The sequence below is a fragment of the Vipera ursinii genome (assembly GCF_947247035.1).
Source record: "Vipera ursinii genome assembly, chromosome: 2".
Classification (NCBI taxonomy): Eukaryota; Metazoa; Chordata; class Lepidosauria; order Squamata; family Viperidae; genus Vipera; species Vipera ursinii.
In genome coordinates, this window is record NC_139513.1 from 136798534 (window position 1) to 136869946 (window position 71413).

Below are 71413 nucleotides of genomic sequence, written 5' to 3' on the forward strand. Positions count from 1 at the left end.
CAAGTGCAGTTTACCTGTTTTTCTTGGTAAAATATATTGTGTAGTGGGTCCGACGCAAGGAAGAGACGCCAGCCGGTGTGTGAGTTCAGCTCTTTATTGGAGGGGGGTAGTGAACTGGAGAATGAGGGTTACCTGGCCTCCTTAAATACCCGGCCAGGTAAGCGGACAGCCAATGGGGTTGGCCCTAGGTTTCCCGCCGAAACTGGGTTTCCCGCCGAAACCGTTCAGGCCAACGCCCTCTGGTGGCTGTTGCTATGCAGGTGCCTGCATACATAACAAAATACATGAGAAAATCCCATTTGGAGGGCAAATCCACTTTCGGAGAGTAAAATGGACATCGCCAATGGATTTTGGAGCATTTTCTTCTCCGGGTATCCAATATGGTCAATTTTAAAAAACAGCAACCAACACAATATGTAACATGAAATGCCACCCTCAATGTTTTCCCTTCATCTGTTTTTGCGTTTGGGTTGAATAAAATTTTGGCCTCTTGGCCATTTGCTTCCCTGACCCTGGAGTCAGGAATTTTCTTTCCCTGGCACCCAGTATACTATTTTAAAAAACAGCAACCAGCAGTGTTTTTAAGCATGAAATCTCATCCGGGCATCTGTTTTTGCCTTACAGCCATCAGCTTGCCTGAACCCGGTATTACGAATTTTCTTGCCCGAGCACCAGATATCTTTGATTTTTCAAAAGCAGCAACCAACATCATTTTAAAGCATGAAATTCCACCCCAGATGTCTTACAGGTGTCTGTTTCTATGTTTGTGTTGAATAAGATTTTTTTCCTCCCAGCAACACAGGTATATGACCCTGGCATCCAGAATTTTCTTCCCTGGGCACCAGATATGGTCAATTTGGTGGTGGCGCAGTGGTTAGAATGCAGTATTGCAGGCTAACTCTGCTGACTGCCAGCAGTTTGATTCTGAACGGCTCAAAGTTGACTCAGCCTCCCATCCTTCCGAGGTCAGTAAGATGAGGACCCAGATTGCTGGGGGCGATATGCTGACTCTGTAAAATGCTTAGAGAAGGCTGTAAAGCACTGTGAAGCGGTATATATAAGTGCTATTGCTAGCGCTAATGCTATTTTAAAAAGCAGCAACCAGCACATTTTTAAGCGTGAAATTGCACCCCAAGTGTCATCCTGGTGTCTGTTTCTGCGTTTACGCTGAAAAAAAAAATGGCTTCCTACCATCCATGTTCCTGACCCTGGAATCAGGAATTTTCTGCCCCAGGCACTGGATATGGTCAACTTTTAAAAACAGTAGCCAGCACCATTTGTAAGCATGAAATTCCACCCCGAATCTCATTCTGGGGTCCTTTTTTCTGTTGGATTGGGGGGGGGGGAAACTGACCTCCCAGCAACCTGCATCCCTGAGCCTAGCATTGGGAATTTTCTTCCCTGGGCACCTGATATGGTCGCATTTTAAAAACAGTAACCAGCACCATTTTTAAGCATGAAATTCTACCTGGAATGTCATTGTGGCATTCGTTTTTGCATTTGGGTTTTTAAAAAATCCCCCCCCCCGGCCCTCCACATGCCTAACCCTGGCATGAGGAATTTTCTTTCATGGAGACCAGATATAGTCGATTTTTAAAAACCTAAACCAGCACATTTATGCATGAAAATCCACCCCGAATCTTGTCCCACCACCCATTTTTGCACTCAAGTTCAACAAAGTTTTGTATCCCTGACCCCAGCATCAGGGAATTTTTCTTCCCCAGACACCCGATATGGTCAATTTTCGGGGAAGGGAGAAAGTATTTCTCCAAGGATAATAGGTGAGATGTGGTCTGGGTGAAAAGAAGTCCTGTTTCAATATGCTGGAATACGGTACATAAAGTTCATTTGCAGGCAAACCCATATTCTGGTTCATCATAGCCTAATCCTGACCTTAGATTTGAATCCACAGTCACTTAGATGAGTTGGGCAACTATAGAAATTGAATAAATAAAAATAAATAAATGACATTAAAAAAGTTACATAGTTAACCCCCCAAAATACATGACCAAACAGAGAACATATTACTCAGTGTATTTGGTTGCACAGAATTTTATTACAGATATTTGTATTCAATTTTAAGAAGAACAATACTAATAACACTCCCAAAGGCCTGTCACATACAGCTTCTCTAGCAATAACTCTACAGACATTGCAAAGCAGTAAAGTCCTGACAGCTCTTTTGCCTCCTGCAAGTCTCTTAGCTACACAGTGAAAGTTGATTCTAACCCAAGCGTCTCTGTTCCTTCCTGGAATCTCTCTTGACTTTTGCTAAGGCCAGGCCGGGAGGCTCCTGAGAAGATCGGTGTTCCAGGATATTACACCGAGGGCCATTATTCCTATGGATTGTCCTTAGTATTCATCACTTGGAGGCTTACTATCAGTGGAGGTTCCATTCTTAGCAGTTGTGCTACAAAACAAGCAGAATACTGAGGCGAGGACTCTGATACTTCCTTCCTCACCGGAGCAGAGGGACACAGCTTATTGCAACCTCACTTCCTGCCTATGATATTGGTAGCGGGACCTCCAGAATTCCCAAGCAGCAGAGCCAAAATCTGGCTGGGACTTTGCTGAGTTATTGTCCTAACCCTTGGGGGTCAGGGGGAAGATTGCGGCGGTGTCCCTGAGCTGCCAGCAAGGATGCAGGAAGGAAGAGAGAGGTGTGGGGACACTAGGCACTTTGGAGAGGGAGCTGGGTTGGAAGGAAAAGGTCCACGTCAGTGATTGTGGACCTAGGACACACCACAATGTTTTGGGTGACACACCAGCATTCACCAACACCTCACAGCAAATATTCTCAAAAGCATGCCTTGTTCTTGTGGCATTTTCGGTGGCTGTGGAGGTCATGCGAGAATGGGGTGTGCCCTCATGCGGCCTGTGGAGCCTCCAGAAATTGTGGGAGAGTAGGATGTGCTTTCATGCTGTTTTGGAGGCTGCAGAGGCTGCACGAGAGCATTTTCTGTAGCTGCTTCAAGAATGAAGGCCTTGTACGAGGCAAAGCAGCCTTTGGGAGGTGCACAGGCCTGTCAACAGAAAGAAAAGACTGCCTGAAAGTAAGCAGTGCACAGCAGTCCCTGGGAAGTGCTGGGCCACAGGGGCAATTGCACCATTCCTATAGGCTAGCCTGCCCTGGGAAATGGCACAAGGCAACCTTTTTGAGGGGCAACAATTGCCCTAGTGGTGGAGACCTGGGTTCAGGTCCAGCCTTGGTGCTGCTGTTGAGGGCCGCTGCTCTTCAGAGTGGCCTAGATGGGCAGGGAGGAAATAGAGAATTGTTTTTTGGGGGGGGGAGGAGTGACATGCCTGTTAGGGGTTCGCTGAATTTTTGACACACGCAGTCCAAAAGGTTCACCATCACTGATGTAAGCTGTATTGGAGCTTCACTTCTCTCCAGTCTTCATTCCTTGGCTGGACCTGACCCCTCCCTGCTTGCAGTTGCCCTCGGATTTTCTAGTCTGGGTCTCCAGGCAGGAGTGGCATTTCCTGGCACAACTGTGGCATTGGAGCTGCTGCTGTCAAGGCTGCTGCTGCTGCTTCTGCACATGAACACCTCTTGGTTCAACCTTTCTCCCCACGAGGGTCGCTCACAGGCGGGCTGGCACTCTTTCTCTAGTTCCTCATCTGTGTCTGAATCTGGGGCTGTGTGCCGGCGGATCCTCAACATGGCTTCCTTCAGATCGCAAATATAGGACTGGCTTTGGGCAGAAATCCCTGGCTTTTCTTTCCTTTGTGGTAGGCCATGGCTTCTTGGAGAAGGGGATGCTGCAGTCCCGTTGCCCTCCAGGTAGGTTGGTTCCTGCTCTGCAGGCCTAACCTGGGAATGGTTTGGGGTTGGAGGTCCAGAAGTTTTCCTAGGACTGTCTGGAGCAGAAGGCACCCTCCTCACCTTCTCTCTTCCAGAACTGTCCCCAGGTATAGCACCGTTCTCCAGACTGGGGATGCTGGGTGTATTAATTCCCTGCCCTGCCTCTGTGACTCCCAACTCATGCAAGGGGAGGCCCAGTATACGAGCAGCCCGTTCCTCCATTAAGCTTGGGCCTGGAGAGCCAGGAGATGTGTGGGGTTTTGTAGTACCTGTTTCTCCGTGGGCCAGGTAGCAGACCTGCTCCATTTGGGGGGATGGAATGTAGTGAGCCTGGATCACCACGCAGGTGGCATCAATTACAAATAGACCCCCATGCCTTCGGGGTGTGGACTTGGACAAAGCTGGCTGACTCCCTGCAAGTTTCCTGGAAGGGCTTGGTTCCTTCCACCTGGGGAAAAACTCTTGGCAATGTTTCTCTTTCGCTCTGCTCCCACCCCGCTTGGATCCACACCAACCGGCCGCATGGCTAAAGCCCCATCCAGCAGGAAGGCTGTGTTGGGAGGGATGGCAGGGCACTGGCATGACTTGGGTCCTCTTATTTACCCGAGGGAGGGTGTAACTTCGGTGTTGGGGACTAATGTCCCACTCGGAGCCCAAATGGGATGGGGACTTGGTCTTTTCCAGCTGCATCCTTGGGCCACCCCACGTTCTGGCTCCTGAAAGATAACTCCAGCTGCCTGGCATTTTAGTCTGCCACCTGCCTGCCTTCCTCCCAGGCGTGTGAATCAAGGGCTCTGACTCACAGCCTGCTTCCCTCTCTCGGCATTTCTTAGCAGCTCCAGTTTGGAAAAGCTTCTCTGCCGAATCTGACTTGCCTGCCTGCTTCTGGGGCTGCACTCTATGGTGGGAAGCCTCGTAGGAGGGAGGAGCAAGGTAGGGTGGAGGACAAGGCCAGTTTTCTTTGCGTGGGCCCTCTTGTGCCCGCAGGCGCAGAAGCATGTGAGCTTCATAGCTTGGAGGTGCCCTGGCAGGGGGCTCCCTCCTCTTTTTGGCAGAGGCTCCTTGATTCCATCTACAGCTGACCAACGAACCGCCAGGTGCCGGGGATTTAGGATCACCCTTGCTTGTGTGGCTGGCTCCCCAGTTCATGTCCCTTTGGTAAACTGGATTGTACCTGTCATAAGAAGGGATATGGTACCATGGGGCCTTTGGGGAAGAGGCTGTCCTCTTTCCCCACCCCTTCCTTGAAAACCAGTGGCCTTCCTGCTTCCAAGGACTACAGCCAGCCGGAAATTGGGCATCATGCCAGTTGGTTGAATCTTGAAGCACATGGAAACTGGGACAATGGTGGCAAGGTGAAAAGTCAGACATGAGTTGCTTCTCCAAGAGGCTGCAAAAGACAGAGAAATAGACAATGAGACTCCAGCAGAAAGTCCATCAAGAAATTGTAGTCTTTGCTGCCTATCTTGGCACAGTATACAGTAGCTACTGGTATCAAGCACCAAAGGCAACTTTGGCCCCATTTTTAATGCAGCTCAGAGTTTGTCCTCTTTCTTTGGACACTCTTTTAGTCTGGCCCTTTAGCCATGCTTCCGTTAAGAAGGGACAATGAAGTTAGAAATTGTAGCGGACCATTCACTGATCAGCCGTTAGTCGAGGTCAGCTCAGCGGTCTGCCAACTTCATTCTAAGACTGTAGGCAAAAATTCCAGTCCTGCCTGTGAAGATACCAGGGAGAAAAATCTGTGTGCAAAGCAGATGTTCTACAATTGAGAATTATGTTCAGGTTGACCTTTTCATGTTGTTTTTAAAAAACTGATTATGGAGCACCAACTGATAGCCAACACAACACCCAGCTGGATTGCTCTACTACAATTCTGACTAGAATTCCCCCTCTGTGGTCTTTCCTATCGTTCCATCTGTATTAGTTAAAAATGTCCTTTTATCCCCAGTTACCTTGCCATCAGAAGTGACTTAAGATTATTTGAAACTTGTGTTTCCAAATGTCTGCATTTTCAAGGAGTGCTGATAGAGGAGGCCAATGGGAATATAAAAGAGAGAATTTCCAGGCGTAGGAAAGTTGCAACAATCCCAAGTCTTCCATTCTCCATTCTCCATTGTTAATGTTCCATTGCTAATTAATCTGGTAAGCATGCAGAACTATGTTTTTAAGATACCCAACTTGCTTCAGATCTGACCATTACACGTAAATGTGAGTTTCTGTATTTGACATTTATAATGGTAAATGCTAGCTGAAATATTTGCTGCAATAAAGTACTTTCTATTCCAATGACTTTCCCACACTGCAACCTTAATGCATTTGACTCCTGCGGATAAACTGGCTGGAAATGAAGCTGGCTTAAAAAAACACTTTTTGGATTTCAGCCCTTCCTCTGCTTTGATCCAGGTGATGGCTGGTGTGCTCTGTCTGGACCATGCTTACTGATGGACTCCTCTATTTTTATTTTTTTAACTCCTTCCAGTTGTGCTGGAAAGCGAGAACCAATTGCCTTCATTTCCATGAGTGGGAGGGTTGTCTTTGGAAGACATAATAAACCTTTCATTTGAATCTGGCTCCATTGACTTCCCCTTATACTTAACACCTTTCCATCTGGTGCATCTACCAAGGAGGATGGAAGAGAAGGGAAAGAAAGACCGTTGCCAATTTCAGCTGAACCCAAAATAAAAAATAAAAAACCCACATTGTTACCGTTCTGTCAATGAAGTTGTTAAAAACCGGGGGGGGGCAGTGTGAAACAATGGGGAACTATGGGGGCCATAGTCAAGGAGTGGGGCATTTCTGCACCAGTGGATGCTCACCAATTGGAGTGGAGGCATTGACCTAGATCAGGGGTCAGCAACCTGAAACAGTGAAAGAGCCACTCGGAACCGGTTCCCTCACAAAAGGATAAACTGGAAGCCGCAAAAAATGTGTGCGCATGCATGTACATGCGCGCATGCGCAGAACAGGGTTTGACTGAAGAGTGGAGCCAAGGCGAGATATGCACCTACCCTGCATATTTGAATTGATTGGTTGAACTTTTTTAGTCCCACTTTTTTTGGGGGGGGGACTGCACATAGCAGAAGACTGGGAGCCGCAGGAGACGGCTGAAAGAGCCGCATGCGGCTCCGGAGCCGCGGGTTGCAGACCTGTGACCTAGATCAAAAGAAGGCACAGCTGGTGAACTGGATAGCCCACATAGGTTGGCACAAGTTTAAAAGTTTGCTTTTGATGCAAAATAGGAATAGTAGGAGGAAGATCCCTTTGTGTGGACTATGGTTGGTTGGAGGCTGGCATTTTATGTTTTCATCTTCAAGTAATGGTTAACGGCCCATACCCCCAGCCCAACCTGGCTATGTTCATCAGCCAACCAGATGAATCCACCTTCCTTGGAGATTCTTTCGGATTGCCCCATCAAGATAGGAGTGTAATAAAAATAAAAATATGTCCCTTCTTCTTGAAAGCATTTTTTTATATTTGTAATTCTTATAGCCTTGTGGATATCCATGGTGATGATAATACTAGCAATGTTTGCAGAAAGCAGAACTAAAAGTAATGGATTATTTAAGGCCATTCTATGCTGCCAGCAGAAATGAAATTTGAATCAGAGATTCCTTACTTCAAATGTTTGCTTTCCAGTCCAGTTCTGCCCAGCCACAACATTCATCCTCTTCCTAATCCAGCCTGTATGCTCTATTTGTATCATAGTTGTAAACTACAGTATTTAGGGTTTGTACTATATATACAGTACATGCAGCCCTGACACTCAGCATTTGTCAGTACCCTACCCTCTTGTACCTTTCCTCTTTTACCTAGCAGTCCTAGGTATAATCGCTTCTTCTGCCAGTCGACCACTGGATTTCACCAGCTTCTTCAATTCTCCTGAATTTATCTATCTCTATTACACCACAGAACTCAGCAGCAACGCATTTCAGTCCAGACACCTACACTCTTCTGGCATTAGAACTGCCCCTGCTTAAAAGAGAGGACTTGGCAACTAGCTAGTAGGAGGGATGAGCTAAATTTAATCCATATATTGATTCACATGAATGTGCCATCATCTTAAATCTCCATCAACCTGGTATTTTTGAATGAGGAGATTCAGGAGTCATTAGTAAGCTAGCTGGCTGGGGTGGGAAATAATTCTCAAGTTCAATTACTGCTATTTATTTCATCGGCAGGTCTTTCTGCAAAAATGGTCTACCGTTCTTGAATCTTAGTATAGCCAGCCTGCAGAAGGCAATAGCCTGATCCAAGATTACTTGCCAAGCAGTGATTTGAATCTGAGTCCATCTCCCTTTTCCAGCCCCATGCATCAGCCATGCATCTCTAATTTAGGAATCAGCTTCAGCTGAAGCGAAGCAATCAAGAATAGTGCATCTGAACATATGCAGAACCAAACCTTACCTCCTTTTTTTGGTCACTTTACGTAGCTACACTATGGATTTAAGCAAGCTAGAATTTCCAGTTTTCACTTATGATCAAAACCTATCTACCTTGTCAGGAATTTTAAGAAAAATTGCTTCAGCGCAATCCTACATAATAGGAGCAGTTCTTCTCCGGCATAGCTGAAGGGTAGTAGTTAAGAAGATGTGCTATGCGCTCACAAGCCCCAATTCAAATGCCAACCCGGCTTTAGCCTGCTTTATTCTTTCTTTCTTAGTCCACAACCTATACTGCCTTTCCTTTCCTAATGTTGTATACATAAAGTTATTCAGGAAAGGGTAACATGGGTGACACCTGGTCAAATAAAGTTATTCTATTCTATTCTATTCTATTCTATTCTATTCTATTCTATTCTATTCTATTCTATTCTATTCTATTCTATTCTATTCTATTCTATTCTATTCTATTCTATTCTATTCTATTCTATTCCTTCTTAGCATCTTATTGGTGGACTCATAGTATCATTCCTGGCTTCCATCTCACCAAATGCTCCAGTCAAATCAGCCCAACCTCTCTGCTTTCTTGGTAGGTTTGCAGAGCCCCCTGCTGTTCAGTCAGTTCCCTCCCCAAGATTTTAGCACTCACGTGTACTGCCCAGCCATACTGTGGTACATCGAGGGGACCCAGTAGCCTTGCCTAGTCCACGCCCCTGGCTCCATGATACTCCGACTAGAACAAGAGACTGTGTTAAATTCAACCAGGAGCAGGTTTTGCCTCTCGCAGACTCGAAGCCGCCTGGCATCTCCCTGCTTCAAACATTCAAACATCATCTTGGTTGCTGGGACATCTAGCAACCGCACGAGCCTGCAGCTGTACCACATGAGGAAGGCTGAGAGTGTATCACACCCACACAGCACATGGCAGTCAAGTTGCCTGTGCATACACATGGAGAGGAAGAAAGAGGGAGGGAGGGAGGGAGGGGGAATCTGCCAGCAGCAGCATCTAAGGTCATGGAGAAAGCAAGATGCTCAAGGACAGGGAATTACAGGTGAAGGAGAGGAGAGAGATGGATATACAGTACAAATGTGCATAACTCAAAAGGCAGGTTAGAAAACAAACTACATCCAGTGAGAAATTCTCACATGGCTACACACTGTTCCATACAGAGACAGCACCTCTGCTATCACAAGCTGCAGCAAAAGCAGTTACACAGCAACAGCTACCCAAGATAGTATAGTACAAGGATGCACGTAGAGGAAAGCTGTCTTTCCTTCAGGCGTTGAAGGGGCACAGAAGGATTACACAGGGGGCTCCGTACTCAACCCAGCACCCATCCTGGTGCTGCTTCTTCCATGTGGTTCATGCATCAGCCTTCTGGGAACTCCTTGAATGATAATACAGTACAGAAAAGGCCAAGTCTCTCAAGTGGTTCCTGCTTCCCTTTAATTCTGTGTTAGATGACAACTAATGAACAAAGCATTTTAGTAAGCTTTATGCATGCTGAAAAAGCAGTTATGTTTGAAACGTTGAAAATAAAGATTTTTAACCTTGTTTTGAGTTTGATCTGTGTATTTTTATCAATTGTCATCATCATTGCCTCTGGTTTTGCTTTATTCTGTGTCCACTCATCTTTGACAAGCAATTAAGATGGGTGGTCTTTCAATACCATAGCTGAAAATAACCTTTCAGATAGATTCATATGGGGTGATTCTAGAAGGTCCCAGGGCCATGCCCCATTGATACCCACAAGAGGACTGATAGCTTGTTTCACCTGCCACAGTTCTTTACACAATATTAACAGAACGCCTTCCTGTAGGAATCAACAATCACTAACCTTGGGTACTTGATGCTTCCTTATGGAGAAAGGCAATAGTTTTGGATGTTTATCCGGTAAAATATTCCACAGAAAATTGGAGATTCATGTTGGATCCCTGGATAAATTGTTCTATTCTGTGCCAACCAACTGATTTGCTGCTCTGGATATGATAAAGATGGATGGATGGATGGATGGATGGATGGATGGATGGATGGGGAGAGGGAGAGATCTTATGAATGCAAATATAGTGTTCCAGGATAAAGTTGCAAGATCCAATCTAGGTCGATCACCAGGACCAGAGGTTTTGTCTTCTGAGTTTTCGGATTTGTGCTGGAGCCCATCTTCAGGGAACTTCTCCCTACTGGAATATGTTCTTTGGGCTATTCTATGAATTGTGTTTATGTCGTGCCTTCCTATTGGTTGATTTGTCTGTTGATGGCCAGCAATTGGCTGCTGTTTCCTTCTGGTGCCAAGCCCTTGGCTCCTAATTACCTGATAAGCTTTTGGTAAATCAGCACTCCTGTTATCTGACAAGGGGCCCATTTCCCAGGCTTCAATCTTATCAGAGATCTTAAGCTGGTAAAGATAGGTTGAGTGTGCATCACAGTATTTGTCTGCAGATTAAAAGCCTAAATCTTTGTCCATCCCAGAGTCCGGAACTGGAATATATCACATATGAAAAGACTTGTATATCCATTTTTAAAAAAACACTATTCCAGTCCCTGCCATTTGTAATTCGGCCTCATGTTTTCCTTATCTCAATTGCCTTCTTTTAGAAAGCAGTGGAATCACCTTTATTTACTTTCCCCTCTCCTGATCTTTCTGATAGGTGGTGGTAGGAAATATTAAGTAGAATCAGTAGGAAGAAGGGAGGGTCCACTCAAAAAGATCTCATGGACAGTATCTTGAAAAGGAGCTTCAAAGCCTAAAACTGGCGTCCACTGTATATTTCACCATGACAACGTGAGCATCATCTTTCTTCACTGCCTCAAGACGTGCCTAGGAGAGAAGTCTAAAAACAAAGCTTTTTCAGGCAAGGGCAGTCTTGCAGAGTTGCTGTAAGGCCTGGACTTCGCAGCCAGCTTGGCTTAGGCGAATTCTGGCAGCCTTCCCATCAGTTCAGAGAAGGATAAGCTGGAGAGGAACTCAGGTCCTACCAAAGTTTTGTTGATGAGCCTGGCCCCATCGCTCATTTTCTCTCCCAACTCCTTCCTTACTCTTATTCTCAAGAACAGGCGATCTCCCTTCACTCCCAGGTAAATGCAGTTGCTTCTTCTCTATTTCCCCCCACCACCACCACCAAAAGTTTCCCAGTAAATAAGAGACTTCAGCACGACTCCCACACCAGCTCCAAGTGAAACCTAGCAACTGAGTGCCAGCATGGCAACTGCATTGGCAACAGATGGCAACAACAGGAGCGATTAGCAGAACTGCCACTGACACAACCCTTCTGATTATAGGGGGGGGCGGGTTTGGGGAAGCGATTGGGGCTTGGCAGCACTGGTTCCCGTGTCAGTTTTCAAAAGGCCTATGACTGAGTCCCCAGATGCAGAGATCCTGGTAACTAATTATTGCTATGTAGTGTACAGAACACTTATAGATCACATAATAATCCTGAAAGGTCATTGTGATTTTCATGTAAATGGAGGAGTACTAAGATGAGCTCTACCACTTTTAAAAGTAAGCTATAGAAAGGATGCAGAGCATAGCTTCTTGAATACCTTGAATGCCATTAGAATGATGGTGGGTAAGATTTGATACTTATGCAATCAAGTAACATGTATGTGTGTGTTCATGCTTTCCTGTTATATTGCTTCTGCATTTGTACACACCAACTGGAAAGCACAGGACAAATTGTGTGTGTGTGTGGGGGTGAGGGGTACTTAAAATGGAGGAGTTGGCAACAAGCTACTGCAATGTCTCCCCCAAGGATACATTGAAGGAATTTTCCCAGCAGTTTTTCTCAGCAGCCCCCAGCTTCATTCTTGGCCTGTGGTTTATCTTGATCGTCCTTCAACTGGCTTTTCCTAGGTACACCAGTACAGTTCTGTTCTGTTCAGTTTTTAGAGAGAAATACTGCTGATGGAGAGACACAAAATCAACTGGAGGGCCCCTTTGCATAATTACATTCCAATATTCTCTTGGGTTTGAAAGAATGAAACTATATTTCTGGGCCAGAAAACTATCATCAGTCACAAAAACAAAGCGAACATGTAATTTTCCCGGCACGGAAAGCTCACCTGTTATATCTGTAGTCAGACCTATTTTATTTCTGTGTTAAACTTGTCAACTTTCCAAAATCTGACAGGAAAAGATGGACAAGAGACTTGACAATGGGAAAAGTGCTGAGATGAACAATTTTCCAGCATGCATTCCAACAAACCAAATGAATGGATACTGGTTGCCTGAGACCTCCAGCGTGCCCCATTGAAGAAAAAAAAGAAACAGTTGCTAGTAATCTTGCTTTCCTAGCACAGACCAATATGTAGATGTTTTATATTGTCATGCCATGGACAACATCTAACACCAGCTTTCATAATTACTCCCGATACTCCCATGTAACACCTCTACTCCGCGAGCTGCATTGGCTTCCAGTTGCCCTTTGGTTGAGATTCAAGGTGCTGGTGATGACCTATAAAGCCCTAAATGGCGAGGGCCCGGGATATTTGAGGGAACACCTGCTGCCAGCATCAAGTTCCCTTCGTCCAGTGCGCTCCCACAGGGAGGGTCTCCTCAGGGTGCCACCAGTTAAAGATTGCCGGCGGGTAACACCCAGGGGTAGGGCCTTCTCAGTGGGTGCGCCTGCCCTGTGGAACCAGCTGCCTGCAGAGCTTAGGACTGCCCCCACCCTCCGTTCTTTCCGCCGGGACCTGAAGACCTGGCTCTTCGAGCTCTCGGGCCCAGGCTGAGAATATTTTTAATTGTAATTTTAACTGGGTTTTAATTTTCTCAGGGTTCTATTTAATCTCTTTTAATTTGTTTTAACGTTTGTATTGACTGTTTTTTAAATGCCCTGTAAACCGCCCTGAGTTCTTCGGGAAAGGGCGGTATATAAATCTAAATAAAATAAAATAAATAAATAAATTTAATTATATAGAGAAAACCAGCCCTGAAAAAAACAATTTAGTACCAAAGAACCTGGTAAAGAAATATAGCCTGTTTGGTGTAGTAGTTAAGGGGCTGGCCTAGAAACCAGGAGATTGTGAGTTCTAGTTCTTCTAGTTCTAAAGCCAGCTAAGTGACTTTAGACCAATCACTATCTCTCATCCCACCTCACCTCATAGGGTTCTTGTTGAGAGGAAAATAGAAAGAGAAAGGAGTATTATGCGTGTGTGTGTGTATGTGTATACACACACACACACACACACACACACACACAGAGAGAGAGAGAGAGAGAGAGAGAGAGAGAGAGAGAGAGAGAGTAATATATATTGTAGATCAGCCCATTCTCTGTTGGGTAAATCAAGTAAATCATCAACCTTCTCTCTCTCTCTCTCTCACACACACACACAAACACACACACACACACACAGACACAGAAAGAAAGAGAGAGAGAGACGATGTTGGCATTTGTTCTGTAGAAATGGGCAACTGTTACATTTGGCAAGAGATATTGGTGAAATCCCAATTAGCAGTCCCAATTACCCAGGAGTATCAGAAGAGAATGGAGCTCACTGTCCTTCCTTTAAAAAAAAATCTAGACTAAACTGTATCATCCTTAAAACTATTATTATTTCATCTGTCTGGTAGAGGCACTAATTAGAATCCACAAAATTGTGCTGATATATTAGAAGCAGTATGGGATATTCTAAGAAACTGCTGATTGAGAGATGTCAAATCTAGGCAAGCAGCATCACATGCTTAGACCCACATCATTAACACAGAATTCTTTTAACATATGCAGTGTTTTACCTGTGCTCCACATTCAGAATCAAGAAATGCAAACCTACCTTCACATCCACACCTGTGAGATGAAAATATTTTGGTAGCGTTATGTCTTCCGGAATTTGCAACAAGGCTGCTTGTCACTTTCTATCAGCTCTGAATGTATTCTTACACCCCTCTTTTATCCATGGTTGCCACTCTCCTCAGTCCTCTTTCCCTATTTGAGATAGTTGAAATCAGCAACCCAGAAGCTCCTGGTCACCCATCTGCTCCTCTACCAGCACTATTCTATATTCTATTAGCGACAGATACAGAATATTTAAAGCCCAAATTGTCCCAACCCAGGGGTGCAGCCTTAACCGTTCTCTGCTTGTCCTACTCCCACCCTGTGGGGAATGTGCTGTATCAACACTCATGTGCGTGTGTGGGTGGCGGGAGCAAAGACCAAGAGTAATTGCATGATGGTAGAATAGACTCAGACTATTGGGATACTATGCAGTTCCGGGCTATCCTCCACATACTTTATTGTGGGGGAACAACCTGCTCTCCAGTCATCTGCCAATACAGGCTCTAGCAGCGTTCTTCCTGACTGTGGTTCTGTGTGTAGTACAAGAGCAGTGTGTTCGACTGAGACGGAGGAGATCCAGGCTCGAATTCTCCACTAGACATTGACATTCATTGGGTGACATTGGACCACCTATCAACTCACACTCCCATTATCTGACAAGGCTGCTTTGAGGATAAAACGAAGGAGAAAGGGGCACGAGAAGAGGTAAAGTTCATGATTGGTTCATAATGCACTATTTTCCCACCTGGATGTCGAAGGCTGGAAGTGGCTATATAGATGAAGCCCTTTCCTCTGCTTTTGGGGTACATTCCCCAAGAGATTGCAGATATGTATAGGTCTCAGTAGATACAAAATATTATACTCTACCCATTGATCAGAGATCTTTCAAGAACTGTAGCTCAGAAACTCTCCCCTAACTCAAGATTACAAATTCTAAGCAAAGGAACCATCTGAGGATGGGCTAAAGCAGGGGTAGGCAACCTTGGCTCTTTTATGACTCGTGGACTTCAACTCACAGAATTCCTGGCTGGCTCATAAAAGAGCCAAGATTGCCTACCCCGGGCTAAAGGAGAAACCAAAGGAGATTCTATTGTCTCAAGTAGCAGAGAAATGAACAGAACAGATGCTAGGTATCCAGCAATCTTGGCCTGTCACCTCAGCATGGTAGCCCATTAGAGTTCACAACTTTCCCAAAACCAGCAATTAAGCAGTCACCAGCATTTCACCCAGGTTGTTACTTGCCACATAAACATAATCTCATAACTTGCCCCAAGTAACCCACAAGCGGGCCTGGACTGACTACAGTTTTAATTAGCTTTTTACTGGTTTTTAAATTGTCATATAATTATTGTAAAAGGGATGCGGTGGCTCAGTGGGTTAGGACGCTGAGCTTGTCGATCAGGTCAGCAGTTTGGTGGGTTGAATCCCGAGTTCCACGGAACAGAGTGAGCGCCTGTTACTCATCCCAGCTTCTGCCAACCTAGCAGTTTGAAAGCACGTAAAAATGCAAGTAGAAAAATAGGGAGCACTACGGTGGGAAGGTAACAGCGCTCTGTGCGCCGTTGGCGTCTAGTCATGCCGGCCACATGACCACGGAGACGTCCTCGGACAAGCGCTGGCTATGAAACGGAGATGAGCACCAGCCCCTAGAGTCAGAAATGACTAGCATGCATGTGTGGGGGAACCTTTACAATTATTGTATTTATTGTTTAATTCTTTTTTAAATTTTCTATTTTATGTTTTTAATTTTTATTGTTGTGCGCCGCCCTGAGTCCTTAGGGAGAAGGGTGGCATATAAATTTAATAAAATAAATAAATAAATAAATAAATGAAAGAGCTTTGCTGGGAACCTTCTTTCTTCACCCTGACAGCTCCTCTTCATTCTGTAGTATTGGCTTCTTCAGAGGTGGGCCACTCCATTGCCAAGGGCCTCTCTTGCTCATCTCCTATCTCCTCTTACTAGGAGATGGCATTCCAACCCATGGCTCCAGCTCTAAGAGCCTGAGGATTTTTGCCTTTTAAAAAAAATCACAGGCAGAACAAATAGGCATCTAGTAACTGGGCAGGAATGCTGGCTCAGCACATTCCTGGCCATAGGGACGCTGGGGAGGAGAGAGGAGGGACCCGGACAGAGACACCAATTAAGGCCTTGGAGGTCAATGCAAGATAGAAGGGGAGGGGGACCAGACTGGGTCTCGAAAAGAACATGGAAAAAACATGCAACTTGGAAGGCTGTTGTGGCTTAAAAGAACTATCATTTCCAAATGGAGGAGAAAACCCTCGAATCACTAGCCTTTGAATCGAAGTCATAGGCCGAGCTGATATAAGCAATGAATACTGTAAGCAATTTCTCTCCATTTTGGAGCACACAACATATAACAGAAATGGCATTTCACAGGCATTAACGCATAGGTTTCCAATCTTGTTGAACTAGCAGGTACATTTGTATTTTGAAAGTATATCCCAAAGGACTGTAGGGTGGTGGAGAGAGAACTGCATGTATAAATAATCTCTCTCTCTCTCTCTCTCGTGTATATATATATTAGATTGCTTGCTTTTTGTGCTCTCTCTATATAGCAAAAATGCAAATGTAACATAATGCAAAAATTTTTTAGTAATCATAGCTACATATTGCAGAAGTAACAGCAGACAATCTGCTATTTGAAGAAATTTATGATTAGACTTGATGTGCTCTCAAGCTAATTCAATACTCCTTGAAAAATACTGATGTCAAAGATGCATAAAAATCAAACTCCTGAATACAGACAGGAAGATTATATGATGATGTTTTTATATGCATAGCTGCAGAGGTGCAGTAATCTCTAATTATATAGGTACTTGGAGCAGCAAATATGTAAGAAAGGGGAGAAGCATCCAAATCCAACGTCTCACAATGAAAATTTGGGGAAGTGAAATTATGGAGGAAACGTACCAACCCAGACCAAATGATGTTTTGAAATAACATTCATGAATTAAGCCAATGGGCCGGCTAATGTGGGTCTTTGAGATCAGAACAATAATCTTCTTCACTGCTTGCCAAGATCCATTCATTCTTCAGGAAATTCAGGTTGAAATTTCAGACTAATCTTTTATTAAGTACAGACTCTCAAAAATGTAGTAAATAATAAAAGGCAGGCTTTTCAGGGTCAAGGTCAACTCCTCTCAATGGATCTGAAATAACTACCAAACATAATCTCGAGTCCCTGTTGAGGTGACACAACTTTTGAAAGCTTTTACTTTCTCCTTGAAAGTAAAAGTATGGGCAGAGGAATGGAGATAGGAAATGCAACTTTACAAAAATATATATTGTACAATTTACCTGGAGAGGGAAGCAATATAGGAATGTGCAAAAGAGACAGCATTCTTGGCAAGGCAATATCCTTACAATAGAGAACGACATACTTTAGTAAAGGAGAACAGGCCCCGATTTTCCCACCCAAAATAAATAGTGTTGCAAACAAGATCAAAATGTTTCCAGGCAGGATCATTTCTGACTCCGGTCCTCTCACAGGGAAGTAAGTATTAAGAGAAGACAAATGAGGCCTCTCCCTGCACAGATCAGCAAATTCAAATACTGCAGCAAGTCAAACAGTGTCACACCATCCTGGCTCCAAAAGGGATTTTTAGCTCCACTGATGAAATTGGTTCTATTTGGAAGGTCTAAAACAGGGGTGTCAAACTCAATTTCATTGAGGGCCGCATGAGCATTGCGGTTGCCCTCAGGGGGCCGGGTGGGTGTGGCCTGAGTGGGTGTGGCCTACTGGGTGGGCGTGGCTAGAGTGCATATGGCCTACTGGGTGGGCGTGGCCAGCTCTACATCGTTCGCATCAAGGGTACCTATGGGGGCCTGGGCAGGAGTGGGACAGATATGAGGGTCTCTGGCAGGAGGAGGGTCTCTGGGCCAGGGCCAAGGCAGTGGGGGCCGTTCCCTCACTGTTTCCAGGATGGCTTTGCGGGCCACATGAAACCACTTCGCGGGCCGGATCCGGCCCCCGGGCCTTGTGTTTGACATGTCTGGTCTAAAACAAAGTTTGGCTCTGCTGCAAGGAAGGGCACTATGAGCAATGGGAGCTGTGCAGCATAAAGATGCTTATCAGGGAATCTCAGAAGGGAAGAAATTCACTGATGGGGATTGTAGGTGATGCATGGATAGGATTTCTCACTCATTTACTCATATTTCTTAGATGCACGTGACATGCACAGAGTGTGCAAAGGAATAAATGGAAAAACTGCCAGGTACTACACTTCTGCTTTAAACTTAAGCTCAGAACAAGATTCCCCAAAGGTCTGTATTCTGGATTTTTACAGTTCTGAGTTTGTGTCCACCCATGGTTATGTCACACTCCCCCAGGAAGTCTGACACATGCTCTTTCCATCCCCAAATGGCCAGTGTTATCTAACTGTGGCTACATTCTGAGTTCAAAATCAGTGTTTCTAAATCAAAGGAATAGCAGGCCTTGAAGATTCAGGAAACCAAGATCTGAAGAGGGAGAGGCCATGAGAAGTAACTCTGTGAAAATTGGCGTGTAAGTGGACCACATGCTGCAGCTGTTTGGCCGAAAGAGTGATGAGGGACAGCTGTGCCATATTTCAAGATCAATGGGTCGATTCAGCCCTCTTGCAATGGGGGCTTCGGACCCCCTGGCAGCATTAGAGCTTGCAGAATATCAGAGAGGGAGATGATGCCCTTCACCACGTCATTTTCATCTACCACAACCAGCCGATGAACCTGTTGGTTACAGAAAGTTTTGTGAGGGCCTATTTTACACAATGAAGAATTTGGTGGTCATCCACCAAAAGGAAAGGAAACTGGCACTGCAATAATCTCTCACTGCAGTTTTCCCAACCCTCTTTCTTGGGTCACTCAAAAGCTTCCCAAATTTTTTCTGTGGAAACGAAGAGTCCCCTCCTTCAGTTAGTATGACTATGGTATTACACCACAGTCACATAAGAACCAAATACAAACCTACTAGACATCTTCAGTTTTAATCTCAATTAGAGAGAGTAAAGCAATGTAGAGACCAACTTCCATAATAGCTGAAAGTACTGTATTTTATGAGTACTTTCTGTCTCCATCTTGCCACAAGAACATCTCTTTCCTTTGTTAAATTTACCCAAGTGACTAAAGTGTGTGTGTGTGGGGGGGGGGGAATTGAACTTACCTCGGCCTCTACTAGTCTGTTGATTATTGTCTCCAAAGTCTCATGCTTGTAACATTTGAGCACACCCTCGAAGTACTGCGAGCGATGCTGCAATGCCTTGGTCACTGTCACATCCAGATTATTGTAGGTTTTTTCTGCTGCCAGATTCTGATAATAGAGAGATGAGAAGATGAGAAGATCTAGTGGCACAGCTGGCGTTCACTGATTCCAACGTTTTTTCTCTCTCCACACACCTGCTTTGATGAGTTTGAATTGATCAAGTATGCCCACTGTCTACACACAGAAGCTGCCTAAACCCAGTAACGTTTTCATTATGAAGAATCAATACCATTTTTCAGCCATCATATGAATAACATGCAATCGATTATCAGCAAATATTTGCACTACCACATCCTACAAGACTGAGTCATGTCCTACTGAAATTTAAGAATTTTCCCCAGGAGTAGAAACACAGAGGACAGAACAATAAGCAATACACCAAATCTCAAATGATCCAAGCTGTATGCTACAAATAAAATGAAGAGGACGCCAGCATTAAACCCACACTCATTTTCTTTCTGGTTCCAGACACAATCAAATTTCATCAGTTGGATTTACCTAGATATGATAAAAGCATGTATGGGTAGCCCTCATTTAGCAACCATAATGGGGAAATTGTGTGGAATTTCATATGGAAAATCACATGACTGCTACTGCATTTATGATTTTAATTCACCCTTCCTTTCCCCCACTTCCCAGAATGTTCATCCCAGTGCTATGATAATTAGTAAGAAGGAAATTAGTGCTTGTATTTACGTTCATTTGGAGAGGGATTAAAAAAGAGTAAGCAGGCATACAATGGGAATGCACCAGTACCAACTGATTCCTTTTGATGTGTATTCCCCATTGTGTGCCTGCTTACTCTCTTGTAATCCCTTCCTCTCTAATCTCTCTGCTCTGTGAGGAGAAGGAAGAAAAAGATAGGTCAAGCATAGAAGAAGTTGCCTAATTAGATTGCTTGCTTAATCAATCTCTCTGCTCTGCTGGTGTGTGGGGAGGTAATAGGGCTGGGCACAGGATGTGTACTAACTGACTGTAATGAACACATGACTAAAGGAGAGATGCTGTGAAGGTCATAAAATCATGTCTTGGTCTCAAAGTTATTTTTTCAGCACTGTCGTAACTTTGAACAGTTGCTGCACGAGGCATTCAGTAAGTGAGGTCTACTTGTATAACTAAGGCTATCTGATCTCTTGGCCTCTATGCCATTAAACCAGGTCAGTTCCATACGGTCATCACTTCTATATCCAATATTATACCAGCTTCTGCCCAAAGATATGGATTTTTTTTCAATATTAAATCTCCAATGTATTTCGAGGCCCCCCCAAAATATAAATGTTTACATAAATATCTGTCTGCTGACAAGGTGAGGCTGGCAAATTAATTAAATTTCTCAGCTTAGCTTTCAAACTGGATTTCAGATAACATAAGCTTGTGTTTGATAAGCTAAGGTTTTGGTTTTTTTAAAAAAAAGGAAACTGGGTAAGCCAATACAGCACATTTTACTCCTATAATGATGTAAGCAACTTTTTTTTTTACCAGAAATACTCACAATGACATCAAACTTGGAGTAAATATCCACAACCCGCCCTGAAAAAAACAGAGAAAAGCCATAGTTCAGCATTTTGCATTGCTTTCCAGCCTAAGATCAGGAAAAATGTACTTAAGTTGGAAGTAACCAAGAAAAACCTCCTGCTACAATGCAGAGTCATAAATGAATGAGCTCATCACCTTGCCTCATGCATGTAACAAGATAGAAACTGGATATACTTGAAAAAGTGTCTATACTAGATCAATGGCTTAGAGAGCCACATAAATCAACCAACCTATATTCAAAAGAAAAATAATATGTGATTACTACATAGGGGTAAGAATACCCTCCTAATTTCCCATCTAGGGCAGTCAATAAGAAAATGTATTACTACTAATATATCAGCCTTCCACAATAGTTACTTGGCAATTTTACCACCTGAAGTCCCAGATAATGGGAATCTGTGGGACACCAAGTTACAGATTGTTATTATTTCAGAGACAGTTCTTCAGCAGTTGCCATTTGTCTCTAGTACCCTTCACTAATAAAACTAATAGCATTTGAACTCTGTTCCTCTTAGATGCCTTCATCTATTCCACAATGCTGCTTTTCACCTGATTCATCTACCACAGGCAATGCAGAGACCCGATGCTGTACAAAGATGCCCAGCGCAACATAGACAGGCGTATTGGTGTGGACCTTTGCAATGTTGTCGTAAGTACCAATCTTCAATTCCTCTAGGGTTTTGGTCATGAATTCTGGCTTAGGGAATTCAGCAATCTGCGAGACCACAAGAGAGAGATTCTAACAGCAAGTTGAAGCTTTGTGGGCAAAAGAAGTAAAATGGCATTTCACAGCTACACAAAAAGCAATGGTCCACAGAAAAGGGACACAAATCTCAGCAATGCGTAACAGGAAAAGCCAAGCTGGCTTGCACTGAGAAGTACTCACAAACAGCTTGAGAAATTTGAGGATGCGCTTGTGTGTCAGGATGTACAGTGTGTTGCCTGACTCAGGGTCAATGACAGGTAGCCGGTGGATCTTGTTTTGAATCAAAGAAGTCACAGCATCGAACAGGCTTTACAAGAGAAGGAGGAGGAGCATATCAAAACTAAAAAGACCACTCAGATGTCTACTTTATCCCCTTAACTCTACAAAGGGTGTCTCTCAAGCTCTGGTGGGGGTGGATTACAGATACAAAAGCAGGAAAAAAAAGAGATGCAGCTGGGATTCCTAGATCTGTCCTCAAATCTGAGAGATCAGATTTCATACAGGTAGAGGTTTCTGGGATCTGCTCTAATTTATATTCCACCATCCTCCAAGACTCAAGAAAAAACCTCAACACATAGATAGAAATGCTCCTCCCTCTGAGGTTTTTTGCCTTTGTGGAACCGGGGTGGGTGTGGCCTGCGCGTGGCACATCCGGCCCGTGGTCCCCCAGTTTGTCACCCCTGATCTATACCTTCAGAGGCATAGAGATCTTCTGCTTTAAATTACTTATGTGATCCTTTCCCCTTCTGAAACAAAGAAGAGAATCATTAGAGAGAGGATCTTTTCAGTGTCCCCAGGACAGGAGAGGGCAGCAACTTGTAAGTTATTTATTTGTTATTGTTGTTGCAACAGCTGCCCGAGAGAAGAAAAGGTGCATTATGAAGTTTTTCACCTTAGAAACAACAACAACAAATCTTGGCTGATGTTGGATATTAAGCAGAAAGGAGGATAAGAGTGAGAGGAATCATTTCCCCTTCTACATCAAGCAGGAAAAGGTCTTGGATAGGCCTTAACATGCCCTGAGATGTTTGCCAGTATATAGGATGTGTATGTATCTACCAATTTAGCTTTTTTTTCCCCCTTACAAATGATTTCATCTTTCAAAAGATTTAATAGCAAGGAGTGAAGCGAGGAAAAAACATGAAGGTGTGATTGTGGACAGCTGTGGTTTCTTGTCCATGGTAGGAGGAGATAGCAAGACACTGCATTGCCATTGCATTCATTAACCACCACAGTAGTTCTTCACATTCTTATTAAGTGTATATAAGCGAAAGGGAGAGTGGGAGATGTGTGAGAGGAAGAAAGTGGCGTAACTAATAGCTACTGTTAAAGGGCTATTAGTGTGTTTACAAAACAGTAACTGAGCAGGAGCCTAAAGAAGGTGTGCCATTTCGCTGTATTTCCCCAATTCTTCTATGTAAGACAGAATCTTAATAGGCAAAGAAAACTTCCAGATCTTTGAGAGACAACAAACCTGACAGGTGTATCTATTAGCCACAGAGCTCTGAATGCACAATCCTCAGTGCGTGCGTATAAGAGGTGCAAAACTGAACTTCTGGTCTGATTTGCTTGGAGGAGTCAAAATAATAGTCACAACAACTTGGCACAAGATGCCCCAAATCCAAGAGGTAGAACCAGAAGAAGGACAACTGAGTATGTCCCTTGGCCCTTCCATTGCTTAATGGACAAGACATTAAGAGCTGAAAATTTAAATCGAGTGTGGCCGTATTAAGGGCATGATAGCTAGGGGAAAAACTCTGTGGTGTCCCCCTTCCCTTTGGGGCCTTAGGCATGTGCCTATTTTCCCTAGTAGTTAATCCAGGGCTGACAGGAGATAATCCACAGGTTAGGAGTGACTGAAAGACAGACTAAACCAGGGGTCGGCAACCTTGGCTCTTTTATGACTCGTGGACTTCAACTCCCAGAATTCCTGAGCCAGCTATGCTGGCTCAGGAATTCTGGGAGTTGAAGTCCACGAGTCATAAAAGAGCCGAGGTTGCCGACCCCTGGACTAAACTGTAATGCCTCCAGAAAACACGAAGCGTGCCAGATGGGAAGACTGGCAGGAAACATTTTAGCGGAACTTCAAAAATACAGATGCAGAGTAGCAGACAATCCCATGTGGGTGAAGTCTCCTACCTGGCATTGGGTGAAATGCAGACCAGTGGCTTGAAGGAGTCCTGCAGATAGACTTCTGCAAGAGAAAGGGAAGATCATTCAGCTGTGTCACTTTAGGAAGACAGAAGAGAAAGTATAAAAGTACACCCTGGATGACCTGCTGGTCCCCCTGCTGGTGACAGCTCAAAGGCCCAAATCTGGTATACAATCAGATGCCTAGGAGGGAAAAGAAGGACTTCCAATATCTGGAAACAACCAGCACATTTTTCCAATTTCTTCACCAGAAATACCCCATATTCTCTTTGCCCCATCATAATAAACCCTTCCGCCATTACCTCGCCATGTTTCAATCTTGTGCTCTTCCAGCTCGTAAATCTGCACCTGGACACACAAGAAAGAGCGTTAGGGCTAAGTGCAACGAATAACTTCCACCCATGCTGGTCAGTGTGTGCTCTAGCTCAGCGTTTCCCAACCTTAGGAACTTGAAGATGCGTGGACTTCAACTCCCAGAATTCCCCAGCCAGCTATGCTGGCTGGGGAATTCTGGGAGTTGAAGTCCACGCATCTTCAAGTTCCTAAGGTTGGGAAACGCTGCTCTAGCTTGCTGAGGATGGAATTTAATCTTCCAGGTGTCATACAGTAGATGCCAACCTGGCAGGATCAGGGACATGTTCCAACTGAGTAGGGCTTTGGCTGCAAAGAATGACAGCGCAGCCCCTCTTCAATAGTTGTTGCAAGACAAGACGTAAGCTTCTCCGGGTGCTTCTCCAATCCAGGTTTCATTGCCCCCAGTTAGCATACTTGTCATATAACCAGTGCTTTTTTTGTAAAAGAAAAAGGTGCCGGAACTCACACGTGTCATACAACCCGCCTTGCCTATCCTACAAGGTTCCATCCAAAAAAGGTGCCGGAACTCCGTTCTGAGCGTTCTATGAGAAAAAAAGCCCTGCCTATAACTAAGGCATTTTGGCCACACTGATCTGCATCTTGTACTGTGAGAAGTTGAGAAAGAAGATGAGTGCTCATTGCTATTGTATCTCAGGATTCCATATAGACTGATATCTCTCCCCACCCCCAGCTTATTTGCTCTCCTTGGAAATCCTTGTAGTCAAGGCTGGATGAAGCCTCGTTACTCAACTACCACTTCCAAAATGAAATTCACTCTTTACATGAGATGCTTCACCATATATATATATTTTTCTTTAATAACTGAAAATTTGAAACAAACGCTTGCAATTCTCAGATGGGCAAAATTTCGCGGTTGTGTTAAGGACCACGTTTCAACCAAGAGCTCCTTTAATGAAGACAGAAGGGGATGGATGAGAGTGCTCCAAGGGCACTTACCAGGGCTGATTTATAGTAGCGATGAAGGATGTTGATGAAGTCTGTGATTGTGAGCATTCCTGTGAGGGGACAGAAAGTGGTGTGAAGAGGTCACCCTAGCCTAGGCGTTGGGAGGAAGAAGTCAGGGTAAGAAGATGAAGCAAGAAGGCCCTTACCCACAAAGCTTTGCTTTTTGCTGTCCCAGAGTGGAGCAGCCCGCACACCATTGGTCACCAAGGCAAAGAAGGCTTTCTTCACCTAGAAGCCACACAAACATAGGGCTGTGACACAGCATCCGTACACTTCCTGAGAAAAAAGTTACATTAGCTTCCCAAATCTGGTGCCCTTCCGAAGTCTTGGGTTTCATCGCCAAAATCCCTCGACTCAAATCTAGGCAGTTTTGAGGATTATGGAAGTCACAATCTATCAGTCTAGAAGGCACGGAATGGGAAAATCCCAAATTAAAAGAAGGATCAGGAACAAGAATCTCACACTTTTCAAGAATTTCAGAGGGGTACTTTTGTCAACGCACTATTGTTCACTTTGTCAGCTATGAAAAGGCTAAGCAACACATACAAAAGATCGCACTACTGCTGTGAAGAGCATCTTATTTTGTATTTCTTTGGCTACTATCTAAACTCCTATCTAAAGGGAATAGAGAGGGGTCTGCTGGTCTGGTCTGCTCCTGAGATTACCCTGCTCAGGAGCAGACCAACATTTTTAATCTATAAAATATAGATTAAATTATTTAATCTAGTATCTCATTTAGATACTAAGCATGTTCGTATGTTTATTTAAATAAAAAAATACAAACATGTCTCTAAATGAGGGGTCATGTTTACTGGAATCGAATTCATACTTAGCCATGGTTGAAGTCAAACATAACTAAATGTAGGTGTTAATTATATGACAGAATTCACACCGTGCTAGAATGTAATCTGGTTTGGTGGATTTTAACTGGTTGTGATTGATTTAATAAAACATGGTTTAAAAAACCACGGTAACATAATTTGCAAACCAGGTCAGTAACGCTATTCTGCCTAAAACTAGATCCAAACTAGATCCAAATTTAAAATTTCATTACTAGTTTTATAAGGTTTATCACCTCTTTAAAAGCAAAGGTTAGCATATTTATGTCCACAACTTTGCACTCAAGCTGCCAGAGGTTTTATGACCCTGGAGCATGTACACACACATACAAATCCTCGCAAAATTTTCTAGAGAGTTTTCTACATACAAATACAGAGACTCTCCCTCTATCTGTTGGTAGCCCCATTTTCCTTTTCTTTAGTTGAATGAAATGAAGGTTTACTCAGGCATCCCAATTCCCTAGAAAACTTCTACTGCTACTGCTCTGCCCATCGAAACAGGTTGCTACCCACCTGCAGAGATGTATCAAATACAACAAGCTTGGAGCTTGTTGGAATGAGGTCATAGCAGCGATGTGACTTCATGAAGCATGTGTATATGCCATTGTTGGAATCGCCATCTGTTCAGGGAAGAAAAACTACAAGATATCCCTTAACAAAATAACATCGGAGCAGAATAGCTCACACTCCTAAGAAGCTTAAACATATCAGAAAATCATACTATATCCATTCTATACGCTTTTTTTAAAAAAAAAATTCAACCTGTTCAAATCAAGCATATCTGAGTATTTTGCACAACCCACTGCTATTTGCTCAATTAAATCCAGTATCTTTCAGAAAGAAAAGACAGAACTGAAGCTTCATCCCAAGTGCTACAAGTTCAGTTCTCTCCTCCTCTAACTTTCAGCAGAAACTTCAGTTTCCAAGATCACCTTCAAGGCTGTAAGGAGGAAATTAGTTTGCAAAGTTAGAAGATGAGAGTCTTAAAATGCCCAGGCCATACAGTCTGCTTCTGGAAATTGATGGACAAGCTTAAATCACTATGACAGACACAAAACAGTTGCTAAAGATAAGAGTCTGTTACAACAGAAAGTGGATTTCCAAGCTCAGAATCCACCAATCTACTTGGCAAATTCCTAGAAGAAAGTAACAAATTGCAAACAGTTCTTGTTTGCAATTTGTTTAAATTACTGCTTTTATTTACTGCTGTAATCTTATTGTGGTTAAGGGAGTGGACAGAATAAATATTTGCAATAAACTACACACAGGGACCCAAACTGAAGAAAATCTGCCATAAACCAGTCTTTGTGCCTCACTCACCTTCTGATAAAGGCAGTTTTTTCTCCAACCCACCTTCGGCTACTGCGCCCTAAAAAAAACAGGGAAAGATACAAATCAGGATGCACTGTCTCGACATATAATTCCTGCAATATTGTATGTTGATTGTTTCTTAAAACATAATATATAATAATTAGGAACACTATATCAGTTAAGAAATCTTATTAGTAATGATATTTTTGGATTGATTAAATCTGAAAGTAACTGCATCTGAGGAGCTTTGGAAATAACCTAATTTGTTTTGAAAGAGATTTTAGTATATTAAAATAGAATTGCTTCCCAAAACAGAGGGGGAACTGCCTTGTCAAAGCTGAATTGCGTCACCTGTTTTCCAAACTACAGGTAATCCACAACTTACAACTACAATTGAGCCCCAAAATTTATATTGCTAAAGTGAGAGACAATTGTTAGATGAGTTTTGCCCCTTGTTACTTTTCTTGGCACAGTTTCTAAGCGAATCACCACAGATGTTAAATGAGTAATATGGCTGTTAAGTGAATCTGGCTTCCCCATTGATTTTGCTTGCCAGAAGATTGCAAAAGATGATCACATGACCCTGGGATAATGCAACTGTCATAAATGTGAGTCAGTTATCAAGCATCTGAATGTAAATCATGTGACACGAGGATGCTGCAATGGTCCTAAGTGTGAAAAAAGGTCATGCCGCTTGTGGGGGGCCGAAAGCCCTAATAAGCAGGCATATACATAGAATGAAGGCTATTGCTAAGCACATTGGTTTGTGCTTAAATTGTAAGCCGCCCTGAGTCTTCGGAGAAGGGCGGGATATAAATGGGATTAAAAATAAATAAATAAATAAATAAATAAGTCACTTTTTCCAGTGCCGTTGTAACTTTGAACGGTCGCTAAAGTAACTGTTGTAAGCTGAAGACTACCTGTATTTTAAAAAAGATCCTATTTTGTTGGAAAAAAAGAGCATCCTTCAATTTTTTAAAAAATAAACTACTACCTGGATTAGCTAGCACAATCTAATTTATATCCAATCCACACAATCTAATTCTCATCCAAAATATCTAGAATGTCATTCCTTCTCACATACTAACCCAGCTATAGCTGGAGATATGCCAACAAAAAAAAATATCCTGAGCAAGTAAAGGAGAAAAAGAAGTGCAATGTAGCTGGACGCACTCATAAAACTGTAGATCTTATCTCACCACTATTAATTACCCTTATCTATTTCACAGGAATAGAATACAAAACAAGAATAGAATAGAATAGAATAGAATAGAATAGAATAGAATAGAATAGAATAGAATAGAATAGAATAGAACAGAATAGAATACAAAAAATACAAAAAAATACAAAAACATACAAAAAATACAAAAATAAATACAAAAAAATAGAATAGAATAGAATAGAATACAAAACAAGGATACTTGTTTTGGTAGAGTCTTCTACCAAAAGTTTATTCTCAAGAGTGGAGAGACAGAACTGTGTTCTCTATGACTTATTTCCTGTCTCCCAGGATAATGTTACATCTTCCCACAATTAATGTATCTGTGCCATTTCCAAGAATGACAAGGTCCAGCTGTGAATACTTCCAAGCTGTAAAGTTGCCAGCATAGCAAACTCTTGATTTAATGCATCTCAGCTCAGTAGATTTCAGCTATAGTAGACTAATAGGCTGTGTTCTGAAAAATTCAGAAGTACAAGGCACGCTACTGAGAACAACCATATTTATTGCAATTGTTGGGTGTCTGCTTTACAAAAAAGAAGGATTCTCCAAACAGTGGGAAAACAACTGTGTTTATAGAAGCTGAGGACTATAAGGCAGGAAATTGTAGGGATCTGATTTGCTGGCTAGTTTGGGTAAGCTAGGCAGGTCCTCTTTATTGAGCTTAGGTTATTTCTGTTGCTAGACAAAAATGACCTTTTCAGCAGGACAGCAGAGCTGGGGAAATCCATTGTGAAGAACAGACATGTCAAACACAAGGCCCGGGGGCCAGATCCGGCCCGCAAAGTGGTTTCATGTGGCCCGCGAAGCCATCCTGGAAACAGTGAGGGAATGGCCCCCGCTGCCTTGGCCCTGGCCAAGAGACCCTCCTTCTGCCAGAGACCCTCAGATCTGTCCCACTCCTGCCCAGGCCCCCATAGGCAACCTTGATGCGAACGATGTAGAGCTGGCCACGCCCACCCAGTAGGCCATACGCACTCTAGCCACGCCCACCCAGTAGGTCACGCCCACCCAGGCCACACCCACCCGGCCCCCTGAGGGCAACCGCAATGCTGATGCGGCCCTCAATGAAATTGAGTTTGACACCCCTGGTGAAGAAGATGGAATGTTGAGGTATCAGCAGATGGTGGATAGAATTTTGGGGTTCTCAGCTTGTTACTAAAGTATGTTGCAATTCCTTTATTTGGGCTGCATTGTCAGCTTCTATTCTTTGGTTCAAATGGGATTGCAGAGGGCATTGTCTGGGGACAGGGAAAAGTCAATTTGGGTCTGGTAGAATTAAACAAAGAGAGAAGGTGAATTTGATCCTGATCAAGTCTAAAAGATTGGGAAGAAAAGAGCACAACCTCAATTTTGTTACAATTTTGCTACAATTTTGCTACAATGTGAATTTGGACTTGATTCCATCAAGCAGTATTCAATGTTTGGTGAAGTATTCTCTGAGGTTTGAAGGATTTGGAGTCAGGGATGAGCACAAACCATAAAGCTGGTCAAGAGTTAACACCAGAGGGCAACATATTGTAGCGATCAGAAGATAAAAGCAATTCTTGATGACCGAGAATGAGATAGACAAAGAGTCTATGGCTTGTGAAAAGGGAAATTAGAAGAATGAGGATATGGAACTAGCAATGACAATTGTAAGATATTACGGGATGGAATTATCTCATCCTGAAATCCAGCTTTATCACCACTATTTTCTTGTTTTTAGGAGATACTGAATGACACTTTTGCAAGGTTCAGTTAAAATTAGAAAATCATTTTCTTCAAACTGATTACTTGTCCAGTACCATCACTGAAACCCAATAAAGCAAAACCTTACTGACAACCATCAGTAAAGTTTTCACACGTAGATGGGTGCTTAGGGCTCAGAAACATTTAACTCGTTATGCATGTTGTGATTCAGGGTCAGCCTGTGGGTTCGGCAGTTGGGTCGGACAACTCAGAGGAGGAGGAGGAGGGGGGTGTTGAAGAGCTTGCTGAGGGGATTGGACAGCTTGATGAGAGCCCCCAGCCAGGCCCCTCTCATCTGGTCACGACGCAGACCCAGCTGTGTGAGCCTGACAGCGTGGATGAAGATGACCCACAGCTGGCCCTGTTCAAGGACGCCCGACGCAGGAGGCAGTCAATCAGGAGTAAACAGAGGAAGGCAATGGGGCTCCTCGGAAGGAGGCAGAGAGAAGCCACGCCCTGAACTGTATTTAAGGGGGAATGCGTGGGAGGGCTGGTTTGCTGAAGGCAACCGCTCGAAAAGCTCCTGTTTCTTGGTTCGTGTCTTGTTCTATTTGTTTTTGTAGCAATAAATTTGGCAGGCGTAATTCCAGCCTCTTGCCTTCTTGTAAAAGGGGTTGTCCCTGCCTTTTCTGCAGGGCCGGTAGCAGGCTGGTACAGAACAATGCAATGGCTTTAACAAATATCCCTTTCTGTAACAGATATGCCTTCCCCCCATCAGTCCATTAAATTGTGGGTTCAGCGTATACTCTATGTACTGGACAGCTCGGTTATATACTGTAGAGCAAAAGGAGGAAAGGTTAGTCTAAACAGTCAAATCAAAAGCATTGTGGAATCTAAACACAACTCAAGTTGTTGTAGGGTAAGGTGGGCAAGGGTCACAGATCTTTGCGTAGCAGAGCATCTCATGTAAAAAAAGAAACAAAAAAGTTTTCTACGTAATAACAAGATAAATTATCATGTATTTTGTGAGTAGATATCTATAAGCTGGTGTCATTTCAAGATTTAAAACTGAAAATCCCAACAACATTGGAGCTCAACATCCCTATGTGTGCTACAAATGCAAGTGTAAGTTCCAAAGTGAATTACTGTTTATCTTTTCCTCTCAATTTTATATGACTGTAGATCTGAAAAAAGTGGACCCTGCACTTGTGGGGAAAAACACTAGATAGAAAAAAAATTAATCATCTACCTTTATTTAATTCTAACACAAATAACCTCAGCTTCCCTCAACCTGAAACCTGTTAGAATTGCTACTCTAACTATTACATTTCCAACAAATCTATATAGCGGGAAATGCTGTATTAGCCTCAAACCTTATTAGCATGAAATCTCACACAGGTCTGAAATATAAACATAAGCTTTCTTTTCCAAATTCCAGGATTTCCTATAAATTGTTCGATGACCTGATGAAGGGTTAACATAGGTTAGCCATTGCATAATCAATTAAGCAGAAACTTCCTTGCCCTTTTCCTTATCTGCATAGTGCTAGCAGTGTGATCGTCTTATGCCTGTCTCTTCTGAATCCATCTAATAATCTGGTAATCTGGTTTTCACATGCAGCTTTGTTCTTAGAAATCTTTCCTGGGGCTCTAAAATGTCTGGCTGTAGTTCTATGACATTATGATCCTTCCATAGAATTCTTTTATATGATGCATCATGTCTTCCTAGTATCATCTTCTCCTTCCATAAATATTTGCAATGCTGTATTAATGTTAGTCTACTATAACAGCACATATTCATAAACATTTAATTATGGAACACAAAGAGGGTCTGACTCAAAAGTAAAACCCAGAATTTTGTAATCTGCAGAAGTTTATTAAAAATAAGGTTTTAAATTTGTTTAGGTTTTTTTTTAATTTACCATGAAGAGTTTTTATTTATTTTATAAGACTGAGTTCTAGTATGCTTTGCTTGATGCTTAGATTAAAATTTAATTAAAGTAAGTGGGTAAGATACTTTTGTTTAAAGAGATTCCAATATATCTTTACAGATGAAAGCATGGCCTTCTGATGTGATCAAGAATTGCTCTCTTTTAAGGTAGGATGAATTATAGATACCATTAAAATGGCAAGACAGTGTCAAATAACAAAACAACTTGAGAACCTGCCTCAGAATGAACAATTTTACAAATTTCAGCCTAAGTTATAAAATCTCTAGTTTGTCCCATCTCTGACAGCTTTAAGCAAGCCCCTCTTGCTTAATGATCTTTATTTATGCCATGGGATAACTTTGACACACAGTACTATATTTTCTAATAATTATCTATAGCATGGGAAAGAGGTTTTATCATTTAAGATTCTGGCTGTAAAATTACAAATACATACACAAGTCTATGTGCATGTTTGTTTTTTGCAGTATGGCTTTTGGAGATCACATAGAGATACAGCCTTTTCTTTATAGGTCATGCTGTAGCAGCCTGTTCCAAACTTGACTTGCCCAAATAAATTTGAAAGTCAAACCCATTGCAAAACTCCAGCAGAGAACTGTCAACCAATGCAAAACAAAACCTTTTATGGCATTAATCTGTCATTCAAATAATTTATTAGACTGACATCCTTCCTTTCATCAAGGAGCTCCACACCAAATTTCCCCCCAAATACTAGACTGACTGTGAGAAACTAACTACAGTAACCTCAAATCACTCAAGTGAGCTGCCATGATTAGAATCAAACCTAAATATCAGCGCATCATCTTAAGTAACATAAATACCATGCTTATAAAGGTACATATAAACATATATCCTACTCCACTTCAGAAGGCACTGTAAACACCGGACCACCATTCAAATGCAATCATCGCTTGCAGAAAAATCTGGGCTGATTTGCTAGCCCTATCCAACGCTACAGCAAAAACAATATATTCACTATTTAAGTGCCAAGTTTATAATATCCATCTGGACCCAACCCCAATAGCCCCGATAAAACATACTATATTGGGATACCGCAGGTTGTCACTGAGATCGAAGACTCACAAAAGAAACACAATCCGGTACAGGGAACCACTAAAACTCTTTCCCTAGGCTCTACTATCCGCTTTCACTTACCGCCTCCATTACCGTGTCGCTGCCTCCCCGCGCCGGACTCTGAGAAAGGCAGGCAGCTCCACCCACGGTTGCCGTCCCGACATGAAACTCAACTTCCGTCTTGAAGCCGAATTGCCCTCAGTTCCGCCAAGACAGGCGATCACGTTAGCGGAAGTGGATACAAGGAAAAGGAAGAAATGTTAGTGTTTTGAGTGGCAACGTTGGAAGATGGTCTTTTGCTGCCTCTGTAATGTCATGCTCTCGAGGTACTGACACCTCCTGCTCATTAGAATTGCATTAATGTGGTGCCCACAACCGCGTCGATACAACTTCTTTTCCAGCTCGTCTGAAAAGAAATTGAATTTGCACGTTTGTTTTTTTTTAATTCGAGGTAAACCTCGTATTGAAAAGGTGCACGTATTGTTGCCTTTTGAAGCTATCCTGTTAAAAAGATTTACTAACTAAGAAGGGTCTTAATAACAACGAGCCCAGAAGTGCAGCCTTAGCTTCTATACTGCATCCGGTTTTGGTCACCAGGAAGTAAAAAAGATGTTGAGACTCTAGAAAGAGTGCAGAGAAGAGCAACAAAGATGATCAGGGGACTGGAGGCTAAAACATATAAGGAAGAATTGCTGGAATTGGGTATGTCTAGTTTAATGAAGAAAAGGACTAGGGGTGACATGATAGCGGTATTCCAATATCTCAAGGGCTGCTACAAAGAGGAGGGAGTCAAGCTATTCTTCAAAGCACCTGAAGGCAGGACAAGAAGCAATGGATGGAAACTAATCAAGGAGAGAAGCAGCCTAGAACTAAGGAGAAATTTTCTGACAGTGATAACAATTAATCAGTGGAAGAACCTGCCTCCATAAGCTGTGAATGCTCCAACACTGGAAGTCTTTAAGAAGAGACTGGACAGCCATTTCACCTCCAAGATCCCTTCCAACTCTATTACTGTTATTCTAATGCTTCACATTTTGTCTCTTAAAATGCTATGATGCTTTTAAGTGATTCAAGTGAGATAATGGGTGCCAGAAGCTATCAGGAAAATTTCCATATTCAGTTAGTGGAACTATTTATAACTCAGTATAGTAAAGAACTTTTTATAACTCTCAGCATAGTAAAATGATAGCCCTACATGTTTTTTAGCTCCTAGCCATCATTGCGAAGGATAATACAGTAGTTGTCACCCAGAAATAGCTGCCAGTAATGTTTCGCTTTTTTCCATTTTTCTTTATACATATAAATTTAGAATGAGTCACTATCTTTGCTGACACTTCCATTCTAAGTGCTTACCCCATTAAATTCCCATGGAAATAGTGATCCAAATGGAAGCTGTTTACAAGCCCGATGATCTCTTTTGAACGGAAACTCTCAGGTGTTCTATTATAGTCCAGTAATTCAAAAAGCAGGGAAGAATAGAATGAAAAGAATAAAAACTTTATTGCCACTTTAAATATACATTAATCAGCATACATTAAAATAAAATTTCATCGCATTCAACTCTGAAAAAAATACCATTTTGCATATACCCACATACATACACATATATGACACAGAAAAATATCACAGTCTGTTCGCTCCCACAGAGTCGGCCTCCTCAGGGTGCCGTTGGCCAGGCAATGCCGGCTGGCGACCCCCACGGGGAGAGCCTTCTCTGTGGGCGCACCGACCCTCTGGAACGAACTGCCCCCGGAGCTGCGGATGGCCCCTGACCTTCGGTCCTTCCGCCGTGACCTAAAGACCTGGTTATTCCAACAAGCGGGCCTGGACTGATTATGGTTTTTAAATTTGGTTTTTTATTGGTTTAAATTGTTCTTATTTCTTATATTGTTTAATCCTCTTTTAATTTTTGTATTTATATCTTTTAACTTTTTATTGTTGTGAGCCGCCCTGAGTCCTCAGGGAGAAGGGCGGCATATAAATTTAATAAACCTTAAACCTTACATAAGGGGGGGGGAAATCCTGCAAATTCACAAGACTGATGGCATAAGGAACAAAGCTGTTACAGAATCTAATAGTTCTGCTATAAATACTTTGAAACCTCCTCCCAGAGGGGAGCAACAGAAACAGACCATAAAGTGGGTATGTGGGGTCTCTAACAGTGCTTCGAGCTCTAAGCACATAGCGCTTATAAGCAATATCCTGAATCATGGGAAGCGAGCTTCCTATAATCTTCCCAGCTATCCTTACCACTCTCTGTATGGTCCTTCTATCTGAGGCACTACTACCTACCATCAAACCAAAGAGTGATGCAGTTTGTTAAAAACACTCTCAATCATGCCTCTATAAAAAGTGACCAGGAAAGAAGGAGAAAGATAAGCTCTCCTCATCTGATGCAGGATATGCAAATGCTGGTTTGTACATAACATATGAAGAGACCAAGGCTGGAACAGAGTGACCTCACAGCCAGTGGGATAATCCACACAGATAATCGATGTTAGTATAGATAAGACAGCTTTCTCCAAAATAAATCTGCAGATTGCCCAAGTTTGCAAATAGTGCACCATATCGTAACAGAAACAGATTAAAGAATGAACTTCAGAGTCGTGGCCCACAGGAGGTCTGGCTCTGTTTGCTTTAGATAATTTCTTATTTATCAGCCTGGATAGTGAGCCTTGCTAGCATATGGTAGCCAAACATCAGAAACAGACTGGTAGCACATTAACAAATTGGATTACATCACATTTTTCCTGCACCTTAATTCATCAGATGTTATTAGATAGATGCAGATCACAGTACGGATCTGATGACATGAGCTGCAGTTCATGGAAGCTTATGACTTTAGCCCTAGTTATTATGTTGGGGTGAGAGGAGGCAGTGGCTGCTGGGTCTGAGGATGAGAGTAGTGGCTGAATACAGATGCACAGATTGGCGTACTCCTGTAAGCCTCTACCTTCATTTCGCGGGGGAGGGGGGGAATAGTTCCGCCCTGAGGTATTTCGATGAAGACTGAGTCGCAAATAGAACTGAATAAGGCAGGGGTCTTCAAACTTGGCCCTTTTATGACTTGTGGACTTCAACTCCCAGAATTCCTCAGCCAGCCCTGGCTGGCTGAGGAATTCTGGGAGTTGAAGTCCACAAGTCATAAAAGGGCCAAGTTTGAAGACCTCTGGAATAAGGAAATACAAATACAAAGTGCCGCCGGTTTCCCCGCCCACGCGCACAAGAACTACAGCTTTCAAAATCGGACAGATTAGAAGAGGATCTGCCTCCTCTCAACGCTTGCCACGGGTGTCAAACTCGTCGCGACACGACACGTATCGCGACTTTTTTCTTTTTCTTTTTTTGGCATTGCCGGGGCTAGGGTGGGCGCGTCCTCCGTACGATGCAACCGGCCCACGGGCCGGCAGTTTGACATCTCAGTCAATGAGTTTACTGTGCCATCCAAAGCCTCCTAAAGCGGCTTTTGCTCCGGAACGGACGCGGCTAAAACGACATCCAGCTCCAACCCCAGCCAGAAGACGGTCCGGCAAGGAAGCAAGGAAAGAGCGGCTTGTTTGGTTCCCCCCAACCCTTGGATTGACCTCCAACTAACTGATCGGAGCTTATAGAGCAGGGGTCGGCAACCTCGGCTCTTTTATGACTCGTGGACTTCAACTCCCAGAATTCCTGAGCCAGCATAGCTGGCTCAGGAATTCTGGGAGTTGAAGTCCACGAGTCATAAAAGAGCCGAGGTTGCCTACCCCTGTTATAGAGGACCGTGAGTGAAGGACTTGGCTCAGCGCCCGTCGGGTGGGCAGATCGCTTCGCCGCCCAGCTCGGAGGCGGCCAAGTGGGGCAGAACAAGGCGCGGTTAAAATTTCTGCCACCGGCAGTGATGGCGTTCTTGTGGCCTGGCTTTTCCGTCTCCGGTGCCCGGGAGGGAAGGCTTCCCTAGCCCCACCTTAGCCAGGGAGGGAGCGGAGCGGGTTGTGCGTGCTCTCTGCTCGAGAGGCAGAGATGGCGGGGCGCTGCCCTGGGGCGGGGATGGGAGGATTTAGGCAGGGAGGGTGACGCGTGAAAAAGGAGCCTCTTCCATGCTTTTCTGGCGCCCTGGGAGACGAGCACCCTGCCATCTCAGGTAGTTTCCTCCTGCCGCTGCTGCTGCTGCTGCGTGTCTGAATCCACGCGAAGAGCACAGGTAGGTAGGTCGCTTGCTCAGATTCTTAAGGAGGCCGGGTGGCTCTTCAGACGTTGATCTTCTCCCGCAGTCAGGCCCTGCTCCCTGCTGCTTATTTTGTCTCCTGCGGTGGAGCACCGCTACTGTGTGGACCGTTTTTCACTCGGACCTAGCCACAACGCAGATCCCTGCCAGCTTTGGCCCATGGGAAGGAATGAGAATGGGTCTGCGGTCCTTTCCTCTGGTGCCAAAACGTTGTGGCCCGGGCCTAGGTTGTAGTCTTAGTTAAGGGATTAATGAACATATAGTTTGCCCACACCGAGTTGTTAAAAGTTGACTTAACGGGACTCTGTGGCTTTGCGCTGGCTAGAGACTGAGATAGGTCTGAAATAGACTTATTCAGCATTTCACTCTCAGTCATGCTAAGCGGGTGGCCTTCAGCTGGTTACTATCCATTGGCCTTTCTTAACATGGTTAATGGGGGTAAAGACAGCCTTGAGCTGCTTAGGGGTAAAAGGAGAGGGGAGATAAATATAAATATCAAAAATGAGGACATAAAATTAGGCCATAATACTAGCCTTTCCCAATTTGGTGGCCTCAGACGTGTTGGGCCTCAAGGCCAATAATCTCCAGCCAGCAGGACTAAAGGGATGGGCTATAGAGGTATCTTGAGTACAGTAGCAGGTAAAAAAAGTCTGTGCAACCTGAAGTGGATGATCCAGGGTACAATAGCCAGGGAAAGCAGTTTGATAGGGCTTTCCTTTCTCTTGCCCTTCCTTTCATTTGAAATTAAGAGTTTTGGAACCCAATGAGTCAAGCAGAAAAGCCATGAGTTTTGAAGTATTTTGAATCCAAGAGTTAGTTCTGAGTAGCAGAAGAAACTGGAATTCTCAGCAAAAAAATCAGATCCCAGTTATTCCAATCTTTCTTCATTTCAGCTGTATGCTGTAAAATGAAAACAGCAGAATATAATTGCAGTTATTAAACAGAGCTTGGAAAATCTTACCAGCTGAGGGCAAATCATCCAGCGATTAACAATAGATTTCTTGTCCCCCTCTTTGTAATAGGTAGATTTTTTGCTATTATATATTTACAAACCTAGAAAAAAATACAGTAATTAAAAAGTAAATCACTTTACTATATTCAGCAAATCTTACTCCCTACTCCATTAAACTAGGAAGCTGAGTTCTTCAATATGAATCTATTATTGTTCCTTTGTTTCTATTTAAAAAAAAGTTCCCCCTAAAACTGCTCTGTATTTTTCTTCTTCTTTTGCATTCAGTTAATAAAGACAAAATCAATACATAAATGTATTGCCTCATATATTCCCAACAATAAACAAAATTGTCAACATTTCACTTTCAAAGAAAATTTTTCTGTTTGATTAATAAAAACTCCCACATCCTGATGTCGATGCTGATAACATTCAAGTTCTTGGCAGCAGTACAAAATTGATCAACCACTACCTTTTTCAAGGATGATTGTCCAGTTTCCCAATATATCCTGGTAGTTTTCAATCCAAGGTCTAATAAGGTTTGACCCTGCTCAGTTTTTTGGGGGGGGTCAGGGGAAAAGATCAGAGCTGGAAGCTTTCATCTGTTAGATCCCTTCATTCTAGTTAAAATATTTTGTTTCTTTGGTTCTTTGTAAAATTTATTGGCCACCCATCTTACACCAGGTAACTCTGAGCAGCTTACAAATGTAATTTGTTCTTTTATTAATTTTAAAATAGTGACAAGAAACGCCTGACAGTTCATATGCAATTTCCTGTTGCAATCCCAGCATTATCGCACACAAGCTCTTGGTATCACTGCCCCCTCCCCAATAGTGTTCCTCAGCTAATGTAGGGTTTCGTCTGTGAATATTTTTTGTGCATTTTCTCACAAAACCTTTTCTCTTTTCTCTGTCTAGAGCATGTCAGCTCTTCTGAGGAGCCTGCTGGCAGCCTCAGAGAAAGCTGCCCGCATTGCCCAGCTATGTCGCCAAGAGGAGGCCCTCTTCAGCCTGCTCATTGAGGAGAAGAGAGGCGCGGACAAGAATAAGAAGTTCTTGCAGGACTTCAAGACATTGGCAGACGTGCTAATCCAAGAAGTCATCAAACATGACGTGGGAAAAGAGGTAGCTGCTTGGGGAAGGGTCCTCTTTGTAGTGAGAAGCATAATAAGGTGTTGTGTAGAAGATTGGGCCGGATCGTAGAGGATTTAAGCTCTTTTCCTCTCCAATGTCACTCAAAGGGGCTTTTCTATTTACTCTAAACCCTCATATTCTAAAGTGTTTTATTCTAAAGACAAATAGCAACAGAAAGTAATAGCTAAACCTATTGCATTTGCAAACGTAGGAGCAGTATTGAGTGCAGTAGCTGTTCTCATGTTCTCCCAAATTCTTCACACATCATTTCTCAGTCCTCAAATAACCATGTAAAGTTGGCCTGCATTATTCTTACATCAGAGCGGAGGCAGTAAAGCAGACATGTCAAACTTGTGACGTTACATGACGTTGCGTGATGTATCGGAGCTTTTTCCCCATTGCTAACAATGGGGTGGGCGCGGTTTCGTCGTGAGGCGTCCGACACGTGGGCTGGCGGTTTGACACCCCTGCAGTAAAGGCTTAGATATGCTGATTTGCTTAAGAGAACATTACATTCCTTGTTGAGCTAAAATGGTTATAGCCAAGATTATTATTCTTCCGTCCTCACTTGCTTTGAAGTGAGATGCCAGGACTAGGGACTCCAAACTGCCTGGGACTGATGTGACATGCAGCTGTCTCCTTCTCATCCAGAGGATCAACCTGAAATGGGACACAGTAGAATCATTGAGCCCAGAATAGCCGTAGCCTGGATCAGACTTGTCAGCTTGGTTAAGTTGTGTTTTCCTCTTCCTTCAGTTCCACTTTTCTTTCCTTACCCCTTCTCGCTGTTGTTCACAGTTTCCAGAACTACAAGATCACATTTGCGGCGAGGAGTCCAACAAATTTGAAAATGGCCTTGGTGAGTAATCAGCACAGGGAGGAGAAAATACCAGCGTATTCTCTAAAATAACTTTCCCCAACTTGACTCCTTTCAGATGTGCGGGATTAAAATTTCCTTCTGGCACACTGGCTAAGCATTTTGTGAGTTCTTGCCCCATTACCTCTAGTGGAAGCTAGATAGGGCCAGGTTACCCTTCTGACATGCTTGATCCTCTTTTCCATTAATCAAGTCATTCTTTCACTTCCAGCTCCATTTTCTTCAGAGAAATATTTCCATAATCTGTCCTAGGCTTACTCTGATGGCTTCTTGCAAGCTTTGCCCCTACAAAGATGTCTACTCTTTATAAGAATCCTAGAAAATTGCAGAGAGACTTGGAGAAAATATTTTAGGAGACTTTCCATTTCAGCAAGAGTACTACCTAGCATCATATGAAGGAGGAACATGCCCTAAATGTTAGCTGTCACATTAAATATACAATCAAATGCCTGGTGCCAGGAATTTTTTTTTCCTTCTAATTCATAGCCATTTTCTTATTTTCCTTTCTAAGACAATCTTCTTCATGTTAATGACCTTCAGATGAATTAAACTGCTATAATTTCCATTATTCATTCACAGAGAATATGTCTAACGCCTCTATTGGGTGGGATAGTTGTTAGTGGTAAAGTAATATTTTTACAGTGTGCCAAGCGGCAGATTGCCCTATAAGGGCAAAAAAGGGCAAGGCTCCTGTTGATTTTTACATTGCTCTGGAGTACAGGAAATTATCAATAGTCTTCTTTACTACCAAAAAATACTGCATCTTCCTTCTTTTAAGTGTTTGTCAGAAGAGCAGAAATCCTGCATGCTTTTACATCTGATTATCTCATTTCTCTTTATTTTTTTAAGTCACATCTTAAAAAACTAAAGATAAATATTATTGATGTAAACCATCCTGGGTGTCCGGTGCGAAAAATCAAGACCACATGTTAAGTTCCAGTTAAGCTGATTTATTGCTTGTGTCTATATACAAGAATCTAGTAGTCAACTAACCATCAGCACTAAATTGATGCTAGATAACAATTCAAGAGGGGTTGGACTTAGGCTGCTTGATGCCTCTTTTGACTCCACTCCCAGGTTCTGGCTGTCCTTCTCCTAAATCGGGCTACGCTACTGTTTAACCCAGTTGTAAATTGAGATTGACTAGCTAAAAGCATATATCCTACATCTCACCCAATCTTTCTTCGTGTGGGCTGTAGTAGCACAGATAGTGGTGAGAAAGGACAAGCCATAACTCAAGGAAACTTCTCCATCATTATGGGCATTCTTAGAGAGCCTCTGATAAGCTTCTAATGAAGCTTTAAGAGTTCCTCTCAGAACTGTCTAAGAAGTGTGGCATTAAAATAATTCTCATCGCTTGCCTAACATATAAGACTCTTTGAGAATAAATGCGAAAGATCCCCCTGATCAGTAGAGGGACCCTCTTGAACAGTCTCTGAACTTTATTTGCCTTTGCAGGTGAGATTGTAGTGGTGCGGGTTTGCCCCACCCAACAAGAAACTGCTACCCTGTTGCAGAAAGTCCTGGATCAGAAAGAAACAGCAGCTGAATTGTTGGCAGCTGCTGTTCATCAGGAAGTAGTGCTTTCCGACCCAGCATTGGACAATGTGGCTGTGACCATCTCGACTGACAGCTTGGCTGTATGGATTGACCCCATAGGTAAATGGAATGGGAGCTGAAGGTTGGGCATCGGAAGCCATATCTATATCTATAATATCTATAATACCATCAAACATCCACATCTGCCTATCCCAGGTCCCTGGTAAGGACTCGATAGGTAGACAAAAGTGCCAAATCCAGTCTGAACATCTGGCTGACTGTGCGGTTAATAATAATAATAATAATAATAATAATAATAAATAATAATAATAATTAATAATAATAATAATAATAATAATAATAATAATAATAATAATAATAATAATAATAAAGTTGGAAGGGACCTTGGAGGTCATCTAGTCCAACCCCCTGCTCAGGCAGGAAACCCTATAACATTTCAGACAAATGGCTGTCCAGTCTCTTCTTAAAGACTTCCAGTATTGTAGCATTCACAGCTTCTGGAGGCAGGTTATTCCACTGGTTAATTGTTCTAACTGTCAGGAAGTTTCTCCTTAGTTCTAGGTTGCTTCTCTCCTTGACTAGTTTCCATCCGTTGCTTCTTGTCCTGCCTTCGGGCGCTTTGGAGAATAGCTTGACTCCCTCTTTGTGGCAGATATTGGAACACTGCTATCATGTCCCCCCTCGTCCTTCTCTTCATTAAACTAGACATACCCAATTCCAGCAGCCGTTCCTTATATGTTTTAGCCTCCAACATTGAGCCCAACATTTTTCTTGCTAAGCAAGACAGTTGTTAAGTATATTTTGCCCCATTTTACCTTTCTTGCCACAATTGTTAAGTGAATCACTGCGGTTTTTAAGTCAGTAACATAGCTTCACTGTTAAATGAATCTGATTTCCCCACTGACTTTGCTTGTCAGAAGGTTGCAAAATGTTATTGCGTGATCCAGGGACACTGCAACCATCATAAATAAGAATCAACTGCCAAGCGTCCAAATTTTGATCATTTGACCATGGGGATGCTGCAACAATCATAAGTGTGGAAAACAGTCATAAGTCGCTTTTTCAGTGACATCATAATTTTGAAGGGTCACTAAATGAACTGTTGTAAGTTGAGAACTAGCCGTATGTGGCATAGACTGGAATATATAAAAGAGAGTTGAGGACTCTCACATCCACTCTTGTTCCAAACCATTTGTGATATTCTGTCTTTCCAGGTGTCATTTCCTAGCCTGTATCCAATATATCTTGATCAGGCATAGAGTTGATATTATTTTTATAGTCTGTTCTAGTGGGCATTCTGACACCTATTGTTCCAATGTGGAGTCTTGCTGAAGGAGTGAAGAAATTCTCCCTTTCCTTCTTCTCTCTCTTCAGATTCCACTAATCAGTACATTCGTGGGTATGGCAGTGTGATGCCTGTGAATGGCATCTATCCATCTGGACTTCACTCAGCGCTTGTGCTGATAGGAGTATACAACCGTCATTCGGGTGAGCCCATCCTTGGCATCATCAATGAGCCTTTTTTCCAGGAGCTGCCAGCACACAGGTAACAATAGCACTGTGGCTCAGTCTTGCCCACGTGGACCAGGTTGGCTCTCCCACCAATTATAAAGGACTTAGCCCTGGAATTCTTTTTATGTTCTTTTTATGGTACACCAACATAGATGGAGATGAAAGATGAATCAGACTGAAGAGGGCAACTACGGCTCCTTTACAACCTGTGGATTTCAACTCCCAGAATTCCTGAGCTAGGCCAGGAATTCTGGGAGTTGAAGTCCACAGGTCATAGTTGCCCATCCCCGGCCTGGAAAATGGCTTTGAAGGACAGAGGAATAGCCGTTATCAAGGTAATGATTGTTCTGAACCAGCCCTCTTCTAGCCTTGTAGTAAGGCAAACCCCTATTCAGATAGAAGAGACTGGAGAGCGTTCAAGGCTAAAAGGCGTCTGCCAAGATTTATTACGCAGTTAACAAAAACACTAGAGCTTGTCTTCTCAAGCGGAAGAGTTGCTTTCAGCAACCAGCCCCTCCCCAAACACTCCTTTTATTGAGAGCTCAGGGCGTGGTCTCCCTGTGCCTCCTCCCGAGGAGTCCCACAGCCTTTCTTTGTTTGTTCCTGCTCGACTGCCTCCTGCGTCGGGCGTCCTTGAACAGGGCCAGCTGTGGGTCATCATCTTCCGCACTATCGGGCTCACGCAGCTGAGAAGAGGTCCCCGGCTGAGGGCTCTGCAAAGCCTCCAAACCATCATCAGCCGGTTCGTCTCCCTCCTCCCCCTCATCTGAGTCATCCGATACATCGGAGCCGGCTGTCGGACCCACAGGCTGGCCCTGAGTCACAACAATGATCAGACAACTGCAGCTTGAGCCCATTTTGAGAAACTAATGTTTCACATAAGTCTCTATGGAGATTCTCAGTCATCCAGATCATAGTTATCCCAAAGGTGTTTTTTCACAAGGCAACTCGACTTTCTTGTTTTTCTTTGAAGACGTTTCACTTCTCATCCAAGAAGCTGAGGAAGCTTCTTGGATAAGAAGCGAAATGTCTTTAAAAAAACAAGAAAGTCCAGTTGCCTTGTGAAAAAACACCTTTGGGCCTCCTTAGTTCATACAGATAAAAGGCAGCAGCGGGAGGCAGGGGGAGGGAGCACATTCAGACTTGCAAAACCTGCTTGCTATATCTGTAACAATAAGAGTTATCCTATCTGGCATTGGTTTCTTAGTCTGATCTACCTTATACGGCTGACACAGACTTAGTACATGATTGTTCTGGAACTGTTTCTTTTCCCTTATACTGCCCTTGAGTTGCCTGATGATCTTCTAGCACATGCCTGCCAAGGGAAACCATCCAGTCATAGACTTTAGAGGGGAAAATGACTGCAGGCTCCATTTATACAGACGGGCTTATCCAGAGAACAATCCCTGTTTGAAATGATCAGATGAATCAATATTTTTCATTCAAAGGAGACAAATGAATCAAAATGTAATCCCAGGAGGTATAACAGCATTTTATATTGCTCACGACATATGCTCTTGTTTACTATGACTTCAGTGGGCATAAAACAATGGATACAAGAGTTATATTGGTATAAGATGCGATGGGGGGGGGAAAGAAAGGGGAGCTCGAATGAACATTCATCCTTGGGCTTTGCAGAGCTTTTACAATATGTGCCTTTTGCTACACCTAAGGCAGGGGGTGTCAAACTCAATTTCATTGAGGGCCGCATCAGCATTGCGGTTGCCCTCAGGGGGCCGGGTAGGTATGGCCAGGTTGGGCGTGGCCTACTGGGTGGGCGTGGCTAGAGTGCATATGGCCTACTGGGTGGGCGTGGCTTACTTGGTGGGCATGGCCAGCTCTACATCATTCGCATCAAGGGTGCCTATGGGGGCCTGGGCAGGAGTGGGACAGATCTGAGGGTCTCTGGCAGAAGGAGGGTCTCTAGGCCAGGGCCAAGGCAGTGGGGGTCATTCCCTCACTGTTTCCAGGATGGCTTCGCGGGCCACATGAAACCACTTCACGGGCTGCATCTGGCCCCCGGGCCTTGTATTTGACATGTCTGACCTAAGGAATGGCCCACACATTGCCATAGGTTTAGCACAGCTGCCACGAAAATCAGTTACTGTATAAAAATACTCCAGCATGTGGTTCCTGTAATGTTTCCTTTTCTTTTCCTCCGAAAAGATCTGTCCCTCTTCCTGTCCCAACTCACCTTTTCCAACTAAGCAAAAGCACTGCTGCTTCCAATCCTTGCATTCTCCTTGTGCAATATTGACAGCCACCTGAGTTACTAATTCCCTCAAGGGTTTTTCTCAGTATAATCATTATTATGGTTGGTTGCACAGTCAGCCAGATAGTAACACTGGATTTGGCATTTTTATCCACCTGTCAAGTCCTTCCAAGGACCTGGAGTAGGCCGATGTTGTTGGATGGCGTTAAAGGTGCCATTGCAGGATTTAAGCTGTTCCAAGTAAAGCTGCTTTTTGCAATTGACTGATTTTGTCGATGCTGATAGTGGTGCTTCAGAGGTCTTTGGATTGCACTCAAGGCGCCTATTATTCCTCGTACTATTTTTGCTGTCTTTATATTATTCTCCCTTTTTAACATATAACCCAAGGTGGCAAACGTATCTAATTTTCTTGCCCTCCTACTTTCCCCACAACAGCAGTCCTGTGAGGTAGGCTAGGCTGAGAATGAGTAACTGCCGTGTCACCTCTGTCGTCTTAGTGTTACGTAATGGTGGGGCTTTTCCTAGCACAGCTATCCTGAACCTTTCTCTTTGGCAGGTGGCAGAGCAAATACCATTGGGGCATTTCCTATGGAAGCACCAAGCTAAGCTCGCTGAGCCATCCCCAGCGGCAGCCTTCCCCCTGCGTGGTGCTGAGCAGCAACGAGACAACCGTGTTGCAGAAAGCGCTGGCCCCACTATACGGTGAGAAGCTCTGCTTTGCTTCAGGTGCTGGCTACAAGATGCTCTGTGTCGCCCTCGGCCTTGCTGATGCTTATGTACTTTCGGAAGGCAGTACCTTCAAGTGGGACTCGTGTGGCCCCCATGCCATTTTGAGAGCCCTCGGGGGAGGCATCGTTGATCTTTCAGCAGCCCTGCAGGTTTGGCGTGCTGGGCAACACCAGAATTTGCCCGAACTGACCTATAACAAGCCCATAGAGGGCGCTGTGGGTGCTGAGCGCTGGGCAAATCAAGGAGGGCTTATAGCCTATGTCTGCCACGAGCATCTCGAGGCTGTGATGGTCACACTAGCAAACGCAGCCCCCATCAGTGCAAATTAGTGGGAGCATTTGCCTGTGTATGAGGAGAAGAAGGCAGTATCTAAATGAGAAAGGATATGGTTCTTAATTTTATTTAAATGGACCAATCTGATGTTTACGGTGGCAGTATGCCAACCCTAGGATAGGAATGGTACAAATGCCATGCTTTTGGCCTCCTGCTTTTCATGCCAGCTGCATCAATAAAATCCCCGCTTTTCCTGCAGACAGGCAGTAGGGGAAATATTTTTTAAATTGTTCCCCTTCTGCTCTTCTTGGTGTATCATTTTTCTTGCATGGGTAATGTGTATCATACATAGCAAACATGCATTGGGACCATTAAATAATCTCTGTTTAGGTACCCCTCATGTTAAGCATGGGACACAACTCAAGATTTCTTTCTGCTGCTTTCTGGATAGGCACAATTTTTGCAAGGCTTTTGATGCAGAGACCAGAAGTCCTGGTGGCGCAGTGGTTAAAGTGCATTATTGCAGCCAAACTCTTCCCATAGCTGTCTTCCTGACAGGGCTCGAGGCTGACTCAGCCTTCCTTCCTTCCAACGTTAGTAAAATGAGGATCCAGATTGTTGGGGTCAATATGCAAATAATGCTTCTACATTGTAAACCGCCCAGAGAGTGCTGTAAAACACTATGGGGCAGCATATAAGCTGAAATGCTATTGCTTGAGCTGTAAGGACTCTAGGATTTATGATCCTGCTTCATGTTAAGAAGCAGGGTTAATTTGCCTTTGGGTCCCTTTTAACACTGTGAGGAGTTGCTACAGAACTTTATTTAAGCTAAAGTCATTTTCCCTTAGAGCAGGGGTCCCCGACCTGTGAGCCGTGGCCCACTACTGGGCCGTGGCCGCTTGGCCACCGGGCTGCATGAAGGGATGGCCAGTGCACTCGCACACGCTTATGCACTCACCCCTCCACACTTGCGCTAGTGCCGCTCTGAGCATCCCAACGCTAGCGCCACCCCACCCCGAGCATCCCAACGCTGCCAGCGCCGTCCTAAGCATCCCACTGGCACTAGCGCTGCCCCACCCCTGAATGTCCCACCAGCATTAGTGCCACTCTGCCCCCGAGCGTCCCACCGGCACTAGTGCCCGCCCATAACATTCCACCAGCACTAGTGCCACCCCATTTGCAGCCCTCATGCCTGCGCAGCCTCATTTGCATGTGCGCAGGCACTCAAGTGCGGCCGTTTGCATGTGTACATGCACTCACGCACAGCCATTTGCATGTGCGCATGCACTCATGCACAGCCCATTTGTGTGTGCACGCACAGGGCTCATTTTTGTGCACGCACGTTGCTATGCCTGCCTCCCTTTCTGGGCAGCGAAATCAAAAAGTTTGGAGATCTCTGCCTTAGAGGAAACTCTGAGAATTTTAGTTTTCTGGAAGGGGACCTGAGATGGGATCTGTAATAGGGAGATTCTAAGGGAAAAGTCATGGCATATGAAAATAAGTAAAATTGCTATACATGTGAACATGTACTGCAATTTGGGGATTTTTCTTCCAGGCCACTATCCTATGAATTTATAATCTATCTTTTGCAATCAAGCGTGATGGAAATTCTTTCAAATTAATCAAAGCAGTTACCTGAGGGTCTTCTACTGTATATATTTGTGAAATATATTTTTAAACAAACACTTTTTAAAAATAAAATATATTCTGCAAGTGACAAAAGAAACATTAAGTATTCATTCAGAGAGGAAGGGAAGGATGCAGGTCAGTATTGAGCCAAAAATTTCTTTTTTGCCATCCATATTTCCTTGGCATCTAACTAACTCTTATAAACAAAAACCATCAACTGTTAAATTCAGGTATTGGGACTACATTCATTAAATGAAAGCTAAATCAAATTACAGATTTAATGTAGGTAATGTAGGTAAAGAGCCTTGGTGGAGCAGTGGGCTGATGCCTCCTTAAGTAACACCAGCTGCCTGCAATTAGTGCAGGTTCGCATCCCACCAGGCTCAAGGTTGACTCAGCCTTCCATCCTTCCGAGGTAGGTAAAATGAGGACCCAGATTGTTGGGGGCAATAAGCTGACTTTGTAATAATGCCGCTTGGGGTGTGTGTGAAAGCCCTAATAAGCAGGCATATACATAGAATGAAGGCTACTGCTAAGCTTGTAAGCCGCCCTGAGTCTTTGGAGAAGGGCGGGATATAAATGTAATAAAAATAAATAAAATAAATAAATAATGATTTAAAAATAGAAATAGATTATGAATCATCATTGCAATGTACTGATTTTGTAAAGTATATTTTCATTTTTTATAAAGAACTTGCAGTGGTTTTTTTTTACAATATATCTAAAATTGAAATTGTAAAGATCATTCTCAGAATTTTTTTCCATACATTTTGTCTGGTATATTTTTTTCTATACATTTTATCTGGTATATTAAATAACATAATATTATAATAATATTTGAAAATATTGTACTAACTTATCTTCTATTATTCTACTATGATAATTAATTTAAAATTGGTTATTTTAGGATAGCCATTATTATAAAGGCATTGGCAAAATACTCCATTAGCTGAGCTGCTTTTTTAATATTAATAAACATTATATAACCACAGGAGAAAGAATCTAGTTATGCTAGATGTTCTCCACAGCTACCTCTGTCCTCATCAATGCACCTTTAGGACTAGGCTCAAGAATGGCATCAGTTTCACACAGGCCATGATTTAACCATGGTTTGTCCAAGCCACAGTTAGCTGAGTTTACACAATACAAGACTCCATTAATACATTTTTAAATCTAGAATAGCTGAGTTCGCACAATACATTAAGTCACTGTCAAAGGTAAAATAGGGCAGCTAAATATATGCAGTCCCATTACCAAAGCAATCCAAGGAGGTAAAAGACAAAAGACTCCTGAAAGGCATGATTGTTTGTAAGCAATCGTGATTATCATGCTGAGAATTGGATTTTCACTCACACAGAGATTGGGTACATGAAATAAGATTTTTATAAACTCTCAATTCCCAGTACTCTCCATACCATAAGTAGGGAAAGTTACATATGGCACAAATTAAGACTGGTAACCTAATTTACACATTGTTGGTTGAAAAACATTAGGAGATTGATCAAAGCCATGATGGGTGGTAGAGGTCAGGGTTGGCCCATCTGGTTGATAACCAAGCCATATAGAAGATTTGTAAGAAGAAAATATTATAAATTAAATGTAATAAATGAAATAAAATAGATATGCATCTGGGAAACTGAAAGGAGCAGGATGTAACAGGCCTGCATGAAGAAGCCTGATTTCGTGGAATGCAGGGATGTGAAAGTTTAGATTTAAATATAAATGAAATTTGGGTCAGAAAATATGAATTGGTGCTACTGTGAGTGCGTATGAAAGTAGAAATGCATAGGCTGGCAACTGGTGTTAACCATATCTTATGTTTCAGCGAATGGGGTAACGAAAGAACTGGAAATTGTTTGGGAGAGAACGGTCCAACATTCGGCATGAATGTGATCCCAGGGAAAATTTATTCTGCTAGGTGATGTGAATGGATGAATGGAACAAGATGACAGAGCTCAGAAAAAATAATTCTGCCATTTGGAGGCCTAGGAGTAAGTGAGAACAGTGACTCATTGGGGAGTATCTACTTAATGAAAGGTCTGGTTTGACTAAGTCCATTCATCCATACACATAGAAAAGGAATGAATCAAAAAGCAGAATTAGTACAGGATAAAGAGACATTCTGAATGTGAGAGCAGTCCTTTATTTGGTGCTGTCAGGAATGGATCTTGAAAGAATAATATAAGAAAAAAATATAACTTATATATGAAATGTATTAGATTACCCTCTCAACACAGTAAACAGAAAGACAAAAGAGGTTGTGAAAACTGCTGGCATTCTGTTATCAGAACATATAGAAAGGAAATGTTCAGTAGAGTGATGAAGTAAAAGAGGCTGTGGATGTGGAAAAAATGCATCAATTGCAATAGAATAACTTGCAAAAATGAGAATGAAAGAAAGATATCGAACACGATGTATAGGGCTAGAAAGATAATTGCAAAGATGTAGTCAACAAAAAGAATGATTAAGATCTCAAGAAGATCAGGTAGAGGTAGTTTAATGTAAACATAAAGAGCACTAAACAAGAAGCCTTGAGCAGAGGAATGGGAATTAAAAATAAAGGGGATGGAATGGTTTAGAATGCGAGTGAAATTAGAGAATGCTGGAATGACATGAAAAAGAAATTAAATGCAAAACATGTCTGTGTCCCAGAAAGAACTAATGCAGAATACTGGTGAGGCTGCAGGTATAAGAAGCAGTTCTCAGAAATGAAAGAGAAATCTCACATCCCGACTCAATATTATTTAAACAAGAGACAGATAGAAATTGGGCCTCCTACTGAAAAAGAGGTGCAGTATATCAGTTGCTTAAAGGTAGTGGAGGACAATCAACGAGATAGATCAGTGAGTATGTAAATATTGGGGCTGGTTTGGAAAAAAAACAGCAATTGTCAAAATTCTTTTGTAATGACATTACTGTGTCTTGTACAATAAACTAATTTAACTGCAGTTCATGAGTCCTGCTATCCTTATGTATTTGATTCCTGAGTGCCTGTCAGGTGAAGCCTGACAGAAAAGCAAAAAGCATGTAACTGAAGAAATGTTAAAGTTTGTTAACGTTCACATAACACTTCTGCAAAAGTTACTTGGGGAAAGGCTGTACGACTGGGTATAAAGCTTGCATCCATGCCTCAGGACTAGAAAATAATATAGTTACTGTTTTCCTCCAAAAAGGACAAGATAAAATGAGTGAAAGCAAAAACTACAGATGGGTTAGTTTTTACTAGGAAAGCATTTGGTAGAATTCTAATGGAGTGAGTACCAGAGGCTACAATGAGCAAAATTTACAAAGTGCAATGGGGCTTTATGCTACATAAGTTTTGATTTTCAACAGGCTATTGAGAAATAAGTGAAGAACAGTATTTTGCCTAAATATAGGCAAATGCAATGACAGAATGGGTGCAAGGATGTCATTACTCAAAATAACAAGACTTCTTGGTTTTACATGACCAGATTGTAAGTGTTTAATGGTATTTGCATGTCGGCATCACCACATATATATAATTATTTTGATATCATAATTATCTTAAATGGACTCCAGAAGATGGTAGAGGACAGGAAGGCCTGGAGGAACGTTGTCCATAGGGTCGCGATGGGTTGGACACAACTTCGCAGCTAACAACAACAACAACAATCATTATTTCCTGCAGGTGAAACTGAGTTGAAGGTTGGTTTGCTAAATACAAAATAAAACAGACACAAGGATAAAGTACGTATGATGTCCTCTTGGGGTTTTAATGTATTTATGTATAAAAGTACAATGCTGAGCTGCCCACCCCATTGCTGGCAATGCAAAGAGTCGCAATACGTCACCACACGTCATGTGACATGGTGAGTTTGACACCTTTGTAATACATGGATGTTTGTGGTTATGTTAAAAGTATATTAGTTTTGAATGTGATGGTAAATGTACTTTTATATGTAGAGAATCCAAATGGTTTGTCGCAAATAGTAGATTGCAGTAGATTATATGATGCAACATGGGGTAGAGATCTGAAAATTATTATATCAAACTCCAAAGCAATTAAGTTTGACAGGGAAAATGGAGATAATGATTCCAAATTATAAATAAATGGTAGAACCTCTCCCTTTCCCTGAGAATGTGCTTATATTGGCAGAAGGTTTATTGAAAATAAAAAATGGGTACAAATGCTGATAGAAAAGTAGCAGGTAATATGGTCTTTTTGAAGAATGAGTATTGGTTGAAAGAAATGCCAATGGATTTGTATAAGAGCATAATATTTCTGTCCACTTTGTTATATGAAGTGAGTGTTGAGTATATCAGACAAAATATTGATTTCTTCGATTTATATCAAATGCAGCATACACAATGTTCTTTCCTCCTGTTTTCCTCACAAGCCTGCAAGATGGGTTGGCTGAGAGAGTATGACTGGTCTAAAGTAACCTAGCAGGTTTTCCATGCCTAAGGGAACTTACTAACCCCGACACCAAACTGGTTGTCAAATATATATATATAATTGCAAGTTGAATGCAGTTGGAATGGGATACTTAAGAAGGAAATTGTGGCTAAATAAGAAGAGATTGGGTTCAGAGTGCATTGGGGCTGAATGAATACGTAAGGAGTGAAAAAGAAGTAGATTGGGATAGTTTGGTCCTACAGAAGTAACGAATGAAGATCAAATCACAAAGAAAAGGAAAGAGATCAGGAAAGAGAAGACTACGTGCATTCTGATTTATGGAAGCCCTGAAATGATGAAAAACAGTAAAAACTAAAGTGAAAAAAAGTGTAGGAAGCAGATAGAAACATGGATGGATGGAAGCAAAGATAGTTTGCAGGGTTTTAAAGGTATGGAGCAGAATAATAAACGTTAGTTTAAACTGGATTTATTTATTCAATCAATTTATATAGCTACTAATCACACATTCATGGCATACAAGCAATACAATTTAAAACAAAATAATTAAAAAATATATAGTACAGTCGCCAGGGAGAGCACATCCATTCAAGAAGAGTACTGTACAGCCATTTTATGGGCCTCATATCTCCCTCCGATTTCCTGGCCAGTCAGATGGAAAAGCCTGAAGGTCAGAGCCAGGGATGGAATGATTTTATTTACTAATTTGTTTCTTTGTATCCTGCCTTTATTATTTTTACAAATAACTCAAGGTGGCAAACATATCCAACACTTCTTCCTTCTCCTATTTTCTTCACAACAGCAACTCTGTTATGTGCGTTGGACAGAGAGAGGATGATTGCCCCAAGGCCACCCAACTGGCTTTCATGGCTAAGGCGGGACTAGAACACAGAGATTCCCACTTCCTAGCCTGGTGCCATAATCATTAGATCAAACTGGCTTCCATGGGGTGGATTTAATTATAGGATTTAACTGTTTCATGATGTTTATTTCTTTTGCTGATTCGAGCTCTTTTTCTGTGTGCAAAGAGTTGCTTATCCTAAGAAGCAGTATTACAAATACTGTCATCGCAGTGGTATGAGTAGACATGTAGTTATTTAGATACAGTACAGAATGCTTTCCTTTTAGAAGTAGCTTGCACACTTTGCCTTTAGATGGCACCAATGTTCTTTCAGGTTGGGTGGTAACTAAGCAGCGGAACTGAGGGTTTCCTCCATCATTTAATATCTTGTACCATAGAGCTGGCTTGATTCCAACTTTATCTACTGCATGAAAAGGGGAAATGTAAACAGGAAACTGGATGCAATCTGCTCTGCTATAAACAATTACAGGGAACTATTTATTTATAAAATACAATTAATGGGTAGTGTAAAGTGAGATGACGTGCTTTTATACTGAGGGGATGCTAGATGGGAGGGGGTATGTATTTTTAGCATTTAGTACATTGAAAGTCTCCCTTTTTAAAATACATATTAAACAGCAAATGCAATGGCTAAATAAGATTACGGACTTCAGATCTTTTCCCTTCTTGGGTCAACTTTAGAATGAGCATGGCTGCAGCCATGTTTTCCTTCTCATTTCTAACTGACACATAGTACGGAGGGAGGGGGGTTGCCAGGCATTGCGCTAGACCAGTGGTGGCAAACCTATGGTCCACCTCTCTGTGGGCACGTGCACCGTCGCCCCAGCCTCGCCTCCCCCTGCAGCCCCCTCCTCACCAGCAGCCCCCCTGAAGGAGAGTCGCCCCCAGGCGTGGCCCGCACAAAGCAGCGCAGCCAAGCACATGGCAACCTTGCAGCAGCGACAAGACTCTGCCCTCGCACTCCATTGCGCACAGATGATGGTGCGGGCAAAGACCGTGGCCATGGCAGTGCTGGGTTGCCTGAGCCATCTGCTGCGGCGTGGAAGTGGTGGGTGGCCCTGATGGTGGGGCGGTTTTGCGGCACTTGGTCTCTAAAAGGTTCACCATCACTACACTAGACAAAACAGACTGTCTCTATCGGACTTTATCTCATGGGAACCAAGGTCATCAGCTGCTCCCGAGACTGCGGGCTAGGCGTTTCATGAAAAGCCTGCCAACAAGCTGTATGGAGAAACATAGTTGCTTGCATAGCATTAGCATTAGGGGTGAGATTTTTTAACTTTGCATTGGGGAATTGTTATGCAAGCCTTGGAGTTCTGCTTTATTTGTCTCTGTCTGTCAGAACCTTGACATCTTGATGATCTTGAAAAGACGAGCAGAGTTAGGTTTGGCTACTACTCAGGTGGGAAATCACCACCAAGTTGATAGGTCAATTGGGAAGTAAAAAAATGGCAAACCATTTCTGGATTTTAGCCAAAGAGTCATGGGCATGAAACCACTAGATGTGAAAGCGACTTGACTACTTTACTGTATACCAATTTGGTCTAGTGATTAAGATACCAGGCTAGAAACCAGAGGGTCATGAGTTCTAGTTCTGCCTTAGGCATGAAAGTCAGCTGGTGACTTTAGGCCAGTCCCTCTCTTTCAGCCCAACTCACCTCACAGGGTTGGTGTTGTGGGAAAAATAGGTGGAGGAAGGAGTATCAGTTTACGTTTGGCACCTCGAATTACTTATAAAAATAATAAAGGTGGAATACAAATAAATGAAAGAAAAAAATAATAATGTTAATCAGCTGGCTTGGAAGAAATTATAGAAAGCTGCTTCACTGGCAGTCTTTTTGGCTAAAATGCTGTTTTAAAATACAGACCATAAACAATGTGCTTGTAGTTTCAAGTGAAAGCTATTCAATATGCTGGCAGACAAACTGCTTTGTGCTCTTTTTAAGAGCAATTCTGGCAGCCGCAGATGAGAACATTTGAAGTGAGGATTGTTGGCAAAGAGTTTCAGCAAAGGTTCAGCTAATGCAGATTAATTGCCCCACAAAAGGCTGTATACAAAGGTAGACAGCATGTAACTGGCATTATCTGTATGCATTTGGATCGACTTTTGTTAGGGGATGAGAGAGAAAAAGATTCTGAACAAGATATCTAGGCAGTGACCAGGAGAAAAGAGACAAATTTAATTACAGGTAGTCCTCAACTTACAACAGTTCAGGATAGTCCAGTGGTCTTGTCCAGCTAAAATAGAGCTGGAACTCACAGTGAGGAAAGGTGCTTATGTTTCACTGTTTTTGGCTATGCAATCATTGGGGAAGGAAGCAGGAGGTAAGGATTCTGTAATAACTGCTGGGTTTTAGTTAAATACTTATTTTTATTTATTTATATGCCATCTCCCCTCAAGACAGAAAACATTTGAAGGAGTTGTTTATTAAATTGAGGGTTTTCAAATAGGGAAAAAATATCCCCCACCCCTCATTATTTTACTCATATACAGTAGCTGTCTTTAAGAAGCACAATTTTGCCATTTCATCTGGGCTGGCTTTTAAAAATTCATGTAGACTATTGCCTTTATTATAAATTAAGTTCTCTTCAGCGCAGGAGGAAAAGAATGTGCCAACAGTCCTTGCTGATAATTAGGACTGCCAGATACAAAGCACTCTTTTGAGGAGCCTTAAGAATTTAGTAATGAAAGTTTGTAAGTATGTGTGTGCTTTAGTAACTAGGAGACAAGTAAAATGATATACCGTAGTAATTAAACAAGAGGTAGTGGGAAAGTTGGGGAAACTGTAGCCAGAGTTGCAAATAAATTAAAGCTAGCTCTGCTTGATAATGGCTAAATTGTTACAATATTTTGGTAATTTCATATCTATTGAGCCCTTGAGCCTACAGCAGCGGTGGCAAACCTATGGCACGTGTGCCAGAGGCAGCACGCAGAGCCCTCTCTATGGGCACATGCGCCATTGCCCCAGCCCCGCCTCTCCCCATGGCCCCTTCCTCACCAAGAGCCCCCCTAGAGGAGAGTCATCCCCGGGCACAGCCTGCAAGGCACAGCACAGCCAAGGACATGGCAGCCGGGCAGCAGGGACAAGACTCCTCCCTCACACCCCATCACGCGCAGATGATGCTGCAGGGTGCAGGCGGAGGGCGTGGCCACTATGCCGCTGCAGGGCCACCTGGGCAATCTGCGGCGGGCCATGGAAGTGGTAGGTGGCCCTGCGGGTGGGCAGGGTGGGTGGGCAGGATGGGAGGTGGTGGGGTGGAGCAGGCTGCGGTGGGGACGGGTGGAGCGTGTGGGGCAGGGGGTGGGCGGTTTTTGGGCACTCAGTATCTAAAAGTTTCGCCATCACTGGCCTACAGCAAACCTATTAGAGTTGGGATGCTGGACGCACAGACAATAAAATGTAATCAGACAAATGGATCTATCTTTGCAAGCTTTCTTTTGGTGAGACAATGTTGCGAATCCAGAGATGATGTCAAAGACGATGGAGTGAATTAACTCAAAAAAACAGCATAATGGATTGAATATACTTGGATAATGTTCAGCATTTTAAAAAGAAATGTCCCAAAGTTTTAAAATTGAGCATTATTTTTAATCAAACTATTAGCCTCAGAGTTGAACCATTCCCAGCAGTCTTCATAATACCCTCTATAGAAAATGAAGTTTTCTAATGATAGGAGTATTTTAAAGCCATAGCCTCAGTTTCTGTGCAAAAGCAAATGAGTATATTATAAGAATTATGCAACTGAAGGATGTGGGTATCTTTGTATTTACCGGAGCTAAATTTGTAAAAAAAATATTAGGAATCCAAGATAGAAAAGCATATAAGTAGAAGAGGGTGCTTGAGAATGAGGCCATTTATCAGAAGACTGGAGCTGAGGTGGAAGTGGAATTTGCGAAACAACAAATCACCAAGTAATGGGTGAAATACATGCACACACACAAATACAGAAACAAAGTTCTAGTATGGTTAAATCAAATCCTGAATCTAAATTCCATCAAGATACTGTGGGGTAATTTGATTCAGGCACTGCATCCAAGAAACCCCTCAAGTATTGCCCAGGTGAAAAAATTCTGTGTAGAGAAATGGGGAGGGGGAATCTTCTCAGTAGCTGTCAAGAGAATAGTAGTTACACCTGCCTGAGGTTATTTCTGCCAAAGGGAGCAATACCTGGTACTAGAGCCAAAGATCTACTTACTGTTTTCATAGAAAGAAATGGCATATCTGTTCATTTTTTGTTAAAGAATCGATTGCAGGTCATTGTTTTCATAGTTTTTTTAAAAAAATTACATCACTTTATATATTTGAATGAAGATAAAATATTAGTTCGTCCACATAAGTTAAAAGAAAAAACTTTAAATGGGGTGTACTCTTTTTTACATGACTGTATATACTTCCCCTTTAATTAATAAAATGGCTTACGTTAATACAGATGTTAGGTTTTTTTTCCAAATAATGTGCAGTTTATGAAACCTTAGGTAAAGGTAAAGGTAAAGGTTCCCCCGCACATGCGTGCTAGTCGTTTCCGACTCTAGGGGCCGGTGCTCATCTCCGTTTCAAAGCTGAAGAACCAGCGCTTGTCCGAGGACATCTCCGTGGTCATGTGGCCGGCATGACTGGACGCCAAAGGCGCACGGAACGCTGTTGCCTTCCCACCATAGTGGTCCCTATTTTTCTACTTGCACTTTACGTGCTTTCGAACTGCTAGGTTGGCAGAAGCTGGGACGAGTAACAGGCGCTCACTCTGTTACGCAGTACTCGGGATTCGACCCAGCAAACTGCTGATCTTCTGATCGACAAGCTCAGTGTCCTAACCCACTGAGCCACCGCGTCCCTCGAAACCTTAGCACCAACGTTTTATTTAGCAGATTAGATGAAGATTTTAGTCATTTTTCTCCCTGTCTTTCTCAATTTCTAGAAATAAGAAATGCCAAGTAATAATCTTGTCAAAAGCCTGTTTGAATAAACAGTTATGAAATAAATTTTACCGTTACAGATGGTAAAACATGTTATCAAGAAGGAACCGGGCAAATTCTGACAAAGCTAAACAAAAATATTTAGCCTAATTTGCTAGACTTTTGGGAGGGCGGATTCAAGAAATGCAAACACGCTGAGTCAAAACACTGAAAACACTGCCTTCTGTTTTCTTATGCAATTCGGTAATTAAACGACTGGCTGTCACAAAATCCTGTCCACTATTCAGACCAATGTTGAAGAAAGTTCAGTATTTTGATTGTTGTTATTGTTATTCTTTCAGTTTTACCTTCTCCTATAATTAGCGAAGCAGTAGGCGTGAGCCTAGACTAGATGGACTCCAGAAGATGGTAGAGGACAGGAAGCCTGGAGGAACGTTGTCCATAGGGTCGCGATGGGTCGGACACGACTTCGCAACTAACAACAACAACATAATTAGCAAGCGTTTTTGGTTTTTGTTTTTTTTTTGGTAAAAGAATTGCTGAGCCCTCTGGAATAGATCACGGGTGTCAAACTCGCCGCGTCACGTGACGTGTCATGACATATGGTGACTTTTTTTTTTTTGCATTGCCAGAGTCGGGGTGGGTGCAGCCTCCGTCTGATGCAACCGGCCCACGGGCCGGCAGTTTGTACCTCTCTTGTACTGCTGGTTTAATGAACCCGTTCGCAATTTGGGAGGATTCTTGGAAAATGCATCTCCCTTGCATGAGTGACAAGAGAAAGACTAGTCCAGGGGTCAGCAACCTAAAACAGTGAAAGAGCCACTCGGAACCGGTTCCCTCACAAAAGGAAAAACTGGGAGCCGCAAAAAATGTGTGCACATGCGTGTACATGCACGCATGTGCAGAACAGGGTTTGACTGAAGAGTGGAGCCAAGGCGAGATATGCACCTACCCTGCATATTTGAATTGATTGGTTGAACTTTTTTAATCCCACTTTTTTTTTTTTGGACTGCACATGGCAGAGGACTGGGAGCCACAGGAGACGCGGCTCCGGAGCCGTGGGTTGCAGACCTGTGGACTAGTCCATTGAGAACATTAAGGGGGGAAAAATAGGATTTTATAATACGGAAGAATAACGAAGCAATGCGTCTCTCCTCAACTTCCTGCCCCAGAGCTACGAATTCGGAGTGATGCAAACCTCGCCCCGCCTCTCGTGCCGCCCGCTCAACATGCAGTCCACCCGTCAACAGTTAATTAGCTCGGCCCATCGAATGCGCAGCGAAGTCAGAACTCCTGTAAAGAAAGCCGTTGCTTAGTTTCATGATCTTGGAACGCTCGCTGCCCAATCAGGAAGGAGGGGCGCGGCTTTCTGCTTCTACCGTCTCTTCCTTCGGGAATCCGCGCTTAATCAAAAGAACGCAGTCCCGCGGGCTTATTGCAGACTTAGCTCCGCCTTCAGAATCTCCTTCTCCAATCCGCTGGCGGGGGGGGCGGGGCGTCGTTTCGATCGCGCCCCGCCTCCTCGATCCATGACTGCAACAGCGGCGGGACTTCAAGGCCGGTTGAGTTAGCCGCAGTGCCATCCTGGTGCTTCTCGCGCTCCGGTCGATCCTGGAAAGCACCATGGAGCGGGCCACGGAGCGAGAAGCTGGGGCGGCCTCAGATCCGATTCCTTCCGACTCGGGATCGCGGTTGCCGGGAGGTTTCGGCTCCGCGGAAGCCTTGACGGCGCTGGGCGCGATCGGACGGCGCTTGCTGTGGCTGCTCCCCGTGTATCTGGCCGGCCGGGCGGGGCTCAGCGTGGGCTTCGTGGTCGCTGGCGTGGCCCTTTACATGGGCTGGCGGAGCCGGCGACTGAGTAAGGAGCGATCGTTGCAGACTGCTGGAAAGGTCCTGGGCGATGAAGAGGTGACGGTGAAGAGCGCCATGGATCTGGGCAGAAGCCTGGGTCGGAACGAGCTGCCCGCCTGGGTAAGAGTGCCGCGCCCCTGCCCGAAATGTATTAGTTGTAGGAATCCCCGTTTAGTAAATTGCTCCTTCCCCGGATGATCTTGCTTCTTGCATGGGACCTGCACCAAGCGCTAGCAACTAGCCTCTTAAGTTAGGAAGCGCTTCTTTAGCGTCCATGTACTTACGTATGATTTTAGTTCTCTCTTCCCTGTTGAAAGAAGAATTTGGGCATTTTTTTTTTAGCCCAGCTAGGCTGACGTTCCAGTGCAGCTTGAGGAAAGGAACCAATAAAAGTTACTTGCCCTCAGGCTGGTTTCCTGCCTTGTGCCTGTTCTAAAAGAGAGTGGCTGCGGTTGCAGCAAACAACAACAAAAAAACACTGGCATCTGAAAGATAAACAACGATATTATAGGAAGATGTCTCAAAGAATGTCTAACGTGCCCACAAAGTCTTGATTATTCTGGTGTATATGCTTTGACGCAATTATTGGCGACCAAAAAAGGGGAAGTCAGGAAAGAAATCTGATTTTCTAAAATAATTTTGTGGCTTGGAGGCTCTGTAAGTAGATCCATCTTATTTTAATTATAAATAAGGGAGCACACACTGGATTCTTTGAGGCCTCTTATTTAGGGTAAACCTAAATGGTTTCATCCTTTATCTTTAGGTCAAGCTCTGAATCTTCTTTAGTGAACTGATTCTCAGCATATGCTGGGCCTCTATAACATTTGCGACTAGTATATATACTGAAAAAATGTGAGTGCATTGAGAACATGGAAGATTGGGGGGGGGTTGCCCATTCATAAAAAAAACCTGACATAATCAGTTGCAAATAACTAATTGGCCAAAATGTGACTTGCCAGCCCCTTCCTCCAGGACCCTCCCTGCCACTTTGTCCTTTACCTGTATAGCAGAGCACATTTCCAAAGAGAGCACTGGGCTACTGCTGTCAACTATATTTTGTAGGTAGGAAAACATTTGGGGCCCCAAGATGTTCTTGGACATAAATATGATGCTGAGAGCTGGTTCTACATTTTAAATTTAAGGTAAAAAGTCAGGAAGCTTGGTGGACACTAAGGGAGAGGTTTATGGTACATTGTTGTCTCCAAGCAAACAGATTCACGGATTCTGGGTTTCTGGGTCCTTCCAAACTTGACAAAAGAAACACACCTCTTGGATGTATGAATTTTTTTCACTTTGGTCAGTGTGTAAATTTAATAAAAAATATGGGCACAAAATGTCTTCTCCACTGGGAACCGGTTCCATCACACATAAAAAAAAATGGGAGCCGCCGTGTGCGTCCACGCACGCGCATGTGCAAAAACAAAACATTTTGTGCATGCACAAAATGTTTTTTTTGCACATGAGTGTGCATGGATGCATGCGTGCGATTCCACTTTTTTTTATGTGGACACACCTGCACGCCGGCGGCGACAGGTCTCCCTGGTGACGGGCGCTGTGTTGCGGCGCCGCCTTCACCCCGGCCGCTGCCAGAGCCACCCCCCGGTACCTCCAAACTGCCGCTTGTTCGGAGAGGGGGGCGCGCAGCTCTCCAAACCTTTGGAGAGGTGCGCACGCACCTCCGCTCGAACACCCGTTTGGAGACCTGCTGCCGCTGGTTTGGAAAGCTGCCGCGGCCCATTTGCAGAGCTACCGCCTTCAGAGCTACCGGTACTGCCGCCGCCCGTTCCAAGAGGTGCACGTGCAGCTCTCCAAACCTTTGGAGAGGTGCGCGCGCACCTCCGCCCGATAACCCGTTTGGAGACCTGCTGCCACTGGTTTGGAAAGCTGCCGCGGCCCGTTTGCAGAGATACCGAAGGCGGTAGCTCTGTAAACGGGCCATGGCAGCTTTCCAAACGGCGGCAGCAGGTCTCCAAACGGGTACCACCGCCGGCCATTCTGAGAGGTGCACGCGCACCTCCTCCCGTTGGGAGTGGTGCACGCGCACTGGGTGACTGGGAGCCACAGGAGACGGCTTAAAGAGCCACATGCGGCTCCGGAGCCGCAGGTTGCCGACCTGTGGGCTAGTTCATATGCTATATTTATTATTTTATTTATTTATTTATGAATAAATATGAATATGAAGATTCTGCTCAACTCTCTTTCAGTTTTATTGTAGGGCTTAGAACAAAATAACATTAGTAAAAGGCTCTGGCCATATATGCATGCTTTTGTTGTTATTTTCAGTAATAGGAATCCCCGTCTAGGTAGCAGTAACTCTGGTAGCAACTCCGATTTCTTTTTCTGATTGTCTTTTCAGCAAGTCTCTTTAGATTAGGCTTCTCCAAACCAATCAATTCTATATGCGTTGGCCTTCAATTCCCAGAATTCTCAGTCAGAATAGAACAGAAATTTTGGGAACTGGAGTCATCAGCCTGGCATTTTCTTTGATTGTTGCTCTCTGTGGTAGAAGAATTAAAAGTTCTATCTGAATGGAAAGAGAAGTAAATTTCATCCTACGAATTGTTTGGGAGATCCATGCAAGCTTCTTTGTAGAGCTGTTACTGCATTTTTCTTGGACTTGTATCTTTTAATGTCACTTTTTCTATCTTCTGTCTCCAAAACTCTCTTTTTTTTCACTTCCCCAAGTCTTTAATCTTTGGAAGGCTGTTGAAGGCATTTGAAATTTTGAGGACATGTTGCTGTGGGCCCTCCCAGGAAAAGATGCCCTGTGGCAAAACAGCTGTCACAGGTGTGCACATAGTCTCTAAAGAGCCATTTAGCAGAGGGTCAACTGGCAAGTTCATTCACCCTCAATCAACCACTATTCCAGTCTTCCAACCCTGCTTACCTCTGTCTTTTGATGGGTGGAAGCAACAGACTCAGTTCCAAACAATACACTGGACTACAGCCACCCACAGTTTGTATATTTTATATACTACCTATGAAATGGTGGAAATAAGGATGATGTTATATGCTGATGCTTTACTTTGCAGCATGGCAGCTTCCTGTTTAACATTTTGCATTTACCAAAAGGTGTAGGAAAGATAAGTGTCTGCGAGTATAATGTTGCCTCTATCCTGTTCTAGTTCTAACCATCACGTTAGGTAGTTCCAGATTTGCTGTCTCTACCATTTCCTGTTGGTATCCTGTTTCTCTTGAGAGAATGCCATCTGATTTTTTTTTTTATACACAGTGCTTTCCTAAGATGCATCAGCATCTCAAAGTTGTTTTCTGGGTTTCTGATTGTTAACTTTTCTTAGCTCTTCCTCTGTATATATGCTACAGATGATTTGAGCAAGTGCAAGCAACTCGACCTGACAAGAGTATCTGAATAGGTTAAAGCACTATACATGTCGTTTTTTTCAACAAAGCTTTCTTTTGATTCGGTGATATCCCATAATTAAGATTTTTTTTTACTTCTGGCTGTAAAATGCTGCACAAGGACAGATACTTCCTTCAGACATTAAAAGGAATTGTTAATTAATTTTGTGTGCAGTCTCTGTTTTAGTAGGACTCCTTGTCTTACTTAAGTGTTCATTGAATGGAACTGTGTGAAGATTTGAGTACTGGAACACTGTCTGCTAGATATGCAAAATACCCTATCAAACAGTAATGCTATTGTACTTTGCATCTGAGAACTTTTCTAGGATGAATTCATGGGTTATTGCTTTCTTATACTGCAGGTTTCTTACAATTGTTGCCTCTTGAGCAAATATCTAATAAGGGGAGACAATGATGGAATGCGGTAGCATATTTCTGCACTGACTGTTGTGGCATGTGAAATGTGAATTTGCCCTTTACATAGATATTCACAATATATCCGAATCTTGTGAGACATAAGCCAAGAGTCAACAGTTCTAAGGACAAAGATGTCAGTCCTGCCAATAAAAAACTGCCACTGAGCACATGAAAATGACTTTGATGAGATGTGGGAAAGGCAGGCAGAATAAGCTGCAAGCTTATACTGACTTGGACATAAGAAAGAACTGCATTTTTATTCTGACAGAGGGCAATCTCCTGTTAAATGTATCTTGCCAGTTCAGCTTGCAATAAAAATCCTTATCTAGATTCTAGATCTATTTTCAATTTAAGCCTAGCCACACAAAATTAGGAGCTGAGACGTAGAGCCAACTGTTGATTTGGGGAGTCTGATAAACACAAACCTGTGTTTATTTTGCAGATACTGTACTGCTGCAGGGAATAGCGTAGCGTAGCGTAGCATAGCATAGAATAGATCTGGAAGGGACCTTGGAGCTCTTCTAGTCCAGCCCTCTGCTTGAGCAGGAGAACCTATACCGTTTCAGACAATCCTTGGTAAACCTTTGGATACCGAGCATTTCACAAATGAGTCATAAATTGGCTGAAATGCAGGCTAGCTTGTTTTAAATTGGGCCCTTTGCTGTAGAAATTGTAAAGACTTCCCATGCAGAGAATGGTTCTTCACATTAATCAATAAATTAATTCATTGGTAATTGTTGCAGTCATATGTTTAACAGTATAGCTGGGTTCACACATTGGGCCAAGCTGCAATGTTGTATTATGGTTTTTGAGTTACCATGTTGTGTGAACCCAGTTATTGTGGTTCATTTAATTAACCATGGCTAGTCAAACTCTAGCTTAATGCCAGATCTGCAAATTATAGCCTGAAGATCTCCTGTTGAATTTATCTATTAGACAAGTATGTGATGCCTTCATTCTCTTCTTTACTTCTTTACAACTAGCTCTTTCTTACACCTTCTGGCTCTCCTATGTTAACAGCCTCCTTGCATTCCAACCATCCAGTTCTGTATTCTGAAATAATTGTACGTGAATATCTATTTGCCAATTGATCTAGACAACGTAGAGAGGGGGGAAAAAAGGATTGGATGGAGATGTTGCATGTTTAGATCTGGTGAATCCAGAGATGATGAGGCCTCCCCACCTCCTGTTACTGATCAGGATAATGTGAACCCATCGGTGGAAAAGGGATGAAGTCCCTATGTAAAAGGATCACCTTTGCGAGAGACATACATCCTGATTGTGCATGGCCACAAGCCCATCTAACTCCCTGGCATGATACCCCACTAAGGCTCTAATAGCTGAAACTTTACCTTTCCCCTTGCTGGCCTCAGAGTGGTGAGACCTATCTGCCACCCCCCAACAAAGTCCCTTCTAAGTGTTTTTGTTTAGTTTACCTTTGGTTGGCCTTTGAGAAAGAAATCCGAACTTTTGAAAATAGCTCAGTTGGACAAGTTAAACAAAATGCTCAGAAGGCACTCTACCCTACCCGGCCTTGAGAACGTTGCCTCATTCTCAGCCATCCCCTTTTGTTGGTGGTGGGACAACCTGCCCCCTTTGGCTGCAAGGAAGCAGCTACCCATAGTTCTGTTTTGCAAACTGAGCTATTTTGCTTTGGTCCCCGTGGAGATAAGTGGGAGCCTTCTGTTCCCTTTCTCCTACCGGTAGTAAGGAAAGAGGTTAGAATCCTTCCATTTTTGCCAACAAGGATAGTCCTTCTTGAGGTATTTTTACCAACTTGTCTTCTGTGAAAACCACTCCCTGTGTCTCAAGGGGAAAATGCTGAGTGTGGGTTTTGTAACTTTGTAAAGGGATTAGGAAGGTATACTAGGGGAAAATTTGGGAAATGTGTGTCTAGAGCAGGGGAGGGATTTTAGGTGTTATTTGCATGTGTCTGAGAGAAGTTGTTCATAAGACACATATGTGTTGCTAAGGTTGCCCCAGAAGCCTGTTCTGGTACCGACAAAAGGCTGCTTCCTCCTCATTGTTCGGACCTTGCCTAAAAATTGGATGCCGTGCTTCTAAGGTCTGCACTCCAGCTGCTGCAACAAAGAGGGAAATGAAATACCATCCCAGGAATGAATTGTGGCTGAGCAGCAGCAGAAGGGTCATCCTATAGGAATGCAAAGGACAGCAGTAGTTGTGGGCTGTAAGGAAGGGCTGTATGTCCAAATCCTAAACCAATGAGTTCACAGCAACATATGAGTATCCTTTGCCTTAGAATGCTAAAACAGTGTGTGTGTGTGTGTAGGGGAAGAGGGGGGTAGCTCTTGTTCTTATTGGCAGAGGCAGAGGCTGTCTTGTGTTTAGATTTCCCATTTTGCCCTGTAGCCTAAATCTTGTATTATAAAAATCCAGAATTTGTATCCTGGGTACATGGTGTGCCTTTGTTTAGTTTTGGTTTGTTACTCTCATGAAAAAAAAAGGCAGATCCAAAGCTCTGATTTTCTGGATGCAAAGTTTTCACTAAAGTTTACAGTTAACCCTCAGTTAATGACAACAATGCGATTGTAAAGGACAATACTATACAGGTAGTCCTCAACTTACGACCACAATTGAGCCCCAAATTTATGTTGCTAAGTGAAACATTTGTTAAGTGAATTTGCCCCATTTTACGATTTTTCTTGCCACGGTTGTTAAGTGAATCATTGCACTTGTTAAGTTAGTAACGTGGTTATTAAATGAATCTGGGTTGCCCATTGACTGGGCTTGTCAGAAGTTTGCAAAAGCTGATCACATGGCCCCAGGACACAGCAACCGTCATAAATATAAACCAATTGCCAACCATCTGAGTTTTGATCACGTGACCCTGGGGATGCAGCGACAGTCGTAACTGTGAAAAACGGTCATAAGTCACTTTTTTCAGAGACATTGTAACTTTGAACAGTCACTAAATGATCTGTTGTAACTTAAGGACTACCTGTATGTGACTGCAATGCTTAGTGATGGCAGGTCCAGCACTTCCAGTTGCTGTTGTTATACAAATCCTGTGCTGTTGTTAAGAGGACATCAAGGGGGGGGGAGGTGTCACCATTTGTGATCTCCTGCCAGCTTCCCCATTGATTTTGTTTCTTGGAAGCCAGCAGTGAAGGTTGCAAATGGCGGTCCTGTGAACCAAGGGACACTGCAATGGCTGGGACTATGAGGAGTGCTCACTTTTCAGCAAGAACCACCTATACTGTCCTTTAACACCACTTTGTAACTGTAAAGATTAAAAACTTATTTTTAACTGATCTTTAAGATGCTCAAGTGTTCAGTTGCAATACAGACAGTATCCCCTCCTCTGTTTTTACAAGCATTAAAGTATGGAAATGTGGAAATGAAGATTAATTGTAGAGTATGATAACCTCAGAGACTGAAAAAGATCGTGAGGGGATCTGCTGATAGAAGCCGTTAAAACCACAGTGCTTTTGTGAATATACTAAATACAGCTTGCAGCACACCTCGAGATCAGACTAAATTTTTGCCTGCAGCTTTTCATAGAAAGAAATTTTCTATTCTGTATTCCAGATATCCCTTGTTTGAAGTGCCTTGATCATTTTTGCCTTTAAAATTTCTCCCGTGAATCTACCTGCCGACACATTTCAGCTGTGTGAGGCCATCTGTTTTTAGTTTCTTAGCTAAGAACAACAGACTAAGAAAGTGGTAAAGGCAAGAGAAATACAAATTAGCACATTCATATGAGACCCTAAAATATACTTAATTTGCTCTTTTATAATTAACAGAAGGGAAGCAATGTCTTGTAAGCAGCATAATAATTCAGAATCTTATTTTTTAAATGAATCTATAGGACCTTTTGGACCTTAAGCTAGAGAAATATATGGCAAAGGGCATAAATGAATCTCTTTTAAAAGACACAAATCAGCCCTGTAGAAATGCTTTCAAAGAAAAGGAGCTTACTTTTTGTCTTTTAAAACAATGTATTCTCAATGTCACTTTTTGGAGAGTTGATTGTCTATGTGCAATATGGGATTGGGGGTGGGCAAAGGACTGCACAGACTCTCTGATGTGGAAAAAACCAATCCACTGCTTGCCATAAATGGAGAGTTTTTCTTTCCCTTGTCCCTCTGCCTGATGACATCAAGCAACTGAGTTTGCACTCCAGATCTTGAGCTGCTGTTCTTGGCTTGTTTCTTTGGCAGAATGCCCTGGCTTGCAACTGCAACATCTAGCATCTTCAAACCACGAAACCATGAAAAGTATTGTTTTAATACCCAGATGTAAGTGATTTGATTGTAGTTGAACAGACTTTTTAAGAGGACAGGAAACTGCCTTAAACTGAGTCAGACTCAATGTCATTTATTATGATTGACTCTTCTGAATCTCCTTTACCTGTTTTGCATCATCTTCTTTAGCTAGACATGCCAAGGACTGGATGTCGGACCTTTTGCATACAAAACTTGGTAACTTTTCAGAGAGCCTGGCAATTAGGCGGCATAAACATTTTAATAATAATAAGAATGCAGCCTGGATAAGGGAGGTGGATAAATATAAAAAAGAAGCTGAAATAAAAGAAATGGTGTGGAGAAGAGGGCAAGGAAAATCAAGAATTGGTCGGCACCAGGAGAAGATGGAACTGTATAGTTTTAATTGATCTGCATCCACTCATCATCAAGCAATTAACTTATTGCAAGGAGATGAAATTGAGATTGATTAACATTGGCAAAAATTTACCTGATAATGAAAGATCCAGCAAAAGGGGCAGCACCAAGCAACTAAGACCTATTACCTGCTTACTAGCCTCTTTCAAATTGCTAATTGGTGTAGTAGTTGATGCAGTCAAACAGCATCTAGTTGAAAACAAGCTCTTTCTGTCTGAGCAGAAAGTGCCCAGACATCTGAGGAACAAAATATCACCTCTTAATTGACCAAATGACTTTGGAAAATTGCAAAAGAAGGAAGATGAACTTGAATGTAGCTTGGAATGATTATAAGAAAGCATTTGACTCCATACCACATGATTGGCTAATCAAGTGCCTAGAAATAACAGGCGCCAGTAGAAACTTTAGAAGCTTTGTGCAAAGATCAATGGAAGACATAGTTGCTGATCAGTGGTGATAGATTCAGAGAAGTTAATATCAAGAGAGAAGTCTTTCAAGGAGAATCATTATTACCACTATTGTTTGTCATCTTATTGATTCCTTTGCCAACAGTACTGAACAAGTCAGGCCACAGCTATCAAACATTAAAAACATCTGTCAGGCTATCTTACCTCCTCTGCATGGACAATCTGAAGCTATATAGGAAAACACCATGTGAAATAGAATCACTGCTCAACACTATCCATATGTAAAAGTAAAGGTTCCCCTGCACATGCGTGCTAGTCATTTCCGACTCTAGGGGCCGGTGCTCATCTCCGTTTCAAAGCCGAAGAGCCAGCGTTTGTCCGAGGACGTCTCCGTGGTCATGTGGCCGGCATGACTAGACGCCAAAGGCGCACGGAACGCTGTTACCTTCCCACCGTAGTGGTCCCTATTTTTCTACTTGCATTTTTACATGCTTTCGAACTGCTAGGTTGGCAGAAGCTGGGACGAGTAGCAGGCGCTCACTCTGTTACGCGGCACTCGGGATTCAACCCGCCAAACTGCTGACCTTCTGATCGACAAGCTCAGCGTCCTAACCCACTGAGCCACCACGTCCCTATCCATATATACATCCAAGTTATTGCAGTAGAGCTTGTACCGGACAAATGTGCCACCCTTACTATCAACAGGGGAAAATATTGAAAATTGGAAGTATCAGGATGCCCTATATAGAAATAACATCAAGAGTCTGGTAAAGAAAATCACTACAAATACCTGGGCATCCTTCAAGCTGACAACATCAAGAACACTGAAGTCAAGAAGGTTAGAAGTGGATATATTATGAGAGTGAAGAAGATTTTAATGTCCAAACTCCAGTGTCGTTGACAGAGTCTACTTACCAGAGAGCATAAGCAAGTGTGGAATGTTAACAAATACACCGATAGTTGAAAAAGAAGCAAGGCCATTGGAAGAATATTTGAAGGACAATGAAGAAGATGTACTGAAGGTAGTATGCCACGCAAGCTTACTGAATACTGGAGAGACCAAACTGGCCTACAAGAAAGACCAATTGAAGAATGAAAAAGAGGCATAGCAAAGTATTACATGGACAGTACATTAAAAAAAGCAGGCAGGGCATATAACAAGACTTGGCAACAGCTAAGAGCAGGAAAATTGAAGAAACAGGGCTAATTCTGGCTGGCTAAGACCAGGCCTCAAGAACAAATGCAGGCAAAAGCAGAATTGAGAAGAGAGCAACAAACAGCAAATGCCGCCTTTACAAAGAAGCTGAAGAAACCTAATTAGCTGCTGCAAGAAGACGGCACAGACTGACTACAAACAATGTCAAAACAAAGTAACAACAGTGGTGCATTGGAATGTCTGTAAAAAAATATTTGTCTGCAAGCAAGAATTGGTGGGAATCACAAAATACACTAAGTAATATAAAATGAAGGTAAGGTGCTCTGGGATTTTAGAATTCAAACACCTGCCACGTAACACCTCAGATTTAACAATTGTTTAATAAGAAAGACAAAACAACTCAAGGTAATGGACACTGCAGTATCTGGAGATAGCAGAAGAGAAGAGAAAGAACTGGAGAAAATGTATAAGTTTTAACTCCCAGAATTCCACAGCCAGGATGGTGGCTAGGGAATTCAGGGAGTTGAAGTCTACATCTCTGAAAGTTGCTGAGGTTGAGAAACACTAATCTAGACAGACAATGGTGGTGCACTGTGTTAAGGGTTGTAATTCAGTTGTACCTACATTTCAGCTTTTAATAGCAGTTTTCTTAAAGGCAATGTCAACGCTGCTAACATTTAATGTTATTGCTTGACAAGAGATGAAGAAGTAGCCGTTTCATATGTTAAACTTGTGTATTGCTTGAAGAAAGTTAGTTTAATGTTGGGAGGGGGATGAGTAGGATTGCACCTTTCAAGGCCATTTTTAACTAGAGAAGATCAGACCTTGGCGGCTTTTCTACCGGAAGGGAAACGGATTCTTTAAATTAATTGGAGAATATGATTAATGACAAAATTAGAAAGGCGGAGAAATGTGTTTTAATATATTGTGCAAGGGGCGGAGATTTCAGATTCCAGCTTCCTTCGAGCAAGCATTTGCTGGTGTATTAGGATAATAAAAGACTTTTAAGGTAAACAATGCCTCAGAGTCACTTGAAAAGCCCATACGTTGGAAACTTGACACAAAAATTATTAGCATTTTTTTTAGACTGATATAGTTTGTCCTTGTATGAAGAGAAGAGAAGAAAGACTATTGTTTTGGGCTGTAGCATTGATATGTAGCCTCAGAGTAATATCCTTGAGCATATACAGTAGGTCTTCCTGGCCAATTAAAACACAATTGTGCACCTCTAAAAGTACCATGAGCTTCCAATCCAATTTAAAAAAATAATTCTCTAATTGGGGAACTTGGGAAGTGTTCACTATTTCTCCAAGAAGCACTCAAATTAGAACTGTATGCAACCTGAGCACAATGCCCA

The 71413-nt window shown here is 42.9% G+C and overlaps 4 protein-coding genes across 4 annotated transcripts in view; 2 read left to right on the plus strand and 2 right to left on the minus strand.

The window, feature by feature from the left end:
- Positions 1–2044: 2044 nt before the first annotated feature.
- On the minus strand, positions 2045–9039 carry DDN (dendrin). The gene is made up of 2 exons (XM_083353423.1): positions 8837–9039; positions 2045–5195 (listed from the first exon to the last, which is right to left on the minus strand). Exons 1-2 carry the CDS (start codon positions 9019–9021, stop codon positions 3398–3400), a joined length of 1983 nt encoding a protein of 660 aa, XP_083209549.1. The 5' UTR covers positions 9022–9039; the 3' UTR covers positions 2045–3397.
- Positions 9040–17033: 7994 nt separating this feature from the next.
- Positions 17034–34428, minus strand: PRKAG1 (protein kinase AMP-activated non-catalytic subunit gamma 1). Its single transcript, XM_083355730.1, has 12 exons — positions 33077–34428; positions 27093–27141; positions 26286–26392; positions 25080–25161; positions 24925–24983; positions 23916–23961; positions 23602–23656; positions 21643–21769; positions 21306–21471; positions 20713–20750; positions 19122–19268; positions 17034–18688 (listed from the first exon to the last, which is right to left on the minus strand). Exons 1-12 carry the CDS (start codon positions 33083–33085, stop codon positions 18569–18571), a joined length of 1005 nt encoding a protein of 334 aa, XP_083211856.1. The 5' UTR covers positions 33086–34428; the 3' UTR covers positions 17034–18568.
- A 2342-nt stretch (positions 34429–36770) lies between these two features.
- INPP1 (inositol polyphosphate-1-phosphatase) lies at positions 36771–52206 on the plus strand. Its single transcript, XM_083351783.1, has 6 exons — positions 36771–37175; positions 39068–39272; positions 40080–40140; positions 41617–41817; positions 43093–43264; positions 45999–52206. Exons 2-6 carry the CDS (start codon positions 39069–39071, stop codon positions 46498–46500), a joined length of 1140 nt encoding a protein of 379 aa, XP_083207909.1. The 5' UTR covers positions 36771–37175; position 39068; the 3' UTR covers positions 46501–52206.
- Positions 52207–59777: 7571 nt separating this feature from the next.
- Positions 59778–71413, plus strand: part of ESYT1 (extended synaptotagmin 1) — an 80743-nt gene continuing 69107 nt past the window's right edge. The window contains exon 1 of the mRNA XM_083355438.1: positions 59778–60196. Coding sequence (XP_083211564.1) covers positions 59849–60196 — 348 coding nt within the window. The 5' untranslated portion in view covers positions 59778–59848. The remainder of the gene's footprint in view (positions 60197–71413) is intronic.

Coding starts and splice junctions, on each gene's coding strand:
- PRKAG1 (XM_083355730.1), bottom strand. Junction 21,472..21,642: donor TCAAATTTCTCAAGCTGTTT/GTGAGTACTTCT, acceptor GTGGTCTCGCAG/ATTGCTGAATTCCCTAAGCC. Junction 18,689..19,121: donor ACAGACTAGTAGAGGCCGAG/GTAAGTTCAATT, acceptor TGTAACCAACAG/GTTCATCGGCTGGTTGTGGT.
- INPP1 (XM_083351783.1), top strand. CDS start 39,069: ATGTCAGCTCTTCTGAGGAGCCTGCTGGCAGCCTCAGAGAAAGCTGCC. Junction 40,141..41,616: donor CAAATTTGAAAATGGCCTTG/GTGAGTAATCAG, acceptor TTGCCTTTGCAG/GTGAGATTGTAGTGGTGCGG. Junction 43,265..45,998: donor CAGGAGCTGCCAGCACACAG/GTAACAATAGCA, acceptor TCTCTTTGGCAG/GTGGCAGAGCAAATACCATT.
- DDN (XM_083353423.1), bottom strand. CDS start 9,021: ATGATGTTTGAATGTTTGAAGCAGGGAGATGCCAGGCGGCTTCGAGTC. Junction 5,196..8,836: donor AGTATGGCTGGGCAGTACAC/GTGAGTGCTAAA, acceptor TGTCTTTTGCAG/CCTCTTGGAGAAGCAACTCA.